Source organism: Etheostoma cragini, chromosome 2 (genome assembly GCF_013103735.1).
Source record: "Etheostoma cragini isolate CJK2018 chromosome 2, CSU_Ecrag_1.0, whole genome shotgun sequence".
NCBI classification, from domain to species: Eukaryota; Metazoa; Chordata; class Actinopteri; order Perciformes; family Percidae; genus Etheostoma; species Etheostoma cragini.
In genome coordinates, this window is record NC_048408.1 from 9,332,220 (window position 1) to 9,393,167 (window position 60,948).

Here is a 60,948-nt window from a genome sequence, read left to right on the forward strand (position 1 = left end):
AGAGAAAGTAGGGGATTTTGTTTTCAAAAATTATATAGAAATCATCCTTTTGATCCACATGAGAATGCTTATGTATTTCTAAATTGTTTAATGCTAAAATGCATGCAATAGGGGAGATAGAAAAAGTGAGGGAAATGGTACACATTCTTTCTCTGCACTGTCAAGTGAAAGAAACACATTCAACAGTGAACTCAAATTGGGGCCCTGGATCTTCACTATGGAAACTACTGCTCTAATAATAATAATAATAATAATAATAATAATAATAATAATAATAGTAGTAATAATAGGTGGATGGAATACTTACCAAAGTCATTTTTACACAGGTTGTCAACTATTTCGTTGTCGTTTTCATCTGTTTCTTTGCAAGCATCACACACTCTGGGCACTGAAAGAGAAATGAGATTAGGCCAAAACACAATATGCTATAATTCTATAGAAAATGTAAAATATAGCAAATGGGACACACATTTCCACAGGATATCCAAGTAGATTTGGCATTTCTATTAGGCATGTTTTCAATATTTGTGGACGCAAATGTGCTTCTGAAATAGAGTTCTACAAAACCTTACCTTCTTTGGTGACTGGCACGAAGCTGTCGATGCTTGCAGGCCGTATGCACAGGTCATTGTCGAGTGGGAAACGGTCGCAGTCCAACATCTTTGGCCAGGGGAAGCCAAACGCGGACATCACGGGCGCGCAGCCATTCCTGACGCTCTCGCACAGAGACCTGCACGGCTGAATGGGATCGTCCAACTCGTCCAGACAGACGGGAGCGAAAAGGGAGCACAGGAACTTTCTTGTGTCGGGGTGACATTGCTTCTGAACCAGCGGGATCCAAGACGAAGCTTGCTGCAGAACTTCATTCATGGTTTCGTGCCCGAGCAGGTTCGGGAGGCGCATCTCTGCGTACTCTATGTTGTTGCACAGGAGGAGGTTTGGAGGAATTGGCTTGCAGTTCTTCTTTTTGTAGAATAAGTCATGCTCGCCGAAGTTGTATAATCCGTGGATAGCTTCCATGCAGGGTATTGTTATCAGCCACAACACTGTCACTATGGAAATAAAAGCCTTCATTTTGCATGCGCGTGAAAAAAAAACCTGTAAGATATAAATGTGCACAAGGGGTTGTTGAGCATCAGTCAGTGCGGATGGAGTCTGTGTCAGTGGCCAGCTCCTACTCTAACAAGAGGTTTTCTTCCAGGCGAGTGTGGGAGGAGTCTGTGTGCTGTGCGTAAAGAACCTTCTCTCCATTCAGCACTTGGTTTCCTCATATCAGGTGAACTTTGAAGACAAATGTGTGCCTTCAGTCCGAAGAAAATCAAATAGTCACTTGTTCCTCCTCTGGGTCTTATATTTATATTTTTGCTTTCTAATTATAGCTCATAGTATTTTATCACCAGTCGTTTGCTTAACAATTTCCCCCTCTATTTCATCTCCTGCCATTCATGGAAATCATAACAAAACGTGTCTGACAGGGTTTCCCTCATTACGCCCAAATCAACAGCAATATATCCCGAGTGATCCTTTAACTTGCTGTTTTTTGTTGTTGTAGACCCATGCTGTAAAAAGTTTGGGAATGCTGTCAGTGGGTGCATTTAGCTCAACTCAGTGGAGCGTTAATTTTCCATCATTAGGAGTTTAGTGGTGAAATCCTCCGGGCAGGTCTGCAGGTTCATACCACATGGTGATATATTGTTTGCCCTGGTGTGAGAAGCAGACCTCCACTCATCTCAGCACACCCAGGGGTGAAACCAAATCTGCCTGCTCCTTGCACCGGAGCTCTGGCTCCTATCCACTCTCAGACCCCCTTGAGCTACAGTCTGGTCTGCAGACAGCCGTGTGGTTCTTCTCAGGCTTGACCCTCCTCTTGCTCTGCAATGAGTGAACACTTAGCATCTCGCGTGTGATCTTAGTATGTGGAATTTCTAACTAAAAGGGTCAGTTAACCCAAATTACAGAGACATATTTTCCCACTTTAGCCTTTGTGGTTTCTAGATATTCAGATATTTTTGATTTGACTTATACCCAGACTTAAAGATATGTGCCACTGAGACTTCCGTATGTACCACATGTCCCACAGCTGCATCAAACTACTCTAAAAGTCATCTAGTGTGCAAAGTACCACATGTTTATCCCTGAATCCAGTCTCTCAGTGCCTCCTCAGCAGCATTCAATCATTCAAAAAGCTCATGAGTCACTTGTTTTAAGTAGCGGGGAAAAGTATTTGAATAGAAAACACAATTGTAGTATGTTTTCTCTGAATTTAACCTGTCATTAGAGTTTATAGCTCTAGGTGTGCCAATTTCTTTTTTAGCAGAATGGAACAAAGACAATATTTTGGAAAGAGGTGCCACTTCTTTTTATTTCCGTACGAAAACAAGCCCGAGCAAATGAAAAAAAACAGATTTTGTGAACATTGCATGTTTAAATATGTTTTATGAATAAAGTGCTGCACCTTTAAATGAGGTGTTTGATTGTTTTGCTACTGTAGATACAGTTAGTGTTTCCCAACTCTACAACAAAAGGAGTCAAAACTAAATTAGATGCATCACCCTGACTCATGAATCCACCTTTTTGTCTCGTGACTTTTATTGTAAATACATATTGCTCAGAAACTGGTTACTGTACATGAGTGCAGAGCTATGTAACTGCTACAGCTGGAGGCCACAGCGATACTTCTTTACAGTAAGACTTTGAATACTCTTTCTAACTTTCTATTTATTTTATGGCTCAGTTAACACAAATTACAAAAAACACTTTTGTCACTTACCTGTAGTTGTATCTAGCCATGCGGACAGTTTGGGCTTTATTTTTAAGATGTTAGGAGATATACAGTATGTCTCTGAAATTTCTGTTATCGCCACGGTGTTGGGGGTGAATAGGATGGAATATGTGATCCTCAGAAAAAGGACATTGAAAAAGTTGTCAACATATTTGTCTAGAAACAGTGTTGTTACTGTTGGGTAATCCACAGAGCATGACATGAACACTTTTCATTGTTTCTTTAAGAAAAAGGGGTTTCAAGTAAAACTGTGCACAGCGATGTTTGCTCTGTTTTTGGTCTCCACCAACTCCTGACGGAAATAGCTGCTCTAGTATCTTCACCAGCTCGTCACTAACTGTGTCTGTCTGTTTGGTGTCAAGCAGGTATTGCACAGTGAGGTTTTTTAGGGCTTTTTTTGCTGAAAACTGTTGAGAACAAGGCTTTGAAGAGCCGTGAGAACCATAAAAGTAGAGTTGCGGGAACTGAAGAGTTGGCCGATAATTTGTGTGAACTCATCCCCATGTGTGACACCTTTCACATTACACACAGGGATTAGGTCCTGTGTTATTATATCTTTAAAAAATGCAGGTTATAGTTCCTTTAAAGAGAAAAATGTCTTCCAAGCCTATCAGGATTGAGCTGGCATTCAGAGAGAAAACAAGTGGCTGCATTGGTGGGGTGTGCATGTTGCTCCAGGTACCAGCCAGACATGAAATACGATCCAGGAAGTTTCAGTAACAGATTCATGCATTTGATTAGCCACCACATTGCCCTGCTGGATGATGTCATGTTGCCAGACAACCCTGCATTTTTTTGTTTGTTGCTGTAGTCTTCTGCGTTGGCACCCCCGCTCCAGGACCAGACTCATTCAAATGAATGAGAGGGTTGTGTTTTTTAATGTAGAGCCAAAGTTGGTCTGAAGAGCAGGGACCTAACTTGTCTGTGTCAAAGGTTTAACCTGTTTTTATAGGGCAACACTCCCCCTCGTATCGTCTCTCCTTTAAAGTGTGTTACTTCTATTCAGGTCTCTGTAGAAACACTTAAATGGCCATTTAAGGGCAAGCATCCCCCATTAACCTGCAACTGGACTCCCTTTAGCCGAGCAGCAGGTCAGCTGGCTAAACTGTACCTGTGGTGTGGCAGGTCACATGCTAACCCGACTAAATGTTATCAGCTGTAAACACTGCGGATGCACTCTTGGACTGTGTATGCAAACTCTTATGGTACATGCGTTGATATATCTTTAATTGCAGCTATTTTGCAGGATAACTGGAAAAAGCGCAACTAAACCTTTTCTTCAACAGTGACACATGCAGTTTTTCTTTCCCTTCCTAGCACTGCAGCTTGCAAATGTTGCGGGAAATCCTCTTGAACTCTTGCTGTCCCAACATCAGATATATATATATACAAAACATGTGGTAAAGTACTCAAAGTAATACATCCTGGGTATTTGAACTCGCCTTTTAAAATGACCAAAAGCAAAGGCTCCAAAAGAGAATAAATGGACTTCAACCAAGATCAAACCAAACCGAGCACAAGGCTTTATTCCTCCAACACAGATAACAATACTGTTTGACAGACTGTTAAGGTCAGAGGCTCGGGAAAGAGGTAAACTGATCCTAGGCCTTTGCTTAAAGTCACCCCAGCAGGTTTTCATTACAACGCTGTGGGAGAAAATGAGACGCAACTTGTCGGACCTAGTGGTCCATCTGTAACCCAGTAAACCTTCGTTCTTTCTCTTTCCCCTCCACCTCCATCCACCCTTTAGAGAATAGAAAAAGTTCAGAGGGCTTGATACTGTCAAGAACAATCACAGAATGTGGGGCGCAGATTCATAAGAAAGCCATAAACCCCACTGGAACTGTTTGTGGAATCAATTTATTGACTCGTCGCTCAGTGTGAGGAGCATCAAAGACACCAGGACTGCTATAGTGTAAACCAAACCAAAAAAAGGAATGTCTTGTTTGTTGGCAGAGTCCTCATAGTCCAATTATTATACAGCCAGGCTAACCAGCTCCTGATTTGGACAAAATGACATCTGATCGGAACATATTATGAGATAGGTCTGTTGGTATTCTATATTTTTCTTATTGTCCAAAACAACCCATGAAAAGACCAAACCCAACAATGAAGTGATTTTTCTGTGTAAGTCTATTCCTCTGTGTCACAGACCTCTATTGTTGGCCAAAAACTAGTAAAACCACATTGTTGCTGGGAAAAAATCCCTTATTGCCATGAATATGGACACTGTAGTTTATTCAGAATCAATCACACATACTCCATCCCGCTGCCGTAAATACACGCTAGTTCACCAAATGTGTATTAATCTGCAATTTAATTTAAATTGTCCTTTTTTACTCCTGTTTGAGAAGTGTTATATAAATATGTCAGCTGCTTTAAGAAATGACTGAGCCTCTTTTAAAAGTGAAACTACATTTTTAAAGATTTACGTCAAACGGGCTTTGGGCCATTGATGGGCGGGGAAGTTGGAGATTAGTGAGAGACAGACTAATGTAATGTTGGTTTTCTGATGGGATTTGTTGCGTATGGAAACTGTAGAATAATGCCAGCCTTATATCCTTTAAAACGTAACTTTATTGCTCTGAAATCTCTCTCTCTCTCTTAGTGATGGCGCTGAATCTCTGCCAGTTTTGAGTGTACTCCAGACTCTTTGTATTTTACTACTTTATTTGGACTTTGTAACGACGATCTACACATTTACAAAAATGGTCTTATCTGATAACCTGCCTGATAAGATAAGGGTTATTTAGTAGCCCAGAAGAAAAAAAGATCCACACTCTTTCCTTTTCAACGGCCCCTTGACTGCCAACTGAGAATCAACCATTCAGCTCTGAACATTGTCTTGAAGTGCACTAATGAGCTTGTTAACTTCAATCACTCCTTCTACATAGGCATTTGGGAAAGAATGTATCCCATCCAAGAAGAATTAATCTCATTAGAGCTCCAAAGTCATATAGATTGTGCCTGCTTGGCGTAATTGATGTTCCTATTGTACACGTCTAATTGACTCAGGATGGGGTTTCAGAGCAGCTGTGGGACATGTAGACCACTCTACCAGTCTTTGGGATAACCGCGTGCATATTAGAGATGTGTGGACTGAACAAACATGTGGAGAGGGCACAAGATTATTTGTATTTTCTGTTATTAAAGTATTGAAATGTAATCTGATTAAACAGCCATTTATGAGTCATGGAAAGTCAAAATTTGACATACAGTACCAGTCAAAAGTTTAACCCGCTTTCTCACTTACTTGAATAGTAAAGCGTCCAAACTTTTTACTAGTACTGTGTGCTAACTTGCTTACTGCTTTTTTCGCAAAGAGTTAGATGAGAAGATTCAAACCAATCCCTCTCTCATGTCTGTAGGACAAGAATAAAACAACAGCTGTTAGCTTAGCTTAAGACTAGAAATGGGGGGAACAGCTAGCCTGCTTCTGTCCAAAGGTAACAAAAATCCACCTGTCAGCACCTCTAAAGCTCACTCATTCATGAATTAGTCTCGCATTGCCTGACCTAGCATCACAGTGCATTCTGGGATAGGAGTAAAGACGCTCTGGATTTGCAAATCTTTTTATACCAATCACAATCGTCGGCGGCGCTAAGCTCCGGATGCAGCAACGGTGGCTCTCCAAAATAGTCTTGGGAAGGAAACTTGTGTTGTTTTGGGGGAATATTTGCACCCCACAACAGAAAATGCCAGATACAATATTAAATTGAGTTAACTGTTCACACAATACACTAACGTGAGCTATTTGAATCAGCTGGATATATGATTAAACGTTATTTCTCTTACCAGCGTATGGCTGTGTGTACTTCATCCACAGCAATCCCCTTCAATCGTTACAAAACGTCCCAGTCAGAAAGTAAGGACTGAAAACATATTCCTTGTAAATCTTAACAATAATTCCCCAAAAGAACCAAGCATGCCTGCCTTGTTGCACAACCCAAATATTCTTAAAATCTTCAGCCATTTTAAGCTTGCAGCTTGAAGTTTGTTATCGTTTCCCGAAGCGAACAGTTTGAGAAGGCAACACACAGAGAGAGGAAGGTGAGGGACATCCTGCATCCAGACTTTTAATAGTAACTATTAGTGAATATGTTATATCTCGTTTGTTTAATTTATACAGGGAAAGACTGTGAGAAGACTTTACGAAGATTCTTGTGTTTTTTTTTTGTAAAGATTATACAAACATTCGTGAGCTTTAGTTTTACGAGAGTGGTATCGTACCGCACTGTACGTACTACAGCCCGACCGATAAAGCATTTTTAAGGCTGATACCAATACGAATATTTGTATATTAAAATCCAATATGCTGATATATTGGCCAATATTTATACATTTTTTAAAATCCAGAGACGTATCAACATATAGTAAAGTTCTTAAGAATAAAATGTATAAAAATACAAACTAGAGATATGAAACCTAAAGTCCTTTGAAGACAAACACAATGATAAAAAAAAACGAATCAGTGTTGCCAACAGGGACGTTGTAGAGTGCCCTCTGGTGGACAGACTATGTAACACACTCAAAACGTGGTTGACCGTCCGTTTTTATTTTTTAAATATTCATTTATCAGAATCATTTAATTGTCATTATAAATGATTCCCGTAAATGAATATATATATATATATATATATATATATATATATATATATATATATATTTTAATCGGCCATTATAAATGTCAATACCGATAGATCGGGAAATGCCTAATATTGGCCGATATATCGGTCGGGCTCTAGTGCGAACGGATGTTGTTAGTATTGGGAACAATCTGAGTACTACAAGGCTCACCAAAAGTCCAGCCAGATTTGTGTTACAGGATCCAAAAACTGTGGCATTGTATCATCAAAGACGGCAGAGAGCCGTGCAGGTTTATGCTCGCAGGATGTCCATGGATCAGTGTGACAAGCAGATCCTTCTGTAGGGCCCTGCTCTTTGACCCCTGACCGATAGTGAAGCTGGAAGACTCACACTGTGAAGGGCTCTTGGGGGATATTTTACAACTTAGACCAAAGTGCCAGAATCTCTGCCGTCAGAGAAGTGTTTTCTGAATGACCCGTACCTGATCTCCACCCCATACGGAGAAGGGCTCTAACTAGTCCTTCTGCTCGCCACCTTCACACGATCCTCTCAAAAGGGATGTTCCTGTTCTCTACTTAATGAGTGGATGAGCTTTTATGGAATTTTTCATGAATGAAAATCTAAAAAACAATTTAAACAATTTAAAAGATACATTCATCTTCAGTGTGGGGAGTTTCCCGCTCTTTTAAGGAAGTTTAAAGTCAAGTTCTGTCCTGCAGTCTCAGATTTATCTATAACTGCTAAAAGTGAAGCTTTATAGAGATAGGTAAAAGTAACTTCTTTTCATTTTTAACCCTACTTACAACCTAAAGAATTAAAAATAATTGATGTGAATTGAGGTGATTGCCCTCTGAGAGTTTTAGAATGATTTTAAAATATATTATCAATTTTGATGATTACTATGTTAGCTGAAGCAATGTGTGTAATTCTGAATTGGCTGGGCTTTTTCCCCTTTGATTTAAACATTTGATATGATGTTTTTGTTTCCTTTTAGTTTCCATTTCAGGCAATTTCCTAGAATTTCATCTCTATTTATAGTCTATAACTAGATTGGATTTGGGTTGATTTAACATTTTAATCGCTAATGGATATTGTGGATTTTGCACAAACAAAATGGACATTTTAAAATGAAAATTACAAGCAATTACAATGTACAAAAATCAGCAATATAGCAGATGTAGTGTGAATGTCGTCGTCTATGATGGATTGTTCCTGCTTCGAGCGTGCCCCTAATGAACCCTTGTGCTGTCTTCCCGTCAACCATGAGAAAAAAACAAAAACATTTTTTCAACACTATTATCGCTTTTTCTGACAATTTTGTCACTTTTGAAATGTTGTAGGTTTATTTCGACGGCCCATTTTTTTGTGACAAAAAAAAAATACTTAATTGAAAACGGGTCCAATTTGACCCAAGGACAACATGAGGGTTAAACTCTATGCTCACTTAAATGACTTGACACTTTGTTGTTAGTAGGAGTAAGTTGCTGTTTGTTATTCTTTACACTTAAATAACTTTTGTATTCCTAACATGGCTTTTTAGAACATTCTTAGTTGTCATTTTTAGGGAAGTTTGATAAACTTGGGTCCTGGATTTCAATCTGAAACATAGCTTTTGTTCCGTTTTTTTGTTTTTGTATTGTTTGTATTGTATTGTGCTGTTGTTGGGTCTTGAGTTTAGCTTGGTTTTACTTACTTACTTGTACTTCAAATGTAATGATTTATTGTTTGTTTGATTTTCTTTTGTTTTATCATTTTGGATGTTTATTAGATATAAATGCAAATTGAAATTATTTGATCTTGAAACATGCTTTCTTTTCCATTAAGTCAAGTTTTGAAATGAATTTACTTCCAACAAAGACATGTTCTCAGTGACAGGAACAAATTACCACTCTGGCAGAAGTCATGGCTCATTTGCCTTTTGACAGTTTATGTTGTGAAATATATTCTCACATACCTTCATCACAAGGATATTTTGGGGTTAGAAAAAGAAAAGAAAAAAGAAAAACCACCCCTCTTAATTTTAGCGATGGTGGCAGCAGGTTAGCAAGTGACCCACGGTGACCCCTGGAATACCAGACACGGGCTCAAGTGTAAATAAAGGTTTGGTATTCATTCACAGTTGTGACACCACAACAAGGACACATTTTTTTTGGAGGCATAACTGAGAAGTATGTGTGTGTGTGGCAACCTGAAAAAAGACTTTATACCAAGTTCAGCCCAAACTCTGAACAACCTCTGCTCAATAACAGCCACTCTGTACCCGTGAAACAAGATTTGACTTGTAGTTGCTATCTATTATAATAATAATAATAATCTTTTCTTTTTATGTTTCAGATGTACAGTATGTGATATGACTTCTTTCCCCTGACACTGAATGTTTTAGCATCTTCCAGTGGACTTAGGACTTAGGACTTGACAAGTAAGACGGATAACTCCATTCAACTTACATTGCATAAATGTAATTAAGAGTAATTTTATCCAGAAACCTGTGACTTGCCAAAAGCAAAACACATGCTTGAGTACACAGAATACACATTTCGTCGTTTTCTAGGAAATCTGCTCAGGAATGCCAATGATATAGATAAGAGCCAATATAGCACATGGAATTATACTCGTTGTTCGTCTTGTTTTACTGGGTGATCATGAAAAGCAAATGAAGAAAAAATGTTCTGCACACTCTGGTCTTTTTTTTGTTTAACTTTCCGTATCAGGACAATAAATCAGTACAAAATTGAGATATCAACAACATTTATAGATGCCAGAAAAGCAGGGTTTAGAAGGGAAGGGGGGGAAGGAGTTACTACATGGATATGAGGAAAACCAGTATAAAACTCAACACTCAAACAAATTAAAATACTATTTATGTTGTACTCATATAAACGTCCTGCAAGAACCCAATGAGTATCAGACTACAGAGTGCTGTTTATATGTACCCTATTTTTGATAAATGTAGGCTCAATACCCTAAAACAGAGCTACTGAGCTACAGATAATACTGCGAGATGAAAATGAATATTGTTTGATAATATTTCTATAACATTTATCCCATTGCATATAAGAATGATCCTTACAGGATAACATGTATCGGATCCCAGATGCAATTCAGGCAGTGCCAAGAGAATCTGGATAGTATAGATAAGCTTAAAGAAATACTCTGATTACATGTTTTGCTTAAACAGTACTCTGAAAGGCTCTCAGCTGGGTCCTTCACAAAGGACACCAACGCTTTGGATTCATGGTCGTTTTCACGATAAAAAATATCCTTAACTTCTCAGTCCATTTCTCTGTTAATATGTTCTTAACACTTTGGCCCCTCAGGCATAACTATCCCTAAATATGCTGCTTCCATTTGTCGCCAGCACAGTCAGCTGCTTATTAATGATTAGCAAATGTGCAAGTAAAAAAGCTTACCATATAAGTGACAAATATTTCCCTAGAGAGTTTTCCTATAAAAAAACAAAAGCGGAACAAGAATACATCATTATTTTGAACTCTCAGCCCGGTCATTTGTTAATAAGACCGATGGAGCTTGACTCAAAAAGAAAATCTGGGCTAGAGTGACCTAATCAGCCTCAAACAAGCTTAACTTCTTGATCTATGTATTCATCAATACTATTTCAAACTGTGCTCTGTACTTCATATTGCTACAATACATGTTTTCCATGATATATTGCCTGGAAATCTCACTGCAAAGTTTACTTTCTAGCTTATTTCCAGAAGTAGACATTTTCTCCTCCGTAGAGATAAATGCTGTTGGAACAGTGCCAACTGTGAACGTTCAGTCTGGTCTAATGGACCCACAAACATGTCATCACCGCTTCCCCGTTGTTTTCATATGAACAAAGCAACATTAAAACCCCACATGCTAAATTCTCCTACTGTGGTAACAGAGGAAAACACCCTTAATGCAGTCAGAGGGAATCACCAAGCCCTTTATTGTTCCTCAGTACACTCCCAGAAGAGACCAGCATTGACTTACAATAGCGTCATCACCTTGTTGTTCAAGAGTCTCTAGGCCTGACTGTGTGTGTGTGTGTGTGTTTCTGTCTAACGGCAGACGGAACAATCCCCGGGGCAGTGCACATTAACCTGCAGAGTCCTGCTGAGAGAAGGAAAAGACCCTGAGTTACCCTAAACTCTTTGGGGGGACACATCACCGCGCACACACACTTAAAACCCGGCCTCACATTAACTAAATGATGGCTCCCCTTTAACGAGGGCTTTTCCAACCTCAAACGTCCAACGACCTCCAACAAAAGTGCCTCGGCTGAAACCTTTTGACATTCTGATTGTATTTGTCACAGAAGGATGACACAGAAGCTCTGTGAAAGTGTTTTAGAGCATCATTGCTGCACCACATGAGACATGTCCAGAAGGATAAACATGGCCATGCTTATCTTTCATAGTAGTGCTTAATGAAATGTTATGATAATCTTTGCTTCACAGTTTTGGTTAAATTAAGGTGATGGCACAATATTGCGCTATAGCGTTCCAACCAAATCGTCCAACCATGCCTCGTACCGCCAGAAGTTACGTATGTCCTATCAGATTACACATCCAGTGTAAACAAGCTTAAATATAACGTTTATTCTAACCCATTCCATGCATGATGTCTGGGCTTTAAGGCTGCTATTACAACTGTAATGGTAAGCAAGAAGTGACAAACTCGCTCAGTGTTAAGAGGATGAAACTGCTTTGTTTTTTTTGTTGGAGAAAAAAACTTTTGTTACTGTTGCTCTGCCAAAGGAGCATAACATATCCCATTGTTTATAAGAAATATTAAAACTAAAAGCTTCATTGTATTCTGATAAAATCAAGCTGGTATTCAGTGTTGCTCCAGATGGCCTAATATTCGAAATGATGTTAGGGTTGGTGAAGAGCACGTACAGTATAATGCATGATGAATACTAAAGTCATTGTTCTACTACAAAGTGTGCTACAAATGTCAGACCTGGCAACAGAAGTAATTTAGTGTTTTTAGTCTTATACTGCCAGACCTTCCTCCACAGCGCTGTGGAGGAAGGTGGCTACACCACACATGCATTCTGGGATTGGAGAAAAAAAACGCTCTGGATTGTTTGCAGTTCTTTAAACCAATCACAATCGTCTCGGGCTACGGTCAGGTCTGTACAATGGAATAGCCATATTTTTCCTTTTTCTCTGTGAACCAGAACATACCCCATCCATATTCCACCCTCGCACCCAATTATGAACACACCTACATTAAGAAATTTGAAGGAACTTGTTTTGGTGGAAATATTTTCACTCCGCAAAAGAAAGCGCCACATAAGATGTTAAATGAAGTTAACTGTTCCCACAATACAGTAACGTGAGGTATTTAAATCAGCTGGATGCATGGTTAAATGTAATTTGCTCTTATCAGCGGGTACTGTAGTGTGTAGCCGTGTGTACTTCTTCCACAACAGTCCCATCAATTGGTCCCAAAATGTCCCAGTTAGACAGGAAATGCATAAGCGGAGTTTGACATTTGAGCCAGGGGGGTGTGGACCTGTCCTACCACTTGTGGAACACAGCACGAGCACATAATGACAAAACAAACATGCTAAATAAACGTGTTTATTTTTAAAGCAGATTTTTAATTACACTGCAACAATTCGGCCTCATGAAATCCAATCGTGGCACGGCTGTCTTGGAACACAATAGACAGACGGTGGCGGAATGCCCCCGCACTTAAGTTCATTTCAAATGTAACAATGGACAATCAGTGTTTGACCTACAGTCTGTTGAGATGCCTCTTTAAACGCAGAAACAATGCGCAATCACACCATAAAACGTTTAGAAAAAAGATCTGTATTTCACCGAAATCCGATGAAACAAAAAAGTAATCCACGGCGATCAGTAGATCCACAGAAAGGGTTGTGTAGTATCCAGCAGCGTCATTAAAAGGTATACAAGTCCAAATCTCCCCAAATGCAAAATCAATTAGTAAACTGACAGCAAATTTATATACACAGTATTTAGGAAACTTTTGTTGCAACGTTGGCACAGCAAGAATTCCAGACTAGTGCAACAGTAACTTTTGTTTTTGATGTCCTGCATATGCGTTGACACGGGTCTCAGGTGGGTGCTACTTGTCACTCTAAAAATAATGCAGTATATGAAATTGCATGTATTACTTACCACCATTTAGTGGTTTTCTGTTATTTAAAATATTTATAAATTACAACACAGAGAGAGAAGAAGGTGAGGGACATCAGGCAATGATCCTGGAAATGTACTTCTATTGTGACCTTCATGAACTACGTGTTGTGCAGTCGTGTTTTAAAGCCTGCACAGTATTTGCATGCGTTGTGTGTGTATTATTTTATCTGGAGCTGTAAAGCTGGAATAACTATTTCTTGATAAAAAAACCAGCACGACAAGCCCCAGGGAAGTCTCTGTTCCCGCCAATAAAAAGTTACAGCATGTAAAATGTACAAATTAAACAAATAAGATACAATGTGTTAATTAGTGAGCTTTAGAGGTGTTGGTAGGCACGTTTTTACATTTTTGAAAGAGAGCCAATGTAACCCTTTTCTCCTGCCTTCTGTCTACAGTGCATGCTAAGCTAAGCTAATTGCCTTCTGAGATGTGAAGTTAATCCTTCAACATCGTTTTTTGCACTATACTTGTATATAATGTTTCTATACTTTCTGTTTATCTACAACATATCTGTCTTTGTTACTTTTTTTTGCACTGTATATAAGTAGCCTACATTAAAAAACACAGAGTAAACCAAACAGTTTAAATACACACCTACTTTGTGCTTCTGTACTCTGCAGGGTATCATCTAAGTGAAGAGATAAAATGAGCTCAACATGGGACACTGTGCAAACGTCCTGCACGACCAATTTCATAGGCCTGCATGGGAGCCCTCAACACCCATGCACACGCTGAGCTTTTCCTTCTATCTTCCACATCTGTGTCTACGGTCCTAATTGTGTAATACCTCTCTCCTTCCAACCTCCATGTGCAGCCAAGACACTAATGGGCCCCAAAAAACCTCAGATCGGGCCTCTGATTCTTGTTAGCCTGAGCTAACTGATGGAGATTTCACTGGTCAGTGAATGAACTCATGCTACTCACCAGCCGTGTTTATTCCACATGGTTGTTGCGGATGGATTGTGTGTGTGAGAGTGGAGGATGGTAGAGTGGTTTGTAAAAAGAAAAAAAGTGGCTTCTTCAAGAGGCTAAGGAAAACTAGGAGGAAGAGTTTCTGCTGTGTTTGTTTCACTCTGTCTGTCCTTAATTTATGCATGCTGTTGAAGTTGGACATGAAAGGAAATTCTATTTATTTTTGCATGTTTTGCATTACACATAACATCAGCTCTCCTCTGTTGAGCAGGGCAAACACACAGACATAAAGCTGCCACCACCAGAGAGATCAACACTTGTGTCTGCGCCATTTGCTACCTCTACTGTTTAAAGTTGATCTCCATGACACACACTGAGGGACACCCAGTAAAAAAAGGAGGTAGACAGTTAGGTTGGACAAAACTTGACCCTAAAGTTGTTTGATCCCCTCCATCTTCTTGATGTCCCCACAGACAAAAATGAATGGACTCCTTTTGGACTGGGGAGGAAAGCTGTCATTGCCACCTCGTCTACGCTGTGTCAGACAGCCGTTTGAACCTGAGGTTGGGGCATAAATCTCCACCCTCGGGCCAGCCTTGACATTCTGTTACCAGATGGTACCTCCCCTGCTGTGGATTCTGCCCCAAAGGGGCCTGGCATCTCAGCCAGACCCATCCATCACATGAGAACCGGGCCCCTTATACTGGGAACGGAGGCCCCAGTAGGGAGCACCTGCCCTGTTTTCACCCTTGTGGCTAAAACTAATCTTCATCCCCCGCTATTTTCCTGAGGGGGTAGAGGTCACTTGAGACAACTTTGCATGTCCAAAAACACTCTTTTTAGGTGACATTCCCAATCTAAAATCTATTAGGCTTCATATTACAAGCCGGTCAAAGGTTGAGATATGTTTACAGAAGGCCACATAGGCTACAGGCATGACATGAAAATGCTCAGTACACGAGACAAACTAGTGTTAAGACCAAAAACTACAAAACAGCACTTTAAAATAAATGCCAAAGTATGAAACATGAGCAGAAAGAAGGGGGAGCAGCAAAGCAAAGATCAATCGCCTTAAACAAAATTATGTTACTTCTCAACTCCGAAATGCTTTTACACAAAAGACATGTACTCCTCCCATTTTTGGTCCATCTGTTTTATATATTGTGGCCAAAAAACATCACTGATTTGATTGGACCCAAATGTGATGCTTGAGGCTCCTTCATACATTCAAAGCCTTTTTGACCCTCCCTTCTCCTGCCCTCCACCAACAAAGCTCCTTTTCCCTCTCCCCACTGGTCTTGTTCAAGAGTCTCCAGGCCTGACTGTGTGTGTGTGTGTGTGTGTGTGTGTGTAGGCTTGAAAGGTGGCTCCAAAACACTGGCCGTTTCGACCTTTAATGGCTAGCTCAGATCTGAAAGGGAAGAGAGAGGGAAGACGTGCAGGAAACTGTCACAGGTCGGACTCCTGCGCCTGCTCTACCAACTGAGTTAACCGGTCAGAGTAACGTTCTCATTTGACACAAGCATGGTTTGCTTTTTGCGAACACAGAACCATCTAGGAAGCCACCAGTGGAAACTGTTTAGGAAAGGGCAAGCACTGATTGGGTAAACCATCTGTCTATCACCTTTGCCATTATTGTTTTGAACGAACCCTCGGGGCCATCTCACACAACCAAACCATGGCTGTCGCTGCCAGCAGCTCCTCACCGGACGCTGATAGGTGCGGTGAGCTGGTAGTTAAGACACAAACGCATTAGGTTTGAGCCTGACAGGATGGATTCACGTGTGATCTTGTGATGTTGCAAGACTAATAATTGAATAATTGAATAATAATCAATGTAAGCTGTGCAAAGCCATGTTTTTGAATAATTTATTTATGCAGGTATTTGGTTGTCAACCATAGCATTGAACAAAATCCAACTTTTAATAGTTTTTATATATTTTAAAACCACAAATGCCCACCTCATGGTGGCTTGTGAGGAAAAGGATGACCAAAGTCAGTAGGATTTATCTTCTGGGCACCAGACATGTCAGTTACAGATTTCATAGCAATCCCTCCAGTACTGTTATTCTATATTTTAGGACAACACACATTAATTAACATTTCTGTTAATGTGCCAGTGTTAGCCAGCTGGTTAATTTTCAACCGCAGTCATATGACCAGATGATTTTAGACCAGAGCAATAGGAAACAACAAGAGATTAGTACAGGTTAAACTTTACAGACATAAGTCAACAAGACACCATACAGACAGCCAGAGCAACAAATAGGCTTTCTCAGTAAGCCGTGCAGAGCCACAGGAAGCAGCAAGACATTAGCACAGTTACACATCAACAGTATCGGCATTCAGTCGAAGAAGCCATGCAGGCATCAAAACACAGTCAATCAACACTGACCCAAGCCATGTACTTGCACTGTTCAACCAAGCAAAACTAGCCTGACAAGCCAGACCCACATAGGATCTGGGAACTCACTAGTTGCAGAGCTCAATCCGAGGGGCGGGATCGGCACGCAATAGGATAGGGCTACAACCAATCAGAGTAACACTAGTTGATAGCTTAAACCTTTGCTTTATCTGGTCGGCAAAACTCCAAACACATCTTCCTTTATTAAGAATGACTTCCATGCTTAACTCCAAGTCTTCCAAAGTAGCGGCCAAAGCCGATTCGAATGACCGCTGTTCGTTAGCATCAAACATCAAACATGTCTGTTCGATATAGATATTTCAGTCTTGGCCAAAGTGGTGGACCAACTGACAGACTGATATTGCAATCCATAGAGTCATGGCACTAGAATCGCTAACTTTCTTTTATCTGGAATGGTTTTATGCAATTCCGGACATCTTTTACACTTTCATAGCATTGAAACTGGATCATTGTTGAATCCACTTTTTGGCGAATCACATTGAAACTCATAAAGTATAGGCCTATCATTTATTTAGAATGGAGCAGTTCAACAGTTAATCTGAAATGTAGTGCTGTAATATTATAATTGGCTTAAAATGGAAATACTCAAACAACGTCCAAGTATGATCAAATTGTTCCTATAGTACTTGAGTAAATGTACTTAATTACCTCCCACTACTTGCTGTGGTTTACTGTAGTTCATATAAACTGGGTTTGATATATTTAAGGTGGTATGGAAGTTTTCCAAAAAACTCTGCATGTTGTTTTGGAATGAAACAAACCACTACATTTTACCATCCCCACTTCAAATCCTTATTCCCAGCTCTGCTCAGTTATCCCACATCGTGTCTGTGTTAATTTCCATCAGCGCTAGGCACAGCAACACCCTGGCATATCTCATCCCACACACTTGTCAAACATCTGAAAAGAAGATAGACAGGACACTCCACATGGTTCTGATACAAACAGAGGTAAGCTGTGGTCAGCGCAGTTTACTCATTCCCGTTCTGTGATTAATTCTTGATGTGAAGCGCATTGGGATTCCTTTGTAAAGATTGTGAGGAAAATTGATGTATTATAAATAATGCTAAAATTGGTCGCCCATTATTAAAACATCATGATGGTTAACATGTCTTTCTTCTGCCATCAAACTGTGCCTCCTTTTGTTTGGGGAAAAGAAATGTGGAAGAGACAGAAAACATCTGTTTTTTTCCAGATCACAAATGAAGCATAAAGCGTTTGCTCAGTGTTACAATGCTTACACAATCTGTCAACAAAGCAGCTTACATGAACTTACAGATTTATGGAAAATATATCCCAACCCTGCACATATGTCTATTGTAAGGAGTCAAAGGCCCCAGTGGTAATTTATGATATGGAAGATGAAGATATATTTTTTTCCACAAACCTGCTGACAGACCTAAACAGATTCTGTCTCTCTTCTGAACAAAAAACATCTCTGAATTCAGTGCAAATATAATTCACCTGCAACCACTCTCTACACTGATAGAAAACAAAACTGTAACTGTGTTGATTGTTTCATTAATAAAAAGTGTTTGAATTGGATTGGATGGCTTCTAAAAGTAGTTTGTGTTTTACTTCAGGTAAACTCATTCTAAGTGCTTGTGTCAAAGTTAGTTGAATTCTACACATAAAAAAAACTTTTATAATCAAAAATTTAAAAATAGCTAAATCCAGACAATCTGGGGGTGTGGAGTTAGAAAGAATTGAGCTTACTTCAGTAGCCGGCTGCTGGACACCCGGATATCCAACCAAACTTTCAGCAGTCCAGTTGCATCCTGGGTGAAGTAGGAGCCATGTTTTGTCTAAGAAGAAAAATGTGTGGAATTAAAAAAATCCTTAAATATATGAAAACAAAACCTCCCATATGTATCTGACAGTGTAATGAGAGTGCACTGCTAAATCAGCGGCAAACTCTTTAACTTTTCATCTGGCACCATTCATTTAATTTCTCAAATATTTTAACTTTTAAAAAGTAATGACTAATTCCCTTCTGTCTCATCTGTTATATGTGTTTAGTGCCTAACAGCAAAGCATGCTAACACGCTAAACTGAGATGATGAAACATGATCTTCTTAACATTAACGTTGGGTGTAGCAAAATCTGTAATTTCTTTCTTAACAAATTAAACATGTTTGAAAAAAAACTTCATGTGAAAAGACAGTGAAGTGTGTAGAACTGAAATGTGGAAAAAACTTTTTTGGGCGGTCTGAAATCATGGTTCAATGAGCGCTGGAGTTCTCCTTAACATAATGCTAACAACAGTCCGTTGCCCTAGTTTTCCAGCTCAGGGGTGTGCTACTTTTTCTAGTATAGGCTATGTGCAAATGAACTAAAATTCAGCTTTTAGTTTAAAGCGCAGCTGTGCCACTCAGGTACCCCTACAGAACAGTGAAATAGTCTCCAACTAGCTAATTAATCAACTGTCTGAGGTACAGTAGTTGCTAGCATACCTGTGTAATCTCAGCTGTAGGCTACATTCAATAATTTGTTTTTCATTTAACATAAGAAGTAAGTTCTCAAATGTTATGTTGTCTAAGTACAAAGTCTTTGAGGTAAACAATAGACGAAAGCCTAACGTTAACGTTAAAATGGAACATTGTGAATCTGGCTCAGGGACAAATTTTATGCTAGCTTTTGACACACCGATACAATTTTTGGTAGGCTACTTGTGTGGCAGATATATATTGGTTGGTTGGTACCAAAAAACATGAGCTTCATACTCAGCCTTCCTCAGGCCTGCAGTGCATTATCAATCAATTATCAATGAAAACGTATAAGAAAATATATGCCCAATTAAAATTCTGTTTTTATTTTTGAGTCCTCAGTCTATAATCTAGGCCATCTTTCATGTTAGAGAACTTCAGAAGAGTTGCTACGAATCTGCATCTCATGAAGTCTTTTTTCAAGTTTCTGCCGTTGGCTTCCACCGGGAAGCTAGCTAACAGCTAATTTGGCTAAGCGCTAGCTGATAGCTCGATTCAGTCTAAAAAAAAGTTAACACTAGGAAAGAAGGCTACAGCTGAAGTAACAGCCGTTATAAATTTTAACTGTTATTTTCAGGTTTTATTTTAAGGGTCTTTTAAAGTTATTACATGCTGTCTTAGCTACCGGTTAGCTGAATTAGCTGCTAGCTAAACAAACATTAGCTTACTTCATTCAGTGGTGTGCGGTGGTTATGGGAAGAGGAGTTCCTTCACTCGATAATGAAAATATGTACACAGTCTTGTACCTTTGACTTTTTTTGATTTTCTGTTTGTTTTCATTCTCCACATGATATGTTGTGTGATTATGAGTCACGTTATAGATGGTTAGCCTAAGGCACGGTCTAAAACTCCTACAGATTTTTCCAGACGTCAATGGAAGAAATGAATGGGAACCCAACGTCTCTCTGAGGAGGGGCAGGACTCTTGAGCTCTATAGACAAAGCAAGTGATGACAGGACGTAGGTATGTTGTGTATAGTTCTTTAGCACGCTTGCATAATTACTACACATGTGAAACCACCTATCAAATTTATACAATGGAGCAAAAATGCACACCTTGGTTTGGATTTTAAGGTGTGAAAAGGCACTAAAAGAAGTTACCAAGCACCAAACATGGGGCCAGGTGGTATCCTAGCATTGTGCACATAGAAGGAAATCACAAAGTAATGGGGACATTGTAGCTAATTTACTGGAGATTACAGTACATTTCCACAACTTCTTTAATAAACTGTGAATAATATCAAGTATGTACTGTTGCACATAAAAAGTGTTTTTGCTGACCCAAGATTGTCTTTAAAGAACTAAGAATATTTTGTACCTGAGACTTCTTGACCTCTAAACAAATTTAGTTGACTGACTGACTTTTGATAAAGTTCCACTGAACAGTTATTGGGACTGTTGAGTTGTGTGTTTGGACACAGAAGCTTGTTTGGCCAGATCACCTGATACGGCGAGAGATGTCTTCCATCACCATGATCCGCAGGCCAAGGACCTGCTGAAATCACAAATACAGAGGAGCGCAGAGCTTGTCAAAACCCACTGAGGTGCAGAGGAGAGACTGAACTGAGTCAATAAATAATTATGCACCTATCAGTGACTAAATGCAGGACACACTTGGCTGCTATGGTTCAGGGCCTGTCTGTTTATTATCTTTCATGAATCTATCTGATAAAGACTAGCTCCTCAGCTTCCTCGGCTCATATGTTCCCAGAGGGCGGCACATTTGGATTAACAGCAGACCAAGTGGAGCCACGTTGAATCACTTTGTATTTCTTTACTTAGAGAAGCAAACTTCTTAGATGTTCAGATCACTGCTACAAGCAGAAAAAAATTAAGTCTTCAAAGCTGTGCTGGTGCAGCTAAATAAAAAAAGTTAGGCGCACGAGTGCAACCAAGGCAAAAAGTTAGTCTGGAGCCCTGATACGGCTGTGATGTTCTCTACTTTTAGAACTTTGAAGCTACTTAAGAAGATTTATATAAGGAAAACATCAAAGTTCAAGAGGTTAAGATCAGGCTTTTAACCACACAGTGTGCAATATGAACTGCTTCAATTTGGATACTTGTTGAAAAAAAACAACACTGGAAAACACTGAGGGTGGCAATAGGGATAATGGATTCAGGAAGAAAATGACCCTAAAGAGTGGCACTTCTGTTCCAATATTTTATACAGCTGTACATATTTAGTTCTGTGCAGTAAACACACAGCTAATGATTATTTTCCTTGCTTCATTTGACTATTTTCTTTGTTCTTTTAATATTCTCCCAGCATTAAAACTGTCTTCATTGTTTTGAATTTTACTTATTCTCATCTTTGAATATACACAGTATACATGTACATGCACAACCTTATAAAATCATCCTAAAAGACAATCAGAACAACAACATTACTCCTTTTAAATGGTACAGAAATACAGAAGAAAGTTTCTTTAATGTATATTTGTTGGCAAATGTATTAATATTCAAACTCATACAACCCTCTGGAAATTGTACATAAAGTGATGTTTAACAGAATGTCCAAATTCCAATAGTCAGCACACACAAACAGTCATGAAAGGAAAAGACCATTTTTGTTGATGAGAAAAAGTATAACTAGTTTATGAAAACCTCATCGTTCTTATCAGTGACAGCAGGACAATATAATCCCAATTCCTAAATCCGTACAAATGTAGTGTTAGTGTAAAATGACTTAAAAGACTTGACTCTTTTCCAGCCTTAAAATACTGAACAATATAACATGGAAACTAAAAAAAAGTCCTAGATTAAAGAAATGTTTGTCATGGAATTTTACTGGCCGAATGTATTAAAGAAAAAGGAGGCAAAACGGGGTCTCTGTTTAAAAAACTGGATTTTATGACTGCAGGAAGATAAACATAACCACAGAACAATGTTGCCTTTCTTTGCTTATTAAAGTTAAACCAACCTTTAAAGGTTTCTATTTAGAACCTGCAACCAACTGCAGTAACAAAGTGTTTCATTTTCAGCACATATAAACATGTTTACAATAACACTTTCAATTATTAATCGCCGACTCAAACATCTGCTCTTAAATGAAGTGCCGCATTATATGAATATAATGCAAGACTTATTTCAGCCTTTTCCTGATATTTGTTTTATTACATAAGCAAGTTATGAAATCAACCTCAATTTAACTAATTCAATGACTTCATTTTGTTCAAGACAACTTTGCCAGGTATAGCCCCTTTGGGACTAAACTCATGACATTCATGAGTTCAAAACCATGAAAATAGGATGAATGAATAAACCAATGTATCAGCCTATTGGTCAATAAACCAAAAGGAAAACTAAACTATGTACCTTAAATTTTCCTAAAACTCAAAGGGAAATACCGTCAGATGGTGAATGAAAAATGGAATTGAATGCCACAGATAAACTGGATGGAAGTTTGTGTCTACACCTGAATTTCGGCCTCTAGTAGGCTTGCAGTGAGGGGCCCTGAGTCAAGTCTGATACCCCCAACCCCGGTCTCAGAGACAACTGGTGAGGCACTGGGGGTCCTAATGGTGAGAGAAGACAGCGATGGGGAGAAACTGGGCGTCATGGCTGAAGGGGTAAGTCCTGTGTTCCTGGCCAAGGGGGAATACGCATATTTGGGGTAGGAAGGCTTCCTTCTCAGGCTCGGCACACGCCCCGGCTTTCGTGGAGGTACAGTCCTAATGCCAGGCTGAGCTACTCCTGTTATAAGGGGCGGTGGGTACATGAGACAGCTTGCCTCTGCTGCTAATTCCTCACGGCCGCCTTGAAGCTCCTCGTCAGGGAGCATCCCGATATCGGTGAAAACGGAGGCCAGAGTCTGGAAGCGCGGCTCCCAGTCCAAAATGTAGTCCCAGCTGTAGCTGCCCTGCAGCTGCTCTTCTAGACACAACAGTGAAGAAAGAGAATCCGCAGAGTCGTGGGCTTCCGAGAGGGGAGGGTACCCACTCGTCCTCATGCTTTCCTCCAAATCCCTCACCCTAAGTATTGCAGGAAGTAGTCCCTCACCTCCTCCCTCCTCTTTGAAGTGGTGGAGGCTTTCTGTGCTGGCCATCTCTGAGACTAAATGTTTGTTGAAAGATAAAATGTGCTCTGGCCCTACATTGATAGAGTGGCAGGAGATGTTGTCCGCAGGTAAAGCAGAGTCGGCAATCTCCAAGGCCTGGTTGCCTTGCACAGATTGGTCTCTGTTGTGACATGGGTACTGATTTATCCACTTGATCTCCTGGTCCTCAGCGGTTTCACCTTCTGCTGATCCACGGCCACTTGAGTCTGACTGATTGTAGGAGTTTGATATGTCCCTATTGGTCAACAAAATGCTGGATTTCATCTCCTGTAGAGAGATGGCACTTTGATTAACGGATCTACCGAACGAGCCTGTGCCGTGGTTTAAGTTGGTGACAATGGTAGCGGCCTTTTTGATTGCTGCTTCCTTGATCTTGTACCTGAGAACCAATCCCACAAAAATGAGGAGGACAAGGAGGAACATAATTAATGAGACACTCAAACTAAGCATGTGCGCATTGAGAGGCAATCCTGTGAGTGCTTCAGCGGAGCTGGAGATATTGACATAGACTAGGCAGGCGGTGGTCCTGGAGGCCAATCTGGGACTACCTGCAGACACTACCAGCTCTACCATGTCCTCACTGGCATGGTTGCCACGTCTGCGGTATACAGGACCTGACACAAAAATGGCACCAATTGTTTTGTTTATTGAAAAAAATGGTGATGACTTCACAAGGGAGTACTCCACCAGCCCGTCAACCCCTCCATCATGGTCCATTGCCATCACGTAACCGACTGTCTCTCCAGCCTTGGCGTTTTCTGGCAGGATGAAATGGTACTGCTTTTGGGTGAAGACGGGACTAAACTCATCCACCCCCTTGATGTCCACCTGCACTCTCACTGTAGCTGCTTTGTCACCTTGGTCCCTGGCCTCCACTACAAAGCAGTACTCACTCTCACGTTCGTAATCAAAGGTCTGTCTGGTGTGAATGTCGCCTGTTAGGGGGTCAATGGCAAAGGCCTCCTTCTTCTCAGGGCTGCCACTGCCATAGTCCATGAAGCAGGAAGACACAACAGAGTAAGTGAGTTGGCCGTAAGGGCCTATGTCGTTGTCAACAGCATGGACAGAACAGGTGTGGGTAAATGCTGGGAGATTCTCCAGCACTGAACAGTTAACAGTAGGGAACATGAAGTACGGAGTGTTATCATTAACATCCAACACTGTGATATAGACCACTGTAAAAGTGACTTTACGTTCTTCAGATGATTCCCCACCATCAGATGCTCGGATGGTGAGGGTGTATTTTGAGTCTTCCTCATAGTCAAGTGAGTGGTTGACCACCAGAAGACCAGACTGAGGGTCGAGTGTAAGGTGACCTTTGCTGTTCCCCGAGACAATGTCGTATCGCAAAAGGCCGTTAGTTCCCAGGTCAGGATCCTGAGCACTGACCTGGACCAGTCTGGTACCTACATGGCTGTTTTCACTCACTTGTGCATGGTATCCTGTGCTGGAAAAGACAGGGGCGTTGTCATTGCAATCTGTCACACTCACCATAACAACGGCAGTGCTGTTCAGTGGAGGCGTTCCTCGATCAGACACACTCACTGTTAGCGCATAGCTCTCCGTGGTCTCACGGTCCAAAGGGTTACACAGAACAAGTTTTCCTACATTTCTCATCTGACTCTCAACCTGAACCATTTTAACTTCCAGACAGAATCGCTTCTCCTCATTTCCCCTGATGATGGCATAGTCCAAAAAGGTGTTTTGGGGGCTCCAATCTTGGTCCTCTGCTGACAGCGTCAGGAGGGTGGTATCTGTGGCCATGTCTTCTGGGACGGTGAGCGTGTAGATGTCCTGGTGGAACAAAGGTGCATTGTCGTTGGTGTCCAGAATCAGCGCATCTATGGAGGTGACAGTAGACTGCACAGGATCGCCTTTGTCTTTGGCCTCAACCAGAAGATGGATCGGGTTGCTGTTTGTGATGGCCTTCAAGGGCTTGTTGGTGAAAACAGACCCTACAAGACAAAACATGTTCATTAGTGAATCCGTTTTATTTTTTAATCTACACTAATCAATATTAGAAATGGATTCAATACTGCCGAACCAGACAGTCAGTTACCACCAAACTCCCCTCAGTTCTATAGGGCTTTTTAGCTGCTTTTAGAAAACAGTAGTTGTTTTCCGAACCAGTGAACTGGTGAACATACAGGAGCATCTAGCATGCTAAAGAGTCAGCTATTTCTTCAGGAGTTGGGATAAAGTAAAATAGAGCTTAAGAAAAAGGGATTTCTGGATTTAGGGTTGTCAGGGGGTTACATGACTCCAAATGAATGATGATGTTGCTCTATGTCTACTGGATGTGCATGTAGGTAATAGGTAACGGTGCGAACAGGGAGATAATATCAGATTTCAGTGTCCAAAATATTTCAATACTAAAATCTATTTCACTTTTACCAAAACATTATATTGCAGTCAGTCAGACAGACATAATGCACACATTCAAACACATGAATTTTATCTCCCAATGAAACTGTTTACAAGGTTAAATCACTTTAGAAAAGACCTCACATCTGAACTTAATAATGAAAAACTATAACACTGTGTTTTATTGATGTAACAGATGGATAAACAAAATTCACAGATTGTTCCTGGATTAGCTTCTCTTCCGATTAAGAACAATAAAACATGTTCACTTGTTTGACAATGTACTAAGAGTTACATCTAAATTTTACTTGTCATTAGACACCACAAAGCAACATTATTTCCAGTGTGTTTTTGGTTACACTTTACTTTAAGGTATCTACATAAGAGTGACACGACAGTCATGAACGGGTCATAAACATTATAAACAAGTAAAACGTTTGACATAACTTTTTTAGTAAGTGTCTTTCGGGTTTGTCATGACAAGCTATAGTTAGTGTTAGGGATCATGTGTCATGACAGTGTCATGTGTTCATGTCAGTGTCATGTAACTTATGTAGATACCTTCAAGTAAAGTGTTTCCTCTTCTTTAATGAATTCCATACGCAGACTGTGAGAGCAGAAGTTCTTCTTGGATGAAAATAAAATGTTCATCCATCCAATTTATTGTTCCACTTCACTGGCCCTTATACTTTTCTACATGATGACTTTATTATTTCTGAGGCTCTATTCTACAGGAGCACCATTCATTGTTTGTGAAACAAATACTTTAGGAATAGAAAAAACGACAAAAGCACCATATTTACAGTTTTAGCCAACATTGATGAACTTTTCACTTTCCATTGGCGTTCCTCACAGCAAAGCATGGGGAAATACATTTATATGACATTAAACTTTGGAGTTCAAACATGATCATAAATCACAAGTAGAAAAGAGGAGGAGTTCAGCCTTTGCAGAATTATCTTCTTTCTTGGGTTTATGATTTAAAAAAGGGATATGATAGGATAGGCATGGCTCTTCCAAAGCATTTTATCTCAATGACTTCTAATTGCCTTCTCTGCTGCTTCTCTCCCCCCCCCCCTGTCCAAGGAACTCACTTGCAAATCCATGACTGCAAAAATATAAACACTGGAGAAATATACTCCTACTGGCAGAATGACAACTCCCAGTAACCTCTGATACTGTATGCTGCTCATAACCAGGCAGAGACTTTCTCTATGCCCTTTTCTTGTGCCAATCTATGCTTAATGGAGGGAATAAGAGGGATGAATATGAAAATCAGAACACCGGACACTCATAAGTCATAACACTTGTAAATCTTGAGGTAATGTGTTTTACAGAAGGACTGCAATACATTTTGGGTCATTGTTTTATCCATCTGGTGACTTCTTAACATCTCCCTTTTCTATATGTATTACAGTATCCATACTGTGAGGCTAAACTGTCAATGAGACACTCATATCAGAGCTATTTCAAGATGTCTTTTCCATCAGTTGAGCTTTTCTTACCATTGTCAGGGTCCATGTAAAAGCCTTGTAAAGGTGATGAAAGCAGTCTGTAGGTGATCTTCCCATTGAGTCCAGAGTCTCTGTCGGTAGCCGACACTGAAAAAACTAATGTGTCTGCTGAAACCAGCTCTGACAACTCCACCTTGAAGAGAGAACAATGAGTCACATCTCCAGCAAGATCACGATGTACAGTAAACTCTTTATCTAGTCAGACACCTATTTTTAACAATTTAATAAACATTTTTAAATGCTTTATAACAATACTTTTGGGTTTCCAGGTTTGAAAAATCTATTTGGTTGGTATAAGGTTTGGTGGACCTCCTTCAGCAGAATTTGTCTTTAGTTAAAGACAGAATAAGTAAGATTAGTTGGCTGCAATTTTCTGAACACCAATCAAAGTTGTCCCCTTGTCCCTTACTTAACAGGGGTTGCCATGCTCACCAGCGGATGAAAGCCAGTCACAGTTTGTTTTAGGATGGGTCTTTGTCCGATTGGCATTTCGCCTAGCTATATTGTGTTTTTACGACGCTGTGTCCGCCATTTTCGTAGCTTTCTCTTGGATGCATGCTTAAAATCTGGCACCTGATTGCTACATTTTTATAGGGGTTGATGCCCAGAATTGTTCTGAACAGAGCAAATCCAAAAAACTGACAAACACTTTTAGTAGAAGGTTGTTTCTTTAGTCATTTTACAGTAACAACATGAATATAGCATTTTTTTATGGCTTGGTGACACCAACCAGTTGGCCTATAACCTTTTTAACGACAAATGTATCATCTGTACCTGGTAGGAGACTTTGGTGAAGACTGGAGCGTTGTCATTGACATCAAGTACTTGAACTTTGACCTCTCCAGTGGTCTGATGGAGAGAATCAGACGCCCATACTGTCAACGTGTACTCTGTCTGCTCCTCGTAGTCCAGGGCCCGAGTCAGGGTAACCACACCAGTATATTGGTCAATAGCAAAGGGGAAATTTGTGCTACTGTTGTCTGAAAAGCTGTAGGTGATGGTTGAGCTCAGGTCCACGTCGTTTGCAGTCACCTGGGTGACCATGTAACCTGCTGGCAAATCTACAGTCAAACAGAAGATGTCAAAATAGGTCCACAAATACAGTAGTCAAACACATTCTCACTCCCATCGCGTCAAAATGCCACGCCTGGTCAGGTGCCTTTGGTGTTTGTTGTCATTTTTGACACTCTAGGTCGCAACGTACGTTTCACCGACATGTGGCACAAGAAATTGAGAGTTAGGTTAAGGAAAAACTCATGGGTTGGGTTAAAAAATGCACGTTTCAGTGACACCCGGGACAAGAACAGGACAAGAACCCCGGTTTCCTGGGTAAAAGTCCTGCGTTATTTGACCTATCCACCCTTCCAACCAACTTCCTTACGTGGATTTTCAGTCTTTCATACTTCTCGCTAACGTTGTTGCTTTTATACTATGTGATCTTACATTGCCGCAGCTGAGCTGCTGCTCTACCCTGTACTCGTATAGACGCTAAAGAAGGATTTTTGCGTCAGTATGTGACGCTGAGAGCCACTGACCAAGCGTCAGTATTTTACGAGTTGGGAGTTAGAACTGGTTGTCAAAGAACACAGACAGTGTTTATATCCATATCCGTGTTTATGATTGAACGCAGCCAGAAATCAGCAGGGCTTCGTCTTACTCTCTGCTATAACCACGGGCTCCATGGGGGGGATGGCAGGGCTGTTGTCATTGACGTCCACCACTTGGACCCTGATGGTGGCGGTGCTGATGAGCGGAGGGTTCCCCCCGTCTGCTGCCTGCAGAACCAGCCTGTAATTTAAAAGGTAGTAAACAAATAATGCCACTCTGCGTATTATGGACATTGTATTGATGTGTTATGATAGGTTGGACATGTCACACTCTCAACCACAGACTTGAGCAGATATTTTAGGTATTTGTACTTTTTGAATACATTCTAAACTCAGTTATTTTACTTTCACATGAGCAGATTTTGTGACTATTGTACGGAGGTACATTTTGAAAAGCAACTTTTGCCTTGTCAGGAAATCTGTCAGACAGCTTTCTAATGAAGAAAATATAAGCAGTTGCAAGGTCATGTGCCCATTTCACCAAATTTGCAAGATGAAATTTGCCACGAGCTTATTGGCTCTCACTCTTTTACAGAAAACCCTTTTTCACTAATTAAACTAATAACACATTTACAAACTTGCAAGAACCCTGTAAGACTTACATATTCTTCTGCAATTTGCAAGTGGCAGTTATTCATGAAACATTATACTGCCATCGTTTGCGATCTGCATGCACTCTAAGTAGTGTTCTCAAATCACTTGTGAAACTGGCCCCACAGTGCAACATTGACCCTCTCACTGTGACCATACACATCAGCAGTTCACTTTCCTATTTAAACTAATTTTAATTAAATAAAGAAGTCATGCCCTCATCTCCTAACAAAGATAAAACAATGCTTCTGTTGTTAGCATTCAACAACTACAGCTGCCACAAGGGTTTGACAGTGTGTCAATGGCAAAGACTCAGGGTTGAATGCAAACAAAATAAATGTTAAAATTTAACAAAAACATTTCCAGGAAACTTTTTGCTTTGAGTATGGCCAAAGAAATAATTTATTAAAAAGTCACTCACATGCTCTTGATATAGGGGCTAGCTTTGAGAGGGAAAGGGACTCTCTTTTTTTATAAGTAGGAATTTACTCTAAATGTATCTATTTAGCTATTATTATTTATCTATTTAATCTATTTTTGTCTTGGCTATCATACATTCTAGAAATGGTTACATACAGCTTTTTTTCATGTGAGTTGGACATACTTGTATGAGGGGGTGATCTCGCGGTCCAGCAAGACATTTGTAGCAAGAATCCCACGAACAGAGTCCAAGATGAATGCTTCATTAAGGTTACCGGACACGATGGAGTACTCAATCTGCCCGTTCATCCCGCTGTCAGCATCAGACGCAAAGACCTGCAGAAAGTATGGCCGGGGATTCATTAAATCTGGCCAATATATAATACACCTGGCTAAATATATGATACACCTGCCTGGTATTTGTAATATCAAAGAGGGCTTCAGTATTCATAGTTTCTACCTGCATGATGTAGGTGTTGTGCACTTGCCCCTCCCAGACAGCTGTCCTGTAGTTGCTGTATTCAAACACTGGTACATTGTCGTTCACATCTAGCAGGCTGATGGAGACCCTGCAGGGAGCTGTCTGCAGCCCATTGTCAGCCAGCACCACCAGATGGATCTGAGGGCTCACCTCAAAGTCCAGAGAGTTATCTTTCTGCAAACGGATCTCGCCTGGATGAGAGGAAAACAATAATACTGTTATACCCCAAAAAACTGTGCCAACCCAACTTAAGAGACTATATTTATAGCCTATTGTATTTCAAGGTTGTTTTTATTAGATCAGGGTAAAAAATGAAAGCAATGGAAAGAAACACATAACTTTTCATCTATTAAAAAAGGTGTTGATAGAAGAACGTTTAGGCTCAAGATTTTGTGGTAACCCTTAAAATAGTTTGTTGATATGTCATACAGTATGTGTGTGCTTCATTACTTTATGTAGACATGAATAAAAAAAAAAGAATGTAGGGTAGAATATGATAACATCAGGCAGGCAACGATCATAATTCTTTAGGAAATACTTGTATATAAACAACCAGATGAACCAGATAAGCTGTAAGGGCATTTTGAAGAGAGACGCAGAAAATTAGACCAACATGGTTGGATCAGAAGCACTTATTGGTTTAAGATAAACAATGGTGATGGCTAAACATCTAAAGATATTTTCTGGATACTTTAGTGAACAATAAAATGGATGAGTGAATGAGAATCTGTACTATTAGCACTTAAATGACAAAAGCATGCAGGATTTTTTTTAAGCAAGTACATAACAAGAATACCATCTGCTAATCATAACCACTGAGCTCCAGCGACAACTCTGAATAGATGGCAAGATAAAAAAAAGGGAACAAAAGCAATGTTTTGTTTGGTTTCTTACCCGTGTGACGGGTGATGGAGAAAATATGATTCTCGTTGCCACTAAATATGGTGTATGTGATCCTTTGTCTGCTGTTGGTTTGGTCACTGGCCTCCACTTTTGCAATCCAAGTGCCTTGACAAAGAGAGAGGGAAAGGCTTGATGAGGTTTTTGATGGTATTAGTGAAAACAGAAGGAATAGAGAGAATAAAACATACCAGCTCTACTGTTCTCCTTGACAGTAGCGTTGTACACTTTATTTGTGAACTGTAGCCCTTCGTGTTCTCCCTTCAGGTGGATGAAAACCAAGCAGGTGGAGGTTAAAGCAGGCCGTCCTTGGTCTGAAACCACAACCAGCAACTTCCTCCCGGAGAAACCTGCTCGCACTCGTCTTCTCAGTGAAATCTCTCCCGACTCGCTGTTGACATCAAACAGGTTCTCCTCATCCGACAGCATGAACTGTATAGTCCCATTGTCACCCTGGTCACCGTCTGTTGCCGTCACTGTGGTAAGTATCTGGTTTGGTAGAGTCCTCATAGACACCCATGCGTTGATGGGATTCTGCTCACAGGCCGGCACATTGTCGTTCACGTCCTCCACCTGTATGGTCAGCGATGCCACCGAGCTCAGTGGTCCTTGAGCACAGCTGTCGGTAGCCACAGCTTGGAGCGTGTGCTGGGCCCTGCTTTCTCTATCCAGAGACCTGGTGGTGCGGATCACTCCGGTGAAAGCATCCACTGAAAAGGCCCCTTGGCTGCTGTCCTCTGTCAGAGAGTAGGTCAGGTCCCCGTTGGACCCCTCGTCAGGATCGAATGCGCTGACGCGCAACACCTCTGCTCCGGCGGGTAGACCCTCGCTGATGGAGGCGTGGTAGCTCTTACGGGTGAAGGAGGGCATGTTATCGTTCTGGTCCAACAGCAGCAGCTGGAGTTGGGTAGAGGAGCTGAGCGAGGTGGGGCCGTAATCCCGAGCCTCTATGGTGAGTGTGTAATTCTGTCTTTCCTCGCGGTCCAGGACCTGTGTGGTGCTGACAGCACCTGTGTGGCTGTTGATGGTGAAGCGACCTCTGTAGTCCTCACCTAAAGAAAAGTGAATAGGAATTACAGCATCAGTACGGCTTATCAAAGCTTGGCTCCTATTTTTGTAGATGTATTCATTATTTCTATCCACTGTTATTTCTATTCCATTATGCACTGGTGGAAGAAGTATTCAGATCCTTTACTTGAGTACTAAGTACTAATGCCACACTGTAAAAAACATAAGTAAAAGATTTATGTTGCTTTAATTAAGTAAAAGTATGTAAATCTCATCAGGAAAGTGTACTTAGTATTAAAAGTAAAATCCTCGAAGTTGAGAAACTAGAAAGGTCCAGTTCTCTCAATCGACTAAGTGTTCATTCAGTTAATCGTTTCAGCTAGACTTGTAGGCTATCATTTATAATTTTCACAAAATCTGTTGTGGATACTTTTGTCTTAAAATGTATCTAGTTTAAGGTATATAGGCTATTTGTTAGAATTCAGAGAGCCTCCTTTATTTCTCCTTTGGTGGTCCTTTGACTATAAATACCTGGTGTTCCTTTTCCCTCTCCCTTTTTTGTACTGTTTGGGAGAAGGGGGGTGTAATTTATTTTTGGCTCATTCATTATTTGAATTAATTCCATTATTTCTTGTATTCTGTTGATATGTCTGTTCCCCAAACTTTTAAGGTTTTTAAGGTCTTTCCCAAGCTTTCTAGATCTTCATTTCTACAGATTTATGTCACTTTATTGTTGTTTTACAGGTTTTTAAATTTGAGGCAGAATATGTGTAGGTTCATGTTTGTCACCAGAATAAACAGAACTCATCCTAAGGAGATCTGGTGTCACAGTGTGGTGAAATAATTATACGCAACAGAGAATTCCAAAAGTCACACCGCGACAAGAAAAGACTCAAGTAAAGCACCCTAAATTTGTACTAAAGTACAGTACTTGGGTAAATGTTCTTAGTTACATTGCACCACTGCGATAATGCAACATTTACTGCCAAAGTAATTGCTGAGATCTTGACAACATACGGCTAAATGTGACATGAGCGGACAATACAGTTCACCCGTGTAATCTGAACCACCTTTTTTGAAGGTAAAACCTGAAATAATCCCTTTTTGCATGCATGCACAACTATGGAACGTATAATCTCTCAAAGTACCAGTAAATTGGTCTGGCTTGGATTGTTAATGGACAGTTTGGGTAGTCGTTTTATAATTTATCTACATTTTTTATTCCAAATAAGTTTGGCTTAGCTCAGGAGTTGTTTGAAATTGGTATGACTGTTTAGTTTCTTTTCACTTTTTTTCGACAATGTCGATAAGTTCCAAGAACTAAGCTATTCACTTGGTGAGCATAATGGTTTTTACCAATAGAAATGCCAGCAAAAACTGCCAATTCATTATCCAAATAGCTTGATATACAGAGCACTATCTGGGCTCCTTACCTAAAATGGAGTAGTGTATAGTTCCATTTTCTCCGTGGTCTGGATCGGAAGCCTGAGCAGTGTGGACCACACCAGGAGGAAGGTTTTCTGGCAGGCTGATCTGGAAGGATGACTGCATGAACTCCGGAGGGTTGTCATTGTCATCTAGCACAGAGCACAGCACTGTGGCCGTACTCGACAGAGGCCGTGTGCTGCTGTCACGAGCCTGCACTGCAAACAGGAATCAAAAAAGGATTTCACACTTCCGCTCACTGTAGAAATCTCGCCATCATTTTGTTCAATTTTCATGGTCCTGTGATGTCAATAAGTCAATGCTTTTTCCTGCTCACAAAAAAAAACATGGTTTCCGGTACTTCAGCAGTTGTTTCTACTAACTCTGTTTGACGGAGATGAAGACAGGGAATGGTTAGTGGGAGAGAGATATCACATGTAACAAAGTTGGAATGAAAAAAGTGACTGCCATCACAGTGTACATGTGTCTTAATGGTGTTAACCACTTGGCCACCATGACGTCCCTGATTTGTTATTTATTTCTTGGACATGACAAGAGTCTACCGCCATGCTAGCATCTCTGTGAGGCTGTACTTTCAGCTAAATGCTAACATCGTCATGCTCACAATGACAGAATGAAACATGGAGATGTTTAGCAGGTGTAACGTTCACCATGTTCATCATCTTACCCTAGCACGTTAGCATGCTTACGTTGGTTAAGTAGCACTAAAACCCAAAAACAACTGAGGTTAATGACATTCGATTTTGCAGGTATTTGGTCATAAACCAAAGTATTGGAAAAATTTAATTTTTGACGTGATGGTGATCGACAAAGTTATTAGGGTTCATGCTCGGGGGAACATGGATATTTCTGTCAAATATGAACAAGAATCATCCAAATGATGTGGAGAAATTTGCACTAAAGTGGTGGACCGGTCAAAATACAAACTACTGACATTGCCAATCCATGGAGCCAATTATAATACTTTAAAGTAATGTACTGTTGACTATATGTTGAAAACATAAGTATTACAACTGACAGTGTATTGAAATATACAGTTCCGTGCCGCAGTCTCAGTCTCTTAACACCAAAATGACTGAACTGTTTTTAATAGCGTTGCAGACCCCAGCAATAAAAAAAGAAAATCCTGACAGCTTTGAATACACGCTAAAAAGAACGTAGTATTTTATTTCTTTGCAAATACATCTACAGACAGAGAAAATGGTCCCCACATATTTTAGTATTTCCCAATAAGCCCTGCAGGATTCTGGCACAACTTCAAGACATTCCGGCTTCCTGTTATTATATTTTGTTATTATATTTAATTGTTCATCAAACTGCTGACTGTACAAATATTACGATAAAACATCTGAAAGCAGTTTATCACTAAACACTGCTGAATAGTCTGAATGTAATTACCGCGAGTGCCCACGAGAATCTAAAGCAAACACTTCAAAAGGCAGAGGGTGCAGTCAGTAGAGGTTAGATATACTGTACCTCAGCCCTTTAAAAGTCGACTGTTTCCTTAACATAAATCAATCTGCTGAATTATGTTGCCCTCGTACAAAAAACCTCGCATTCTTTATGACTTTGGCTGTGAAGCATGTCATGAGAGGAGGTAGAGAATGAGAAACAGAATGAGAGAAATATCTGTGTTTCATAGATATTTTATATGTTTAAGCAGCTTCAGGCTTTATATATGTTTGATAACCCTTCAGGAGGAAGATCTGAGCCAAGTATTGACTTAAATGTGTTGCCAAGCAGGAAGATTGTACAAAGAACAGAATCACAGGCTTTCACAGAGTTGGTTAATATCTTCAGTTTAACACTGGAGATGTTTTTCCTTCAGAAAAGAGATGATGAGTGGTCTATCTGGTCAATACAAAATTTAAAGCTCACGTCAACGCACAGCAGACTTTAAACCTCCATCTGGTCATTATGAAACTAACTTCCGCATGTGAGTTTTATTCCCTCACTAATCAGCACCTGATTGTGATTGATTGTCACTACTTTTCCCAACTTGAAAACCTCCCCCCCCCCCCCAGCAATGAAACATGCTTTTCTGATTCATTTCTGCGAAGAAAACACGATATGCAATAAATAACTCCCCCACCTGCTGAGCTTAATCAGACCAATCCTGGCGCCTGACACTGCACTGTTATGTCATTTAGGGGTGGGGTTAAAAATGTATACGGGATAGTATCACAACATTTTCTTTGGCAATACTCGATCAATAAACAGATGCCAAGTATCAATCTTGAATGATATACAGTATTGGCCAGTTTGTCTTTGGGAACATAATTTGAAGTTGGGAAAAAGGTAGCAAACTGCAATATATTGCAGCATATTGCAATATGTTTTTTATTTCATGTGAATACTTGTTTACTAGAGGAGTAACTTAGTATTTTAAGTAATGCAGTGAGTCTGCATTTAGTCTCCATACTTATTGTGTTTCCATAACAATGCAAGTGGTAAATATACTGAAATGGCCACCATAACAGTGGAGTTTGATGAATAAGATGAGAAAGCAGTCTTGTATGTCGTGGTTGTATAAAAGCAATGGTTACCTTCCTTTTTTTGCCAAGTGCAAACCAGAACAGAAGGTGTTAACAATTTGCTAGGGAGGGTCAGACTTTTTTCCCGAATCATTTTGGAGGGACATAGAAAAATGTGTTAATGGTGAAGGGAGGGTCAAGTCTTTTTGGACTGAAGACCCCAAAACTCCTCCGGTAGCCCCTTGCATAAAAAACAAACAGTCCCTAAGCTTAAAATCCTATTTATGAAACGTTCTCTGAGGCACGCTATATTTCAGGTGAGGCCGGGAGATTCTGTGGGAAACCCTGTTCAACGACTACATGTTTTCACTAGAAGAATAACCCCTTGAGATCATCTCATCTCATGTTTAGACAATTAAGACACAAAAACACAAAATACATTCACACATTTACACTCTCATGCCTAACTACTCCAACACTGACAAACTTTGGACTTTATCTTCAACAAGGATTTTGAAAACGCAGGATTTTATTAAAGTACCCTTGGAACAACTTGACGACAACGACAACAACAGAGCACATTTTCTCTCCGCACTTCTGTGTGTCTCACTGCTAATTTCCATCAGTTGTAGAACAGCTGCGTGCCGGCTCCGTGCTCCGCCAACCATCAACACCCCACCAGGTCTGGATATGTTGCGGAACGGCTGCTGCCATGACTGACAGCTGAAGTCACAAGGACCCACGAGATCTTGCAAATTAATGTAGAATAGAATCACAAAACCAACAACAGTTTGTTTCTATCCAGAGCAGTAGAGAGAGTGTGTTTTCAATGTGTTGTGCATTCGCTGTGAGTACGGTCTATTTTATTTTGAAAAGTAACCGGATGTTTTATTTTGTTTCTGTGCTCAACTTCCTGTCCCACAATATTTGCAGTGTTCTAAATTGCTGCGGAGCGCTCCGGCATCCGAAAAAAAAAAAAAGCTCTGTGTATCTGCTCCGGAGGGCTGCCTGTACACACATTGACTTTAATGGAAACCTAATGACTCCATTGGCGTTCGGAGCAGACCCGCAGCCGGTCCGTACCTGGTGGAAATTGAGGGTCAGGTGTAATAGGTTTGAACTGTGTGTGTGTGTGTGTTACCTCTGAGAGGGAAGTGCTGCTGCTGCTCTCTGTCCAGGTAGGAGGTGGTGGTGATCAGACCGGTGTAAGGGTTGATGCTGAAGAGCTCGTAGCCGGGGCCGGGCAACAGACTGTACCACACCCCGGCATTCTCCTCTGGGGGAAGAACACACAAGGTTAATGTATGTTTCAAAAGCTTTTCAGAACTGTCAACACTGTTACATACCTCAAAACAAATACTCATTTCAATGAATGTGAGGAAAACAACCAAAATAAGCAGGAAAACCCCCTAAAACACAACCTCATTTTCCAGGTGTATGTTACCTCTGCCTTATCTATAGAATTGCTGTATATTTGATGTATAGTTCTGTATAGAAATCTTTTTTTAATTAGAATGTAAAGTCTAAGCTTTATCTTATTGCACATACCCTTCCAGGGCGAAAGCAGTCAATATCCCAATTTCATCCATTAGCTTTTTTCATGTCTTAAAAAAAGATAACACTTACAATAATGTTTATCACATTTTAAAGTTTTCTGTCAATCTTAGCATTCATCGTATAAATCCTGAGTTTGGCACCTCATTAGGTGAGTTCATGTTTATGACTGCTTCCATATCAGACGGGCCTTATCTGATGCCTAATTGAAAACAGAACCATGGGGTATAGTAAGTCACACAATGTCTTGTGTCACCCTTAAAAAAACACCTTAGTCTGGCGGCCATTTTTTTCAAGCTGGACCCTATATTCCTATGTTTTGTGTCTAAGTGACTGATGGGAACACCACCCTTTGACGTTGGTCCAGTATTAAGCGAGATCCTTGAAGTCGGCAGCGGCGAAACAAGCTACAATGTAATTTAACAGGGCAATTGTATTTCCAGCTTGTATTTATGTTCACAAAAGTGCTGGTTTTGCCACTGACAGGCTCAGATTATTATTCTAAGTGTCTGAACTAGTTATGGAAAGGACAGAAGCAGAACAAAATAAAACTACTGAAAAGCCATTTTGGGTCATCTTTCCACTTTTTCAACCATCCCGACTTGAGTTTTGGTTCAAATAAGCACATAGCTTACAGCTTTACATATGAAAATATGTTGGCTCTATACATGCTGAAAGTATTGCTTTTTTAAAGTCTAGCGACCTCAGAGCTGTTTCTGGTTAAACAGAAAGGTCTTAAGAGGTTTTAAAAGGTCTATCTCTGTAGGGATCCTTTCCATAATGTTGTCAGACACTTAGAATAATAATCTGAGCCTGTCAGTGGCAAAACCAGCACTTTTGTGAAACAAGCTGCACAATTGCACATAACTGAACTTGAATGATATTTGCTCATTTTCTATATGGGTTGTATTGTTTATAATAATTTCTCTGTATATTTTAGTTTAATTTTCATATACTGTGTATATATAGTGTTTTTAGGTGCATCACTTGATTATCTGCCCTTTATTACTTATTAGTTTATCCATTGTTTTTAAATTATCATTAAGTAGGTTCCTACCACTCAGCTGCACTAATGTCCTTTAGGCCAGAAGACGTGTTAGTTTGTGTGTTAGTGTTCCTACGGCAGTGGCAGTATGACTGACTTGTGACCAAACTAGTCTCCACTCTGGGGATTAAAAATTTAATTTTATCTAATTTCAAATTTCTCCTTTTTGGTTTCGGATGTTTTTCCTCAAAGGCGAACACAGGGCAAGTGAATCAAACGTACATAGCAGAAATGTCTCATCCCTGCCCGGTGAAATGCTAAATCCACAGAGCGATGTAAAGGATGATCAATAACAATAATAATGAATAAATAACATAATAAAAAAATAAAAAAAAATAAAAAAAACATAGAGATACAAGGTTTCTGCCTGACAGTGAGGTGTGCTGTGGCAGATTCAATTTAGTTTTTGGTATTTCAGTTAGACTTTAAGCTTAGAACATAAGATCATGTTTCTTACTTTCATAACCTAAACAGCAAAGTCGTAATACTCCCGATGATAACATTAGGGGTTTCGGAGTGTTCCAGCAAAAAAAAAAAAAAAAAAGTAAGAAAGAGAGACCAGCATTGGAATGTTCCTGTGACCTAAAGGACTGCACAGTTACTCTTTAAAAAACTCCCTTCAAACATGTGAACATTTGCTGAACAAAGTGAAATCCAGGCCACGCAGAGTAACACAAAGGTCAGCTGTCACGCTCGTTGATATTGCACTTCTCCTCTGACTACCTCCAACACATGGAAACTGGACAAGGACGAGGCGATTTGAGGAGACAGATGAAAACACGGTGCCTATTGGCACAGATGGCTTGGATTATGGAAATCATCATGAGACAGGACCTTTCAGATCTCCCAGAGGAGCTGTGTGCTTGCTGTTCTTGGACAATTCTCACCCCCAAGAATGTTAGTTCACATAGAAGCCCCTCCTGCGCAGATCCTCCTGCCACATGGACCTCCACTTCAAGCATTTAAAAGGACTCGTACTGTCAACACGGCGAGACAAAGTGGGATTCAGGGGGCCCTGTGCACATGTTCAAATAAACGGGACCGATCGTGTAGATAGGTGAATGTGATTGGAGTGAGATGAATGAGATTCACTGGGATGTACAGTGAACATAGCACATGGAAAAGACACAGATGGAACAACGCATGAGGGCAGGGGGTTGGTTTCAATGAAGCTGCTAATGGAGTGAAACAAAACAGCTGATAACCTTGATTCACTGCAGCACTGTGTATTTGTGTAAGTGTATTGTCATGTGGTACTATGCTTTAAAGGTAATACAAATGAACTGTTCTACTACTGCTGAAACAAAAATATGTACCTCGAGCCATTTAGAGTTTGAAATATTTCAACAGGTGGAAATGTCACCGAAAAGGAAAATAGAAATTTAATATTTTCATAATTTATGAGAAAAATACCATTATTTAAGAGCTTGTTTATGAGTTTGATTGTATGTGTATGTGTCACTATTTGGTTTTAAGTATACTGAGTTTGAGGGTTTGAGGACACATGCTAGTGCTGCCATCTAGGCACTGTGGAGGCATACTGCCATCTCCCCTACCACAGATGACTATGTCAGGCTAAACTCCAATACTACCGGATGAAAACTGCAGCTTGTCTAACAGTCTCCAAACAGAAGAACACCATTGAGATTTTAGGGAAATAAAGACTCTTTGCTTTGCTTTCCCACCCTTTTACAGTCTCTCAAATAAATCTTTATCTAAGAAACCATGTCCTCTGTCCTTCAATCCTTAGCTATGATGATGAAAAAAAGGAAAAAGCTCCAGAAAAAGGGGTGAAACCAGATTATCAGAAGGGTGGCTCAAATCTAATTCAGCTGCCAGTAACAGACCCCCCCCCCCCCCCCCCCCCCCCCCCCCACACACACACACACACACAATATTTGTTTTAAATATATAAATATATTATAATCTTTTGTTAATTGTTCTCCTTTTTTAAGCAAAACTGTTCCAGCTTCGTAATTGTGAGGATTTGCTGCTATTATTCACCTTATCTGATAATAAACTTAATAGATTTATTCCTTAGGAGAAATTTAACAAAGCTGGATCATAATCATTGGTATTTTTCATTTTATTTCAGATTTCAGATTACATTAAATTATTTGAGAACATAATCTGTAGGTGAATCCATACCAAAAATAATCACTAAAACAAAACAAATGCCTTTTCCCCCATTATTTACTTTCATATGAAAACCTCAGATCATAAGTAAACCATAAAGATGCTAATTTTACCTGAATCCTTATCAACGGCAGAGACCCTGATCACCGGTTCTCCAGGGTCTCTGTTCTCCGCTACGCTGGCGTTGTAGCTGCTCTGGCTGAAGACGGGGGTCTGGTCGTTTACATCCCCCACCTCCACCGTCAGAGTCTGGGTGGAGAAGAGCGCGGGCAGGCCGTGGTCCACTGCACGGATGCTCAGGCGGTGGAAACGTTGCGTCTCATAGTCCAGAGAGGCCGAGAGAAACAAGAGGCCTGTAGAAGAGGGACGAAGATGAACTTTGAGCCTGATAGTTTCTTCATCTTCATCAGAATGTTTTTTAAAGTAACTTTTACCCTTAACTGTTTATTCTTTAGTCACAAATAATAAGACATTTTTAAACCAAAAATGTATAACAGACCAATATTGGATTTTAGAAACCAAAAACCTGAATATTGGAGTGTGACAATATTTCAGCTAATATTAATTCCTCTTACAAGCACATCACATTAACATTATTTTACAAGGATCCCTTGAGCTTATTTGTTTTTATAAAGAAGTAAATGCACAATATGTACTGACTGGGACATTTTACAGTAGAAAATAAAAACTTGTCTGTGCTTCTTGGTGGTGCATGTAATAGAAGAAACACTACCTCAAAATGTTCTGTACTACAATTTATTATCTACCGACACACGGCAATACAGATATAACGGAAGTAAGCTAATATCCTTTTTGGCATTTCAGGCCTTTTATTGTAACGGACAGCTTAGACATGAAAGGGGAGAGAGAAGGGGAATGAGGGTCGGAGTCGAACCCACGGCTGCTGCATCAAGGAGTAAACCTCCATGTATGGGCGACTGCTCTACCAACTGAGCCGTCTGGGCAATTAAAGTCGAGCTACATGTTTATTGATCCATGAAACCATACACAACATCCCCGCTGTTAAAACATTTGCGTATGAAACATTCACAAGAGTATGAGTCGTAAACAAAGGAATCTACAGAAAGCAGCCAACAAGCAGCAACTTCTGTTACGGCAAAGGAAAAACAGTCACAGCTAAAAACTTGTATTAACCGGAAAGTGCCGGGCTGTCATCTGTTCTCTCGGAAAATGAGACTCCCTACAGTGGGAGCGGAGCGACCGAACGGCTGGCTGCTGCTGGTTAGCTTTCTAATTTCACCCACCCAACATGTCTTAATCATACACTGGTATGACAACAAAATCGTCACTCATCTTACAATAGTGATGCGCTTTCCTATGAAAGTGTGAATTCAACATTAAGTATTTACATTCAACTATTTTAGAGGCTGTGGACGTTGTTTAGTTCATTATTTTGTGTTTACTGTGTTAATGGACTGAGGATGGGTTTAGGATTCGGTATTCGGTTTCGGATTCAGCAGAATCTTAACCTGTGGTTTTAGAATTCAGCAAAACCCCCAAAATCTGGATTGGGTACATCCCTAGTCCAATCTGAGTTTTCTGTTGACGACGACTAAAACAACTTTTGAACGTACACGTCCCACCAAAACAAGTTCCTTCCCGATGCGATTTTGCAGCATTTCCCAGAATGCTGTGTGGACTATCCAGACCCTCCTCCGCAGCGCTGTGTAAGAAGGTCTGGCAATGCGAGACTATTCATTTATTAATCTTGCCCTGTAAGAATCCTACCTGTTTTCTCTTCCAGCTTGAAAAATCCTATCTCGTTTCCAGCCATGATGACGTACGAGACAACCCCGTTTTCACCCAGATCTCCATCTATGGCCTTAAAATGATGTAGCAGACTCCCCACTTCTGCATCCTCCATCACCTGAACTGTGTCAGCTGATATAAACACCGGCCGGTTATCGTTCACATCCAGCAGGAACACCTGAGCCGTCACCGACGCCCGTTTCCGCTCGCCCTTCCTCGGCACCTGGTCCGTGGCTGTTACGGTGAAGGCAAAGCTGGGGTTGGTCTCGCGGTCTAAAGGTGCCGTCACGGTCAGGCTCCCTGTGTGAGGGTTGATCTGAAAGGGGAAGCGGGATGATGACCTGCCAAGTTGCGGGTCAAAGGTCAGGGAGTAGCGGAGGGCACTGTTAGGAAAGGTCCCGTCCGCATCTCGGGCATGAAAAGCAATCGCCAGCGATCCAACCGGAGTGTCCTCCCACAGGCCGAACATCACCAGTTTATCAGGGAACCAGGGCGTGTGGTCGTTTACGTCCTCCACTATCACGCTGACCAGCACGGACATGTTGAGTCCAGGAGCAAGGCCAAAGTCTTCAGCTCGGACCATGAGGAAGTACTGGATGGCCGACTCGTAGTCCAGTGGCTGGTTGATATATATGTCACCAGAGGAGCTGTCGATGCCAAAGTGAATGCTCCCGTCGCCCTCAGAGATGGAATAGTGGAATCTCCCCGCGTATGAAACAGCCGCAGAGCCGATAACAGTCGCCGGCTCCGTGTCCTCTCTCACCGTGAAACGTCTCATAGATTGGTGCTGAGAGCGGCCATACAGAGCCTCCAATCCATGAACCTGCAGGTGGAATATGTATACTGGATTACTGTAAAAGTATTTAAAACCAAACAGCAAAACTATAGCAAGTCACAACATAAGGAAGAATTAAAAACAGCAAAAAAATGCCATGGTGCAAGAAAATAAAAGGTGGGGATTTGGAAAAAAAACGTCTCCAATGTGAACATTTTTGGATCAACACACTGAACATTGTCTCGTCCCACATTCTAAATAAAGACTTTGATAATAAAAAAATTGTTCCATAAACACCTTGTAAAGTCCAACACAAATCTTAAATCAAAATTCGTGATTAATGTTTATGTCTCACTGTCACATTGTCTGCAACGGAGCGCAGGAAGAGGAGGTGGCCCGACTCCATGGAATGCTTGATAGCATCAAATACCCTAGCATTAATGAATGGCAGAACACTGAAAATAACTTAATAACTTAATGTCTGTGCATATATACTCAAATGTCAAAGTCTGGAAATAGAGTTGTTAAGCTCATCGTTACAGTTAATATCCCTCCAAACTTTAATACTTTTGTCTTCAAACTGTATCTCTGGGTATTGTATTATACTGTTCTTTTGGCAAGGTGTTTGCAATCCCTCAAACGGTTGTAAACAAAAATTCCCCCCCCCCCCCCCCCCCCGAATAATGCTGCATGATGGCACTGCTGGCCCCAGATGGAAGAATGAGCAGAGAAAGTGAGTTCAAGGACCATGACGATAACTGGCTAATATTATAATTTAAATTCCTTAAAGCTGCGCTTTTGGATCTTTGGACTGAACTGGGTCCAGTAGAAAGGGCGACGTGCCATGTTTATATGAATAATAATAATTTTGTAAATGAGACCCCTGTGTCCCTGTGCAAAGTACTACGGTACCGTTGTCAATTTAAAGTAGAGAAGCAGTGAAGAAATTCTTAACATTTTAAGAGAAAATCTTGAAAAAAAATTAAGGGTCCTGAATTCCAACTCAAACAAAGAGTATAAAAATTTACATTGGGCCTTAGCTCTTAAAAATACAGACAGAAACGGATGGCTGTTTCTACTGTGGTATTTGTTGGATTATGCTGAAATAATAATAAAAGAAGGCAAAGCGTTCTGAAACACAGATGGAAAATGTAGAGAATGTCAGATTTTGTAAAAGAAAAAGGCAAGGTGTGGTTCCAATGTTATCCAATAAATACAATCCCAAGAAACCCAAAGGTTAAATCATATAAATAAAATATCATTCATTCAACAATTTAAGACTTATCTGTGAAACGGAGTCCGGCAGCAGTCCCAGTATGTATTGAAAGGCATGAGTGTACCTGTACATGGATGACTGCAGTGTCCTCTAGAGGTGTGGCTCCACTGTCTTTGGCAGTTACTCTCAGAGTGTAGTATGGTTTGGTGTTCTGGGTGAACAGCTCCGTTGTTCTGATGTCTCCACTCTCACTGTCAATCTCAAAGTGTCCCAAATCCTCATCCTCTGAATCAATCCACAGAAACATAGGACAAACATTTCAACCCACCGCACCATCAAGCAATATCCAGTGATATCCTGAGAAAATAACTTGTGCAGCATACATCTTTTGCTCTTTTTTCCCCCGCTCTGGTCTAAAATCATCTGGCCAAAGGACTACAGTTGAAAATTAGCTGACTGGCTAACACTGGCACATTTACAGAGATGTTATTTAATGTGTGTTGTCCTTTATAAAATACATAATAAGAATAAGACGGTGATACTCAAGAACTTATCAATAATTCTGTAACTTAACTCACCTGTGACCAAGGAGAAGGTGACTGTTCCATTTTCTCCTGCATCTAAATCTTTGGCAAACATGTTTGTTACCATGGAACCTGCTGGCAGACCAGCCCATATCTGCAGCAAGGACAGGAACACGTATAGTGTGGATCAGAGTGGATACATAACACATTATTAACCACACTATATCAATGACGTATCACTTCTGAGATTGTTCACGTGCTGCTGGAAATTCCGCCATGACTAACTTTTGACCGTCCACATCTTCCACCAAAACAAGTTCCTTCCCGGGGCTATTTTGCGGCGGCACCGTGCCTATGTCCGGGGCTTAGCGCCACCCATGATGATTGTGACTGTTTTAAAGAAATGCCAATAAACCGCAGCACGTTTTTCTCCCTACCCGGAATGCTGTGTGGACTAGCCAGACCCTCCTCCGCAGCACTGTGGAGGAACGTCTTGCAAAGTGAGACTTACCACACTTTAAAGATGTGAAGGCAACATTTTAAAGAGCTTGCATATTCAGATTTTTTTCCTGCTTGTCTGCAAGTCATAGCTGATCTATTTTTTGGTTGTTTTTTTTATCACGACAGACCGATGGAATCTGATGCCAATGTTACTGCGAATGCTACAAGCGTTGTTAAGAGTTGCAAAACAAGACCGACTATATAACGTAGCATCAAGTCATTCAGCACAATGTTAATTGACAGAAGTAGTGACTGAAATGTGCAGATCCGGTTGGACAAATGTGATACAATTGACACTTTTCTGTGGAATACGCTGATAGATGATGAGTGCAGGTTTACACAAAGTGCAGATTTTGTTTTTGCGTACTTCACACGCCATCAGCGAATGTTGCCCCCAAGGCTCACAGGAAGTAGAATTCCTCAAGGGTCGGATTATGGCACCATGAATATTTACCCCTAAATTTACAGAGCATTGCCCTTTGTTGTCTTAAAGTTTTAGGAATGCTGAAAAACTAAAACAGTAGCCTGGGGGTAATAATGAGAAAGGCCAAAATATGATTGGAAGAAAACATCTAACAGTCTAACCAGAAGGTCCATTAGCTGTTCTGGAGTTTTTCCACATATATCACAGCTATGAGAACAGCCACTACGGGGACTTTGGAGTGAGACGGTTTTGGTGACTCCACTTTCCAAGGTCAAAGATGTACTTTTAATCTCACTTTATAACCCAACACAGATGTAAAAAAACTGCGGAAGAAATTGTGAATTTGAACATCTGCATTAGTCTATTTGTCGACAAAGTGTGAGTGTGAGTTTTCTTTTTTTTTCCGGAAATGGTTCTTTGACGGATTTAATTCCTCGCACAACAAAGGAGTCGAAGCAAGCGCTGTGCAACTTGCTTCCTCCTCATCTTTAATTTGAAGTTTGGGTGTGAATAGGCAACTAAATAAATCAAGAAAGATGAAAGACATCAAGAAATAGAAACACTCATAAAAAGGTGAAAAACAACATAACCTTTTTCTTTCATTTTAGCGTTTCTACCCTTGTCATTTTTTAAACTATTAGCTATATATAGCTAATCTATCAAAGTAAATATTCCCGTCTCCCAGGTTCACACATGCTCTTGCAGTCCAAGATACGGGTAAGGTTCCAACATGTTTACCTGAACATTCAGCTCTTTGCTGGCAGGCAGGTGTGTAAACTGTGGCGTGTTGTCATTGATGTCAGTGACCAGGATGTGAGCGGTGGCGGTGGCATTGAGCCGAGGATGGCCCTGGTCTGTCACCATCACCTTTAGACTGTGCTGGCTGTGCTGCTCCCGGTCCAACGCCACCCAGTTTATAATCTCACCTGGACGGGTACAGAGAAAGGACAGAAAAGTAAGGATGCGTATCAGTACCACCTACATTTGACTAGAGCGGCACGATATGAGGAAAATATGTGATGTGCGATAACTTTGCTGAATATATTTGTTACTGTTAATGTATTTATTGTTTATTCTTAGTCATTTTTATTGTTTTGTTTGTGCATGCATGCGGCAATCACCAAAGGCAAATTTCACGCTGGGTTACTACTGTGGCAATACACTCCTCTCTGACTTGGATTCTGATCGTGATACCATGTTACTTGCAATAAATTGTCAGTTAATAAATTGTACTCAGTGCTGCCTTTCTGCTGCTTTTAGTATTCTGCTAAAATACAACAAATTTCTTGTTGAATTAAAAAAAACTAGAGAAAATCATTTCATTTTTAAGTAAAACAAATTGAATTGAACATAAAATGCACAAATTAAGAACGACAGATACATTTCAGGTGCAGTTTTCTACTGATAGTCTTTCAACAAATTCAAAACAATTTGTCTTTTGCGATGTGTCGAAGCCTTTTTGCAATGTTGTGTTTATTGTGGCAGTTAATGTCACTATGACAATAATATATATTGTGCAGCCCTCCCTATAACCTTGAGGTTGTGTTAATAATGTCAATGGTTTTACCTGTTTTGGTGTTGATGCGGAAGAATTTCCCGTCTGTGAGCAGGATGTAGGACAGCTGGGCGTTTTTCCCAGAATCCTTATCCACAGCTTTGACTGTTCCCACCAGGCCTTGAGGCGACGACCCCTCTGAAACGGTGAAGTAGTAGACCTCGCTGCTGAACACGGGGGGATTGTCGTTGATGTCCAGCACCAGCACTATCACCGTGGCTGTCGCTGTCATGTTGGCCAGAGAGGCCTCCCTGGCTGTGGCCAGTACTCGAAAACGAAACATGGATTCCGTCTCATGGTCCAGATTTTGGGAGAGATACAACCATCCGGTCTTTGGGTGAACCCGAAATGGAGCTGGAGGAAATCCGGCGTCTGTCTCCAGGGAGTAGGCGAGGCCTGAGTTTGACATGTGAGCCCCCCGGCTCCGGTGCGCTCTCACCTGGATGATCCTCGAATCTTTCCTGTAGCCTTCCCCTATCTCAACCTGGTAGACTAATGTCTCGAAGGCGAGGCTGTCTTCCGCGGCTGTGCGATCAACATTGATCGCGAGTGTCAGTGTAGAGCTCAGGGAAGGTTCGCCTTCATCTTTAGCTATGATTTCCAGTCTGTACCTCTGCTGATGATCCACCTTTAAACTCTGATTTAATGTAGCTGTCCCAAGGTTTTGATCAACAACAAACGTACCATTTCTGTGATTTTTCAGGTGATACTGCACCCTGCCGTTGGCACCGCTGTCGTAGTCATGTGCGTGCGCGATGAACAACACTGTCCCTGGCAGAGTGTTTTGGGACACCGTGATGCTGTCGCTGAGTTTGGGGAACACAGGAGCGTTGTCATTAATGTCAGCAATAGTGATGTTGACCTGGGTGGTGCTGTAAACTGGAGAGGAGTCGGTGTAGGACTGGAGAACCAGCAGGGCGTATGGCTGCAACTCGTGGTCCAGAGGTTTGATGTTGCTGATCAGGCCGGACTTCGGATGAATGGAAAACAAACCCTGAGGGTCTCCAGAGGAGATTTGGTAGGACACTGATTCTGAATCTGTAAAGACAAAGAGATTTTATTGATACATAATCAACAAAACATTAAAAGGGTCAGTTCTCCTGAATTGTTCACTAACATTTTAACTTCCCTTATTTAACTTTAATGGTTGCATTTGGCTATACTGATAGTTTTGGTTTCATTTGTCCAGACTTTTGAGATATTTCTGCCTCTTTCCCAAAACAATGGACGTGAGCGGAATTTAACCTTGCTATTTTTTATGGCACACAAGAAAAACAATTAACTAAATAAATTCAAAATGAAAAATGGATGAAATGAAAATGAATTCAACATCAACATGTCATTCCAGAAACAGTTAAAGTAAAGTGTGGTTTTCATTTATCGTCTCAAAAGTTGAGATTAAGAGAAAGAAGACAAAACTAACAGAATGTACCCTAGCATGTCATAGTTCAAGAAAATAAAAGGGAAAAAGAAAAAAGTATAATCGAAAGAAAAATTAATAAATGAATATACTGTATATATTAAATAAAAGAATTTAAAAAAGACAAAGAGAAGAAAACATAACTGCAACTTGAAACAAGTGTATTTTTTTTGTCCAATCTAGACAAGGATCCCTGCACTCTTAAACTGATGTGTTTAAAAACCCACAACATCTGAGTGGAGTTACACTCCAAATAAAAGTATACAGTATAATAGTAACCGTTATCTATGTGCTGTCTGTTAAGCACATTGTTTTGGCTATTGTGGTCCTCGGTAAAATAGTGTCAGATCCACAAAATCTATTTGATTCATGCACATTGTGTAAAAACATATTCTATCTATTGCAAATATACCAGTTTACTTTCATGAGAACATCGACATGAATACAGAGCACACATACAGTCAGCAACATTAAGTAATTACAGTCCAGCTCAGAAGATATCTTTAATCCCCACCAAGTGTTTGTTGCTCTTCAACAGTAACAAACAACCCCCTGAAACCAGCAGAGAGAGCTTAACGGTGCCCGGGCCCTGTCAAACAGGCCTAGTACTGTTATTTACGCCTTAAGTCGAAGCCCTAATCTTTTAATTGATTAGACAACCTCGAATGACTGTCTAGTGGAGTGGAGTGGTTTAGCTGCTGAGGGGACTAAGAGGAGTTAGTGGCACATCGCAAGTGGACTATGAAGGGATAATCCTGGAAAACTGGAGAGTCAGGAAACTCTCCACAGAATGAGGGACTCCTTAATGTTAATGTAGATCAAATATTATGCAGAATACACACTGCTTTATTGCTAAGCATCCTATTTGTATTTCTAATGTGTAAAACTCACTTTTTCCTGCAACTACATGAAATAAACTCCGACAAAGCAATCCAGCTGGTCTGTACCTCTTTATCATAGGTCATCTGTACATGTCGCAAAGGAGGATTAAAGATTAAACTGCAGCCGTCCTCTTTGCTGCTTGCCTTTGCATTTCAGGCACGAGATGTAAACAATGACAATGATCGCTCAATCATCTGTCAGGACAAATTGTACTTAAAATACTGCATTTCTACAACGTCACTGGTTGGAGAAATTTGCCTTCTTAATCAGTTGGTTGACTTCGTTTTGATATTTTATAACTGGTTAAATTAAAAGCTAGTGGTATTAGATATAATAGTTAGAGTATTTGTTGATCCTCCTTATATAAATTAATCATTAACCTTTTTTCCAAATAACCTGACCCACAGTTCTTTGGACTGTGACAGGAAGTCGGTGCACACAATGAGAAGGGAAAGTGATTACATTTACTACAAATGAACCCATTGTGCTCTTTTTCCTACTTATTAAAAAAACAAGGCAATTTCCCTCTAATCAAGCATATCTGATACACGTGCTCCTAACTATAAGTAGCAATGTTCATCCATTAATATTCTTTTCAAGCTTACAAAATGTAATTATCTTGTTTTAGAGTGTGTGTTGGGTCAAAGGGACAGATGCCTCCTGGTGTTCTACAAACAAGAGGGTAGTTATTGTGGGTTGGCCTGCAGATCTGGCCTCCTAATTTACATGGTCAGCAGGTGGCGCTTCAGTAGAGGACAGCTCATGGAGACAATTAAGGCACTTCAAAACCCATGGCGCTGACTGCCGTCATTTTGGCGAAACTTGAACAAGCAGTAAACATCCATAAACCCATAATGATAGAAACAAGAAGCTCTACATAACTCCAGAACTCGCCTGAGAATCACCATGTCTGAGTTTTCTTCAGTATCAAAGTCATCCAGTTACAGTATATGTTTATTTTAGAATTTTATAGACAGCTGAAAGGGGACAGCGAGACGGTGATGACAGTCAGCAGAGGACCGTAGGTCGGAATTTAACCTGACGCTGCCGTAAGACTGAGCCTCTGTACATGGGGCACAGTCTAAACCAGGTGACCTACCAGGGTGCCCCATAATCCAGGTATATTTGTCTGTGCATCCATGAATAGGCTCCAAACTTATGGGAACTGTTGCTCAAAACGAGGTGGAGAGATTTGAGAACTATTTCTGCTTTATGGATAATCATCCTTTTATACATCACTATACAGAAAGCTGAGTTTGTTCTGAACATCTTGATATGAAACACATGGTATAAGGTTATGCACAAAAACCCATAAAATGAAAATTCAAGAATATATCTTAAAATGCCTTTAGACATCAGAGGATCAATAAAGTACATTTTGCTGCAGATTTGACACAATTAAGAAATCATTACTACCTGCAAAAGATGCAGAATTCTAACCTTTTCATAGAGTTTTTTCTGTGTGTGTGTGTGTGTGTCTGTTTCCGTGTTATGTCTGTTTCTCCATGTCTTGTTTTGTCTCCCTCCCTCCCGTCTGTTCTCTCTGGGTTTTTTGGCCCTGGGACGCGTTCCTATGTCTCAGTGTATTTCGGTTTGTAACTGTTCTAAATATAATAAAAAAACACACTAAAAAATGTGATCACAAAAATAGCATAATGTGTAAGTAATCTGATTACACCCTTCTTAGCCCCCCCCCTCTCTCTTGTAGCCAGATCTACACTCACCTGCTGGGTTTATGGCCTCCACTGTCCCCACAGCAGTCCACGGTGGTGCGTCCTCAGCCACTGCAAAGCTGTAGCGTGACCTTTGGAACACAGCTGGAGCCTGGGCGCTGCGTAAAACATTGATGGTGATCTCGGCGGGCCTGACTGAGGTCAAGCCCTCACCATCCTGTGCGGTTATTGAGAGCTTCACACTGGCTGCACCCAGGTGAGTCAGAGAGGAGGTCAGGAGGAGCATTCCTACAGTCACACAAACAGGTTCCATGTTTTATTCATTGAGCTTCGACACTCAGGTCATACAATTGCTTTATTTCAATAACACCGCTTAATTCAATTGCCATTTGTCTTGTGTCTTTTCGTTGGTTTAACCAGGTAAAAGTTCCAGTAGGATTAGAGCTAAGGTTAGTTGATGTTCACCAAAAAAATCAGCAACTATTTGAAATATTTTATCATGTCTATAATTTTTCAAGAAAAATACCTGGTCCAGCTTCTCAAATTTGATATTTTGAGGGACTTTTTTTTTCCTATAGATTTTAAACAATTTTCTTTTTGGCTTGTGAATGCATCGCATCAAGCTAACCAGTTCATTGATTGGTCAGTAAAGAAAAGGGTTGTTAAGTTGCAGGCTTGACTGAGATTAAAACCTCCTTTCGGACAACAAAAAGGTGAAAAAAAAAGATCCTGTCAAACACTGCACACAAAGAGACCACAAAAAGTCTAGTTAAGACACACAGAGAGGGATTTGAATTTTAAAAACATCAGCATGCATTTAAAACAATGACCAAGAATGCTATTTTACAAATCTTTTAAAAAGCTTCATACACAACGCTTTTGCAACATGCTGTATTGGAGATATCCACACATACATTAGTCCCCATTTTGTTCACTGCATTTATAGACAGACGGCTGCATGATGACAGATGGGTCAGGAAGAACCACATCAAACAGCTCATTCTACTTATTTTAAATATCTGATTTTAGTATTACAGTATGGCTGAGTGCAAACCCTACCTTACACTCTGCCACATGGGGATATAAAGCTTTGGGCCTTGTGCATCACCCCTGCTGAGCAGTGACACTGGCAATCATATCACGGCGACTTACACAGAGTAAGTTGTTTATCCCTCAACGCTGGGCCTGCCAGTCACACAAGTGACTTTAAGGCCCTGTTTACATGTACATGGTTATTTTGAAAAACTGAGACATTTCCCTTCGTCTGTGCCCCCGAGTCTTTCTAAAAACTCCGCCCTATCGCCCAGCCCTAGCTAGAAGCCATATTCACACAGTTGAAAAACTCAATTAAAGTTTAACGATCCATGTTTAAACCACAGTGTTGTGTCACTTTCTGTAGTTCATTTTTCAGTGGAGTTTAGATTTGTTTATGGTACGGTGGCCCAAAGGGGCAAAACACAACATAACATTTCCCAAAACACATTATTTAAAAGCTTATTTTTAGAAAAAATATTAACAATGCAGGAACACAAACTAATAAAATAACTAGCCCTGTCAGTCAATTTGGTTGTTTTATCAAATGTTGCTGTGTTTTATCCCTCAGGCCGGAGAACATGGCACGGGTCATAGATAAACTAGAAAATGACTTGGCCAAAAATCTTCAAATCCACTACATGATTCTGGAGGCACGACAGTGCGTGCACCTCTTTATTCTATCTTAATAATATGGTGTTTGATCATTTTCTTTTTACGCTTTTAACTGCAACACAACATTTTTCTACTTCAATAAAGTCACTAAAACATCTGTGTTTTCTTATGCCGGCCTACCCGTTTGTTTATCCAGTGTGAACAAACTGGACATGTCCCCGGGGAGGACATCGTAGGTGACCTGTCCAAACCTGCCAGAATCTCGGTCGGTAGCGAGAACGGTGAGGATTTCTGTGCCGGGCTGCGTGTGGCTGCTGATGCTCATGGTGTACTCGTCAGGGTTAAATACTGGAGCATTATCATTCCGGTCTTCCACCTCGATGTGCACGTAGGTTTGAGCGCTCAGGCCGCCCTGAAATTTGAAAAGTGGGGAAAGAAGAGAGTTTCGTATGAGAAATGGAATTAGCAGACTAAATTTAAAAGCTGCTGTTTGGGAGTCAAATGCAACCTTGCTGTCTTGTTTCGATTACAGTGCATGGAGTAAATTACAATGTTTAGAGAAAGAAGGCCGGGTGTTGACACAGCATGTCAAAGCTAAGTGTTCCTAAATAAAACCCACTCACTGGGTCTTCAGCTTTGATCAGAATGTCGTGGACCGTCTGCCCCGAATCTCGATCGATATCGTGAGAGACACACAGCTCTCCGGTCTGTGGGTGGATTCGGAAGAGAGGGTGTTCGTCCTGCATGTCAAAGCCGTCAGACAGAGAGTAGAGAAGTGTGCCAAACTCGGCACTGTCTGCATCAGTGGCAACAACCTAAAAATAAGAAAAATATAGTTACAAGCAAAAAAACTAAAACATTGTCATTACCATCTGAACAGAAACAAAGAAAATCAAAAACACAGGAGTGTTCAGTGTAATAAAGTGTCAAGAAGAAGGAATCTGGAATTTGGTCCTTCTCATAGATTTTAGACACCCTCAAACATCCTTTTATTGTAATTGGATTCAATAACTGACTTTAAATACAAAGAGACAAACCTCACTCAGACACTTTGATGCTGCCAGAAAAAAAAAAAAAAATCGAAATTACAAAAAACCTGCAGAAAATTCTTCATATTGTTGAGAAGGCCAATTTATCAGTCAACAGAATATTGCTGGTGTCCTGAATGGAGTGTGACAAAGTAAAAATATAAAATAAGAAAATACTGTTAAATGTAATTATCTGTTCAGTATGCTTAGTGGAGGGGGTTGTTGCTTGTCTTGGGGTTGAGGCCAACGGCTAAACTTGGAAAGCCTTATTTGACCGTAATCCTTTGTTTGCCTTAAACCAGATGGCTGTTATTTACTGTACACATCACCTGTGTACATACAACTTTAAACCTACATGAAGTGCCAGGTAGTGTTTTTGTAGAGTTCAACAGGGATAATATTTCATGTACAGTTTTGTCTAAGGACAATACTTTCTTAATGTTATTTCTGCCAGAGTAACAGCAGTCACGCAGTCACACACACACACACACACACACACACACATACACACACACACACACATCGATTATGCCTTTCCTTTACCCGCCCATAAAAGTTTATATACTCAACCACTCTCAAATCCATATCCCTTAAATTCTTATTGTAAAAAAATAAATAATCCTTTTTCCTCTTCTTTTTTATCTTTTCTTACTTCTTACTTCACACACACACACACACACACACTTTTGTTTATTATCAGAGGAGTAAAGAAACTAGAAAATATTCACAATTAATAAACTGGAATTAGAGAATTTTTAAGTCGAACAAGTTAATCAATTGTCAAGATATTTCTGCTGAACTCATTGTCACAAACCCATTGCTCCATAACATACAATATAAACATTTTCCCAGTATGCAGTTTTTCATTTACTTTGTTAAAAAGAAAAAAGGTGTGTATTTCAGAAGCAGACTTCTGTAACAAACGGTAGTGCCACACTGTAGTCGGAGTAATCTGTCAATGTTTAGATTGAACCTCTGCTGTAATCATGAATCTGCCAGAGAGGGTCAACATAGTAAAAAAATAATAAAAACTCCCCACAATCAAAGGGTGAGGAGTATCACCGCAGCGGAAGACAAAAGGCGGCCGTACTGCGGTGTAAAGACGCGCCTCAGATCAAACGGAGATCCTTTCAAGTCTCCCTGCGCTCGTGACAAGAGACACATGTTACAGACAGAGCACTCACTTTCCGGCCATAGAGATCATATCATCTCGGAGTTTATGAACTTTGATCAAAGGAACTTTCTACAGACTTGGGTCAAGGTCTGATTCAATGTGTACAGTAACACACCCGGCAAGCTTTTGAACTGACTTTACACCTCTTTACGATTGCCAAGAAAACTAATTCTCCTGATGTCTGTGAATGTGTAACGTAACAGAGGCTTAATAATAGTCGAGGTCTGGGATTCCGTGTCGAGGGACATCATACGTTCTACACTCCATTTCTACTTAGAGGTCCACCTAGCAAAGACTAATGCAGTCTGATACAACAGCCCTGCAACATCCTACTGTCCATACATTAAGGTTACAATGCCAATAAGCTCCTCAAATGTAAAGATGGACTGCTCTTCCCGTTTTACATTATTGTACATTTATTATCTGAGTTTTACACTGTGGGTTGATGGTCAAAGCACACTGACGTCACCTTCTGCTCTTGGAAATTGTGACAGGCCTTTGTCACCATCTTTTTGATTTTTTTGTCAATTTAAAAAACATGTAAAAAATAAAATAAAATAGAGTAAAACTTTTGAAAAAAACAAAATGTGGTAATGGGCAACATCAGAGCCATAAATAAGCAACTCAAATTTCATAGACTCACATTTCATTTCACTAAATCCTAAAATCGGAAAATAAACCAAGATCTTCAGTGATGATGAAAGCAGCCCCCCCCCCCCCCTTGCTTTCTTCTTCCACCTCTCACTTTTAACTCACTTCTCTGCTGTTTGTTTTTTGAAGATTTTTCTCTTTCATAAACCTGCTGCTGGTCCACTGTTGACTATTTTTCTTTGACTGTGACTCATTTTGCTTTGTCTGAGACTGAGTTCTTCATAATTCTGAAGGCAACACACGCACACACACACGCACACACACACGCACGCACGTTATGCCTACATCACGTTATAGAGAAGAAGGATGTCACTGAAATACAATGATTTTTAATTTGAATCAAATGCCAAATATCACTTAAGTTTACAGAAGATCCATAGGCCTCTTTTGTAATGGACTTCATCAGTTTGTACCAGGCTGCAGAGTGTGGTACCAGGCATCACATCTGTCATATCTAAGTCAGAGTGCTGAACTGGAGAGAGTGGGTTGGGGGTGTGTGTGTGTGTGTGTGTGTGTGTGCATTTAGGAAGAACACTGATGTCTTTGTGCATGCAGACTGAAGGCAACTTTTGTCTTATGAGACGTAAGAAGGAGACGGTGAGACAGAGCATAATAATACGTTGAATGATAACACTGGGGACGTCTTTAAACTGCAGTTTAAAGACAACTTACATTTTTTTTGTAATACCAAGCCAGTTGATATATCACAGAGATAATTTTTGTTAAGCCGTGGTTCCAAGGTTCCGAAGATTTGTGCCATATGTCCCTTAAAATAAAGTAGTCTGCTCGTGTCCTTGTCAAGAACTGCATAATGTGTAAAGTAAACTTGAGGTCAAGCTATTCAGCCTTTTTACAAGAAAAAAAGCAAATATTCAAGACTTCTATTTTGAGTATCCGTGCTGATGTAAACTAGCATAATGCTTCTCGTTTGTCTGAACAGCCCTTGCCCTACCGGAGTCTTTCATTTCATATGGCTTCAGTCACTCAGCCTTAACAATTAAAACAACTCCACTTTAAAGATTTGTTGTTCTGGATGTGCAAAAAAACAACAAATATTTTGTGGAGAAGAACAGTGCATGTAAACAATCCTTTGATTATATTCTCAAATAGTGTACAAAATGTTTAAAAAAAATGCCAAAAGGGCTTATCATAATTTCTCAGAGCTCAAGATTCCATCTTCAAATGGCTTGTTTAGTCTTAGGAACAACCCGAAACACAAAGATCTTCAGTTTACAATGATGTAAAGAGAAAAGCAGCAAATGATCACAACGGAAAAGTTGGAAGTGGTGAATATTTGGCATTTTTTGCATTAAGAATTGTCTGCAACGATTAATTTTGTTTTAAAAAAATAGAGCAGTTTAATCTTCTGTTGGTACCTGTATTGCCTAATTGCTTCAGGTCTAGGGTCAAACTTCTGCCGCGATCCCATACCATACAGTGGAAATAAATGGAATTTCATTTGTGGCGCTATCACATTATAGCTACATCACATGTAGCCTATATAACACTCAAAAGTAAACATTTCATCACAGGGACATTGTCATCGTTATTGTGGATAATCCACAGAATTTGAATTATCTTCTCTAATTTCTACTGAATAAATAACCACAAGGGAAACCATTTAAAGTGTGTTTCTCTGGATTGTAAAGAGCAAGCAGAACAATTTTACTGGAAAGACATTGCCGCTGAACATTTTTCTTAAAAATGTCAGGGCTTTGACCAAAAAAATTTAATTTACATCACTTCATTTGTTATTTGGTGAGCAGCATTGTGATGAGTTAAAGAAACTGGCCGTGTGACTACAGGGTTCCCTGTTTGAAGTCTCCAGTGGCTGGCTACCTTTGTTTCATTTCCTTCCCTTTCTTTTTCTCTCTGAATTTCCTGTCAACTCTTTACATACAGTTCTATCCAATAAAGGCATAACAACATCTCCCCAAAAACCTGCAAATTGTACCGGGTTAAAGGCAAACCTTCAGGGATGCGTATCACAAAAGCTACCCCTAAGGGTAAGAAAAGGGTGAGAAAATGTTATGTTTTTGTACACTTAAAGTTGCACTATGAGTTCCTGCATGGTTTCAGCGGGATTTCATGTTTGTCTCAAATTGTAGGCTTATCTCCTTGATCAGCTAGCCGCATGCCCCCTGAATTCACTGTGAAAAAGCCCAGTCTTGGGAGACAACACAGGGGACGTAAACGCCATTCGGAACGTCAACATAAGTGACCATGCAGGAACTCATAGTGGGCACTTTTTAAGCTGAATATTCTCCAACATACTTGTAAAAAGCAGCTCCCGATGTCACTGTGCTCTGGTATGGACACGTTGTACAGCTGCTTCCGGAACACAGGCTCGTTGTCATTGACGTCCTCCACCAGCACAGTGACTGTTGCCGTGGATGACAGAGCCGGTTCCCCTCCATCCGCAGCCACCACCAGGAACCAAACCTCCATCTGTGTCTCTCTGTCCAGAGCAGCAGCGGTTGTGACTAGGCCCGACTCTGGGTCGATGCTAAACAGGCTCTCCTGGTTGGACTCCAGGATGGAGTACGTAACGTCTGAGTTGGTGCCCTCGTCTGCGTCTCGGGCCCGCATCTGGATGAGTGAACTCCCCTGAGGAGCGTCCTCAGAAATGCTGACGATGTACACATCCTTCTCAAAAACTGGGTGGCAATCATTGGTGTCAGCCACCCTGAGGAGAAGCACCATCTCAGTGCTCAGAGGTGGGCTCCCCAAATCTGATGCTTGCACCTTCAACTCGTACAGATCACTTTCTTCCCTGTCCAGCACTGCGTTCACACACAAAGCGTACAGGTAATCATCCGTCTGCTTCAGGGTAAACTTCCCATCATCCTCCTCAAGTGTCACAGCAACCCTCTCCTCCTTAAAGTCGGGGTCTGACACTGAAATCCGGGCAACGTAGTCCCCGATCGCTGCCGCTTCTGACACCACTGCATCCCCTGTCTCACTCAGAAACATCACGCTGATGGTGGGACTGTTATCGTTGATATTAAGCACCTTCACGCCCACAAAAGTGCTGCTGTACTCGGGCTGAGCCCCATCATCTCTCGCAATGATGATCAACTCATGAAAAGCCTGCGTCTCGTAATCAAGAGGCTTGTTGAGATACACCACGCCGCTGCTCTCGTCGATGGAGAAAACCTCGTTCGAGTCACTCTGCCGCCTGTTAATCTCGTAAATGATTCTCCCGTTGTCGCCCAGGTCCAGGTCAGTGGCGTGGACCTGACACACTGAGGACATCAACGGAGCATCCTCAGACAGCGAGGCGTGATATTCACTCTGGTCAAACACGGGAGGGTTGTCGTTCTCATCCACGACCCGGATGTTCACCTGAAGGGTCCCCGTCCTGGCTGGGATGCCACCATCAAAGGCCTCGATGGCGAGGGAGTAGAGGTCCTGCGTTTCTCGGTCTAGTTTGCTTGTGAGGATGAGATCCAGACTCGGGTGGTTCTCAGATCCACTGCGATACTCCAGTCGGAATAACTCCCTCATCTCGCTCTCTGTGATCCTGTATCCCTGGGTACCAAACTCCCCCTCATCCCCATCTTTAGCAACTTCAAGCTGAAACTGACTCCCCGGGGGGCTCAGTTCTGATATTTCCAAGTCAACCTCCTTTGAGGGAAACACAGGTGAATGGTCGTTCACATCTGTCACCTCTAGTTTCACTTTTATCATCTCTCCTGTGAGAGTGGCCGCCACAAATTCATACTTCTCCCTGCTCTCTCTGTCCAGGATCACAGCTGTGGAGATGATCCCTGTGTCTGCGTCTATTTCCAGGTCTCTGAACACATAAGAGTCTCTGCTCTCAGAGATGAAGAATCCAGTGCTTGGCCTGCTTAACACCGCACCCAGATCGCCAACGATGGTTTTGGCAGGCAAACCCTCTTTAACAGACAGCGTCAGGTTGAACACCTGTCCGAAGGACTGCGCGCAAAGCAGCGACAGCACGAGCGTCCTAAGGAGCGACGTTGCGCCATTTTTGCGACCCATCATTGCTCCTTTCCACATGGCTTTGAAACTCTTTTTTTTTTGCGAGTGGAAGTTTTAGGCTACATATTTCCGTATCAAATGCACACTCCTCAATCACACCTCAGAGCTCTTCTCCAGACAGAAACAGGTACACGCATTGTGTATTACTTCTTTTTTGCGCGCGGAAAAAAAACAGCCAGCGGTCATTCTCCATTGCTATCTTTTAGCGGCTTACTGCGTGATTTTGGAGTCTCGATATCCACACATCTAGTAACGTACACCCGCTGGGCTTCTTCACACATCCTGGCACTGAGTGGCCACAGAGCACTGCACTGTCTGAAATGAACACACCTCCTGGCAGGCGGCACGGCCCATGCTGATCTGCTCCATCTGTGGCCCTGATTGCTTAAGATTTAATTAGGCCAAGAGATTACCCACAGGGCCGCATGCTCAAAGGTGCCATAGTAGCACGTTATGTTTGACTAGTTGGGGATCATAAAGTGTGCAGAAAAGTAGAGGCACTCAAGAAAAAACCTTATACAGAGTGAACTTTTATGAAAAAGTTGAGCTCATGCAATAAGTAATTCAGCCTGCCTGATTTTTGTTAATTGGTTAGAATAATCCAATAAATTAGACGTTTAAAGAGGTTCATTTTTTGTGTGTGCCAAAAGTCCACAAGGTATAGGGCTGCCTCCCTCTACTGGTAAACACAACAACACAACAACAGCTAGAGTCAGTAACATATTAAGTGTGAAACAAAGAAGAGGATTAGGGC

General features: G+C 40.7%; 2 protein-coding genes and 1 long non-coding RNA gene across 3 annotated transcripts in view; 1 reads left to right on the plus strand and 2 right to left on the minus strand.

Annotated features, from left to right (window-relative positions):
• Positions 1–1,516, minus strand: part of sfrp2 (secreted frizzled-related protein 2) — a 3,049-nt gene extending 1,533 nt beyond the window's left edge. Inside the window, exons 1-2 of the mRNA XM_034888619.1 lie at positions 573–1,516; positions 308–388 (exon numbers count right to left, since the gene is read on the minus strand). Of these exons, the coding sequence (XP_034744510.1) occupies positions 308–388; positions 573–1,074 (583 nt within the window). The 5' untranslated portion in view covers positions 1,075–1,516. The remainder of the gene's footprint in view (positions 1–307; positions 389–572) is intronic.
• Positions 1,517–21,761: 20,245 nt separating this feature from the next.
• On the minus strand, positions 21,762–60,212 carry dchs2 (dachsous cadherin-related 2). Its single transcript, XM_034888411.1, has 20 exons — positions 58,464–60,212; positions 53,960–54,151; positions 53,517–53,748; positions 51,741–51,977; positions 47,727–48,752; positions 46,898–47,085; positions 45,289–45,388; positions 44,835–44,995; positions 42,699–43,542; positions 41,063–41,302; positions 37,356–37,490; positions 33,728–33,937; positions 31,478–32,338; positions 31,281–31,394; positions 30,366–30,577; positions 30,090–30,241; positions 28,945–29,075; positions 28,062–28,348; positions 27,279–27,420; positions 21,762–25,364 (listed from the first exon to the last, which is right to left on the minus strand). The coding sequence occupies exons 1-20, from the start codon at positions 60,210–60,212 to the stop codon at positions 22,762–22,764; spliced, it is 9,816 nt and encodes a 3,271-aa protein (XP_034744302.1). The 3' UTR covers positions 21,762–22,761.
• Positions 25,451–42,234, plus strand: LOC117954702. The gene is made up of 3 exons (XR_004658881.1): positions 25,451–25,463; positions 39,783–39,787; positions 42,112–42,234. It is a non-coding gene; the product is annotated as an uncharacterized LOC117954702 (long non-coding RNA).
• Positions 60,213–60,948: the final 736 nt, after the last annotated feature.

What these genes read in the sequence shown, in the direction of transcription:
- dchs2 (XM_034888411.1), bottom strand. Translation starts at nt 60,212, where the DNA reads ATGTGGAAAGGAGCAATGATGGGTCGCAAAAATGGCGCAACGTCGCTC. An exon ending in TCGGGAGCTGCTTTTTACAA is followed by an intron (nt 54,152 to 58,463) that starts GTATGTTGGAGA and finishes TCTTATTTTTAG; the next exon opens with GTTGTTGCCACTGATGCAGA. An exon ending in CACCTTCTCCTTGGTCACAG is followed by an intron (nt 44,996 to 45,288) that starts GTGAGTTAAGTT and finishes GGATTGATTCAG; the next exon opens with AGGATGAGGATTTGGGACAC.